Consider the following 60,274-nt stretch of genomic DNA (forward strand, 5'->3'; position numbering starts at 1 on the left):
CCATCTAGGTGCTGAAGATCCAACCCAGGTTTTCTTGAAGAGCGATCGATGGTTGAGCCATTTCCCTAGCCCAGTGATTAGATGTCTTGCATCAGAGAACAAACTGATAGGATGGGGCAAAAGTGTGCTAGGAAATGGGGCTGTCTAGCTTTTCCTTTGAACAGCAGTTCTCAACCTGTGGTCAAGACCCCTTTGGTTGGTTAAATGACCCTTTCACAGGGGTCACCTAAGACCATTGGAGAACACATATTTACAATTCATAATGGCAGAATTCCAGTTATGAAGTAGCAATGGAAATAATTTATGGTGGGGGGGGGTCACCACAACATGAGAATTTATATATAAGGGTTGCAGTGTTTGGAAGGTTGAGAAACACCCACTTTAGAACAATCTAGGGCCAGTCGTAGTGTCTCGTGCCTTTAACCCCAGGTTTGGGAGGTAAGCAGATTTTTTAGTTTGAGGGCAGCCTGATTTACATAGAGGGTCCATCTTAGAGAGAGAGAGAGACAGAGAGAGAGAGAGAGAGAGAGAGAGAGAGAGAGAGAGAGAGAGAGAGAGAGAGAGAGACTTCCACTCGTGTACACAGAGGGATGATCTGGGGCAGAAAGCTTTTATGCCCTTGGTCAGCATCAGCTGCCATGTGTCGTGTTTAATGCTAGAGCGCAGTCATTTCCCAAAGCTTTTAAAAATCACTTATGCATCCTTAATTCTGCAGCCTCATTGAATGCCAGGCCTACCCACGCACAGTGCTCAGAACAAAATAGCGGGCGTGCTTTGGTGATGTTTCAGCTGATCGGAGGTTTACTGAAATTCCATCTCCTGAGTCTTCGAGGTCTTAAATACTGAACTCCAAAGCTCTGTCTTAGCGTCTGGAAAGGACAGGAGGCCCTGGGCGGCGAAGGTACAGAGGCTGCCTCCCAGAGGAAGATCGGGAAGAAAGCGGTGGAAACCTCTCATTGGACAGAGCTCCCTGTGCAATTACCTCTTCCCTTTGTCCCTTTCAAGCCGTGAGACCTTGGACTACGGCCCTCCTTCCTGTCAGAAGGGGGTGGTGGTGGTGGAATACATATTTCTTGTTCCTCCAATCTCTTAACATTGGTGTAATGATCAAATGAGGTAAGGGCTAAGAAAGTGCTTTGGGAAGACTATGAAAGTGAGGTGTTTTATTAAGTGCCTGGGGAAACAGGGAGATAAATGTGACCTAATTCCTACCCTGAGGAAATTCACAGTCTATTGAGAAGACACACATGAAAAGAAAAGAACCCCAGGCAGTAAATAGGTGTCGAAAGGGCAGTTTAGATTATAAATATCAGAGAAACTTAAAGAAGGGACAGACGTGACATTTCTCTGCAGAAATAAATAGGAAAGACTCAAATTAATCTTATTTTCACTATGCCTGAAAAGAGAGGAAAAGTTAAGACACTCTGTATGAGAGAGTCCAGCAAATTGAAGCAGAGACAGGTCTGGCTGCACTGGAGGTGTCAGGATACTGACCCCAAAAGTGGAGGGGAAGGGGAGAATTCATACCTGAGCTCTTTGAGACTAGAGGGTTAACAGTTTCTAGTACAGAGTACAGAGCATCCTAGCAACCAGAAATGCAGCAGAGATGCACGGCTTTAATCCCAGCACTCCTCAGGCAGAGGCAAGCCAACCTCTGTGAGTTTAAGACCAGAGTAGTGTACATAGTGAGTTCCAGGACAGCCAAGGCTATGTAGAGAGACTCTGTTTTAACAAAAACAAGAAAACCCAACAAAGGGTTTCAAAAAGAGCACTCAAATCAGACCACACAATGTTCTGAGCCAGAGCTCCACCACCAACCTCCTTTCTCCCAGATTATTTTTTTAAAGAAAACAGTCCTATTGAGGTATTTTAGTATAAACTAAAGAGTTTTGCTGTAGCTGTTCATTACCGCAAATCAGCTAGTGAGCACCCTTCGAAATTACTCATTGTCCAACGTTGCAGCCCACATCACCACTCCCAGCATTCAGAAGTGGGAAGGATTCCAATCTTGAGGACAGCCTGGGCAACTCAGAATGATCATGTCTCAAAATTAAACAAAAAAGAGATTGGGGTACTGCCAAGTGATAGAGTGCTTACTATGAAAGTATAGCATCCTGAGCTCAGTCTCAAGTATACACACATACACACACACACACACACACACACACACACACACACACACACACACACACACAGATACACACACAGACACATACATACATACACACATACACATACAGACACACACATACATATACACACATATACACACAGAGACACACATACATACACACATGCACACACATGTACACAGGCACACGAACACACATTTGTGGTTGTTTTTAATTTTTTGAGACAGGCCTCAAGTATTTTAGGCCTCAAACTTAAGCTACCTTTGAACTCCTGATTCTCCTGCATTCACCTTCCAAGTAAGTAATCAAATTTAAAAATAAAAATATAATAAAAATAGTGAACATAGAGGAACATACCTTTATTCCTAGCCCTGGAGACTTTCCATGAGTTCAAGCTTACGTAATGAGTTCCAGGACAGCCAGGGATGCATAGAGAGACCCTGCTGATAAACAGTGCCAGGGAGATGGCTCAGCGGTTAACAACACTTGTTGCTCTTTCAGAGAACCTAAGTTTGGTTATTTATTTATTTATTTAATGTACATTGGTGATTTGACTGCATGCATGTCTGTGTGAGGATGTCAGATTCCCTGAAACAAGAGCTACAGACAGCTGTGAGCTGCTATATCACATGGGTGCTGGGAATTGAACTCAGGTCCTCTGGAAGAGCAACCAGGGCTCAACTGCTGAGCCATTTCTCCAGTCCCCTAAGCTCGATTCTTTTTTTTTTTTTTAATTTTTTTTTTAAAGATTTATTTATTTGTAAGTACATTGTAGCTGTCTTCAGACCAGAAGAGGGCATCAGATCTCACTACAGATGGTTGTGAGCCACCATGTGGTTGCTGGGATTTGAACTCAGGACCTCTGGAAGAGCAGTCAGTGCTCTTAACCACTGACCTAAGCTCGATTCTTAGCATCCATTTCGGCATATTTGAAACTCCAGTTCCAGGAGATCCAACCCCTTCTTCTGTCCTCTGTAAGCATCCACATGAGTGTATACACACACACACACACACACACACACACACACACACACACACACATGGATCCACATAATTTATGTGTCTATGCACGTAAATTGAAAATCTTATCTGCTGGATCTGGTGGTGCACACTTTTAACCCCAACCCTTGGGAGGCAGAGGCAGGCAGATCTCTGTGAGCTGAGGCTACAGAACTCTACAAAGTAAAATTTTCTAGAATCATACGTTAAGTGTAATAAAATTAAGATGTGCTCTTCTTGGGGATCTGATCTTTTACTCACCATAGCTGTCTTGGGACTCATACAGATCATTACTAGTTTCAGTAATGTAACTTACTTGAGTTCACATCTCCCTCTCTACTCCAATCCCCACCCTCAGCCCCCTACTCCTATTCCCTTTTTCTTTCTTTCTTCTTTTCGGAGCTGGGGACCGAACCCAGGGCCTTGCGCTTGCTAGGCAAGCGCGCTACCACTGAGCTATATCCCCAACCCCACCTACTCCTATTCCCAATCCCCCATCCACCCCCACTCCCCTCAACCCCCACCCCCACCCTCACCCCCACCCCCACCCCTGTCTAGCTGTATAGCCCAGGTTACTGAGATCAAGGGTATATGCACCAACAGAGCCAGCCTGCTCACAACTTTTTTGTCCCTCAAAGGGTAACAGGAAATCTCTGAAAGCCTTAGTTTGTTTGGGTTTATATTCAAGGAAGTGCTTCCTCCTCTCTCCCAGGTTCCCCACCTCCATAGGCTGGATGTGGTGGCCGATTCCTGGTTGACTGAATGAAAAGATTGTGAACACTGCCTCAGCAGTGATCCACTACCTGTGTTAGTGGTCCATGCAGTGTTGGGCCTTTATAGGCCGGTCTTCTCTTTGCTAGGCAGTGGGGGAGTGCGGGACAGAGAAGGCAGAGCACCTCTTCTCAGTTCATCTTTTCAAGACATTGCTCTAAAAAGCTCCGTGCACCATGTTAACTGCATGATGCGTGTAAATGGGAACCTGAGAAAGGACTCCTTAACCTCTCAGACTTCGATACTCCTTGGCTGCATTGTTTAACATTGAGGAGAAGAGTGGAAATTTACAGGATTCCTGCAGCCACTCTGCCTCCCACACTCTAGTCAGGAAAAAGAGAGGCCCAGCCAGTGTTTAGTTTGTTTGGGTGATTGGTTTATTTTTATTTTGTTCTTTTTTTCAAGAGCATTTCTCTGTGTAGCCACGGCTCTTCTGGGACTCACAGTGTAAACCAGGCTGGCCTGGAACACAGAGATGCCTTTGCTGAGATTAAAGGCCTATGCCACCACTGCCCAGCCAGTACTCAGTATCTCCCCGCCCCCCAACCGCAAGAGTGTAGAACCTCCTTACTCTAGAGGGCACTGCGCACCCCCCCAAAGGCAACAAAGCCCTTTTCTGTGTGCACCACTGGTTTTCAGTGTTTTATTAATTTATTAATGATACTCAAGGGTGCCTGTGCTCTGACACTGAAGGTATAGCTTTAAATGACTGGCTGCAAAGCTGGGACAGCATGGCGGTTCTCACCTGCCGTCCCGGAACTCAGGAGGATGAAGCCCAAGATTGCTGAGAATTCCAGGCCAAGGTGGACTGGTGAAACTCTGTCTCAAGAAGACAAAAACAAAAAACAAAGGACAAACAAACAAACAAACAAAAACCCCAGATTCTCTACAGCAGCTGAGAAGACCGGCCAGACTTAGTGGCTCCCAGTGAACCAAATCACTGACCAAACGGATTACAACAATTAATGATAAGAACAAGTATCCTTCAGGATGTGACGGCTTATTAAATCAATTGTTCAGAAACAGTTCAAAGCACGGGCCGTACCACTCTGAGAGTATCTGAATTCGGGACGGATGGAGGAACAAGTTTCCGAGATGAAAACACCCTTGCGGTCCACTTTGGGATTGGTTTCAAGGCATTCACTGGAAATGAGGGTATTCAGAGGGACAAAGATTCATGATTAAGCTGGAAAATGTCACGGCCGTTTGTAAGTACATGATTTGAGAAGAAAACAAGAAGATAAAAGAAAATATGTAATCAACCTATGACACCGAATGGAAATTTCAAGACAAATGTTTATAATGTACCATTTTTGTAAGAACTTAGCACTTCTGAGGGGATTGTCAGCCATGGTCCTTAGAGCCTCTCAGGCCGGCTGAGCATTCACGGAAACTGGTTACACAGATTGCAGCACACCAGGGCTTTACGGAGACACTACCGAAAGAACTGGAGTATAAACGGACTCTGATAGAAATTTCAGAGCTCAAAGAAAAGTAAAGAAATTTGGCTCCAAAATAGGACAGATTGGAACAATTTCTGCCAAAGTACTATGAGGCCAGGAAGGGAAATTATTCGGGAGAGGAGAGCTAGGAGCCTTTTGAAAAGCCGGGCATGGAGCTGAAAGTACCCAGTTCCTGCTGTAACTGTGTGTACTCCTGTGGCTGGGTTGAAAACGTTGTGCCGCGCTGATGAAAAGTTATTTCCCTGGGGCCTAGAGAGATGTCGAGAAGCTGGTAAGAGCACTGACTGCTCTTCCAGAGGACTCCAGATCCTTCCCAACACCCACATGGTGACATCTGTCACTCAAGGGCGAGCCAGGAGATCCAACACCCTCTTCTGGCTTCCATTGCAGTTACTGCATACATTAAGTGTACAGAATCACCTGCAGATAAAACACCCATATACATTAGATAGATAGATTATGGAGAGATAGACGACAGACAGGCAGGCAGGCAGTTAGACGGCATCTATTTAGATAGAAAACAAGCCAAGTTGCTGATGAAAGAGGTTTAAAAATTCATACACTAATACTGGGAAAAGTGGGTCACCCCAAGGGCATTGGGAGTTTCATGCCTGAGAAGAATTTACATGGTGATCTGGAAACACCTCCTGACACTAAAGCCTATGGCAGGAAAAGTAAAAGCAAGGGAAAGCCAGCAATTGTAGGGTACTTTCCATATTCTATTTACCAGTGAGAAATTTGGATCAGCTGATTTACAGTACATGCCCACGGTAGCTAAGGAGGCTACCACATTTAAGCCCCCCCCTCCCCGTGACTGACTCCCCCCTATTAAAAAGACTCAAGCACAGATGATTCTGGAGTAAATTTTTGGGGTGTGATCAGCATTGCAAAACGAACTTATCGGTTCCTTCGAGTGATTAGTAACAAGCTGAGCACTCGTGCTTTTAATCCCAGTACTCGGGGCAGAGGCAAGCAGGTCTCTGAGGTTTGAGCCCAGCCTGGTTTACACAGCTAGTTCCAGGCCAGCCAGATCTGTCTCAGTGAGATCCTGTCTCAGAAAAAAACACACAAAACAATTAAAGCAGTTAATAATGGAAGGTTTTATCCCTAGGAAGCTCATTAAGATCATCCAAATCAGGAGCTACTGACCTAAAGTCTACAGGGACCAGACAGGTCTGTACTATGTGAAAGGCAGACTTTAATCTATGGGAACTATGTATGACAAATGACAAACTAAAAAGAGGGCACATGAAGCAGCAAAAACTCAGGTTATAAGCCGACTGGACTTGGCAGTCAGGGCACATAAATAGAATATAGAAAGTAAAGCTAAGCAGGGGTGGCACATGTCTAATCCCCTGCACTCGGGAGGTAGAGGCAGGCACATCTCTGTGAGTTCAAAGCCAGCCTGGTCTAAAGGGCTACCCTGTCTCAAACAACAACAAAAAAAGTGAAGAAAAGCTGTCGTCTCTACCTGCTGCTGACAGCAGCTGTGGACCCCTTGGGATTCCTCAGAATCTCACTATGTAACTCACACTGCTCTCAGTTTACAAGACACAGACTCTCAAGTGCTGGGGATGCAGTACGGGCCAGCACGTCCCCTAGTGCCTATTTTTTCTGTTTTGTTTTTTATTTGTTTGTTTATTTTTTGAGACAGGGTTTCTCCGTGTAGCCTTGGCTGCTCTGAAACTGGATATGTAGACCAGGCTGGCCTCGAACTCACAGAGATCCAGTTGCCTCTGCCTCCCCGAGTGATGGGATTAAAAGTGTGTGCCAACCTGACCCTTCCCGGTATTTTTATTTCATAAATATACAGATGTTTTTTTTTGTTGTTGTTGTTGTTGTTGTTGTTGTTGTTTGTTGTTTTTCGAGATTTGGGCTTCTCTGTGTAATGTTGCCTGGAACTCACTCTGTAGACCAGGCTGGCTTCAAACTCAGAGATCCCCCTGCCTCTGTCTCCTGAGGACTGGGTTTAAAAGCTTGCACCACGAACCCCTGAATAATATGCAGACTTTAAGAAAGCAAATATTATATTCTGTATTTACAACTTTGGTATATGTTTATTATTAATGATTTTTGCTTTTTTGTTTGCTTTGGGGGAACTTTTTAGAGCCGTGGGTCTTAGGTAGCTCAGTCTGGCTTTGAACTCACTGTGTAGCCAAAAACAACCTTAAATTCCTGATCCTGCTGCCTTGACTCCTCTAGTGTCCCAAAGGGGTGCACACCGCCACACCCAGTCACCTCTGAAACTTGCCCATTGCCTTCCTCAAGAGCATTGTTTAGAATATCATGTCACCTGGATTAATCCTCTTAGTTCTTCCAGAGTCACTGTGACCTGATCCAGAGAAGCAGATGCATCCACACAACACACACACACACACACACAGGGAGAGGAGAGAGAGAGAGAGAGAGAGAGAGAGAGAGAGAGAGAGAGAGAGAGAGAGAGAGAGAGGGAGGGAGGGAGGGAGGGAGAGAGAGAGAGAGAGAGAGAGAGAGAGAGAGAGAGAGAGAGAGAGAGAGAGAGAGAGGATGCATTGGCATTTGGGTTTTCCTGAATCACTGTGCCCCAGGCACAGATAGTCTGGCTGTGTAACCCAGCAGTAGAGTTTGGACTATCGTGTGCAAGGCCTTGGGTTCAATTCCCAGCATGAGTGATAACGATAAGACTCCCTCCGTGCAAACTGCACACTTGGCCACAGAGTTTATGCTGTGGGCTGCACGTATCGGCAGTCAAGCGGCGTAGCCTCCCTCATCAGCACTCTGTACCCCGCGATATTAGGTCTTTTATTCATAACAGTCAATTACTTCACACTCTCCTTGATGAACGCTTCTACTCTCAAGTCATTCCCTGTGCATCTGCCCCGTAGGCCGTGCCTCCTCAAGGGCAGGAGCCTTCGCAATGCCCTTCCTCTCTTCTGTTCCAAGGTGCTTTCCAGGGTGCTAACAGCACAGCAAACACAGGCCAAAGCAGAGTTTTAATTTGTTGTCCATGTCCCTAACAAAGTGCTTTTCTCACAATGACAAGTAAACCTGTGTTGTTTACCTATGACGTCACTGCAGGAAGGGCGATGGGAAGAGGTGAAAGACACTGCATTCACCTCCAGGACCGTGCAGCCTTGTGACCCTGCAGGGGCTGCCTCACCAAAAGATGTTCTTTTGTTTCTGGTGTATATGATATGTGTGTATGTGGTGTATATTATGTGTGTGATATGTGTACATACATATGTACCTGATATGTGTATATACATGCATGTATGTATGGTGTCTGTATGTGATGCGTGCATATGTGGTGTGTGTGCCTATGTGTGTTGGATATTGTTTGTGTGATATGTATATATATGTGTGGTGTTTATATGTGATGTGTATATATGTATGTATGGTGTTTGTATGTGATGTGTGTATGTATGTGGTGTATGTATGTATATATATGTATGTATGGTGTTTATGTGTGATGTGTGTATGTATGTGGTGTGTGTGTATGATGTTTGTATGTGATGTGTGTATGTATGTGGTATGTGTGTATGTGTGTGTGTATGGTGTTTGTATGTGATGTGTGTATGTATGTGGTGTGTGTGTATGTATGTATGTATGTATGGTGTTTGTATGTGATGTGTGTATATATATGTATGTATGGTGTTTATGTGTGATGTGTGTATGTATGTGGTGTGTGTGTATGGTGTTTGTATGTGATGTGTGTATGTATGTGGTATGTGTGTATGTGTGTGTATGGTGTTTGTATGTGATGTGTGTATGTATGTGGTGTGTGTATGTATGTATGTATGGTGTTTGGGTTTTTTTTTTTTTTCAGAGCTGGGGACCGAACCCAGGGCCTTGCGCTTCCTAGGTAAGCGCTCTACCACTGAGCTAAATCCCCAGCCCCGTATGTATGGTGTTTGTATGTGATGTGTGTTTGTATGTGTTGTGTGTATGTATGTGGTGTGTGTATGTATGGTGTTTGTATGTGACATGTGTATGTATGTGCTTTGTGTGTGTATGTGTGTGTGTTTGTATGTGATGTGTGTATGTATGTGGTGTGTGTGTGTGTTTGTATGTGATGTGTGTATGTATGTGGTGTGTGTGTTTGTATGTGATGTGTGTATGTATGTGCTTTGTGTGTGTATGTGTGTGTATGTGTGTGTGTATGTGTGTGTGTGTGTGTGTGTGTGGTATGTATGCATGAGTGTGTTTCACGTGCAACAGGACACAGGGTGTCTTCTTCTATTACTCTCTGTCTTACTGCCTGCAGGCAGGATCTCTCACTGAAGCAGAAACTTGCTGTTTGGCATAGGTTTACCGGCCAGCTATCTTCAAGGATGCAACATTCTGTCTCCACCATGCTCGGGTTATAGTGCACACAGCCATGCCTGGCATTTACCTGGAGGCTGGGATTGGAGCTCAGATGCCCACTGGTAGAGCAGGTGCCCCCACCCACTGCACTATGTCCCCAGGTCACTTGTGTCTTCATTCAAGAAGGAAGGAGATGGGACTGTCTAAAATCATGCTTTCCCCCGCTAAAGCTAACCACTGCTCTTCCTCCTGACACAGCCAACCCCATCCTTTCCAAGTCAAACTGGAAGCAAAATAGTATTTAATACACAGTAAAAAGAATTTGCTGGACCAGCAAAATGGCTCAGTAGGTAAAGGCATTTGACCTGATGACCTGAATTCAAGAGGATGGACCTCTGACCTCTACATGTGGGTGGTGGTGGATACATGCCCCTCTCCCATAAAGAAATAATTGTAAAAAAAAAAATTAAAATAGAACCAGGTAATGAGTGGTGGTGTACCCATTTAATGCCAGCACTCAGGAGGCAGAGGCAGGTGGATCTCTGTGAGTTTGGGGCCAGCCTGGTCTACAGAGCAAATTCTAGGACAGCCAGGCTACACAGAGAAAACATCTTGTAAAAACAAAAATGAAAATGAAAAAATAAGGGGCTGGAGAGATGGTTCAGTGGTTAAGAGCACTGACTGCTCTTCCAGAGGTCCTGAGTTCAATTCCCAGCAACCACATGGTGGCTCACAACCATCTGTAATGGGATCCGATGCCCTCTTCTGGTCGTGTGCATGGAGACAGAGTACGCATATAAAATAAATAATTAATACATTTAAATGTTTTAAATGTATTAATGTATTAAATGTACTGGAGAGATGGCTCGGTAGGTGAGAATGCTTATTGCTCCTGCAGAGGGCACGAGTTCAGTCCCTAGCAGTCGCATCAGGTTACTCACCACTGCCTGTAACTCCAGCTCCTGGAGGGAGGGCCTGACACCCTCTTTTAGTCTTTTTGGGCAATCATGCACACACATGACACTGACACACACACACACACACACACACACACAGAGAGAGAGAGAGAGAGAGAGAGAGAGAGAGAGAGAGAGAGAGAGAGAGAGAGAGATTGAGATTGAGATTTAAAACAAGGACTAGAAAGGTGGCTCAGCAGTGAAAACACTGGGTGCCTTTTCAGGGGATCCAGATCGGATTCTCAGCTTCAACATGGCTGCTCACAGCAGTCTGTAACTCCAGTGCCAAACGATCTGATAACCACTTCCTGTTTGGAGTCACCAGGAACACAAGATGCACTTAAAGGCAAAAACATTCATTAAATTAAAAAAATTCTTTTTGGGGCTGGAGAGACGGCTCAGTGGTTAGGAGCACTGACTGCTCTTCCAGAGGTCCTGAGTTCAATTCCCAGCAACCACATGGTGGCTCACAACCATCTGCAATGGGATGTTCTCTTCTGGTGTGTCTGAAGACGGCTACAGTGTACTCACATATAAATAAAATAATCTTGAAAAAAAAAAACTTTAGGGAGCAGAAGTCAAGCGTGTTGCATGCCATTTTACAATGACACGCAACACAAGAGTTTATAAAAGAAATAGGAAGCAGCCCTGTCTCAGAAAAACAACAGAAAGAAAACAAAACAGCAAAACAAAAAGAAGAAAAAGGAAGAACCATTCGAACTTGCCCCACCTCCATCTATAGTGACAGAGTACACGCAAATGTTCCATTGAGCTACATTTTAGCCTTTAACCCAGGTTAGCCCCAAATTTTTGAATCCTCCTGCCTCAGTCCCCTTCATATCCCCCTCCCCCAGTGCTGGAAGTACAGGCACATACCATTGTGCTAGAGACCAGAAAGATTTTAAGTATTTATTCGTATGTATATGGATGTTTTTGCTATGTGTTTGTGTGTCTGTGTACCATATTCATGCCCAGTGCCTGCGGAGGTCAGAAGTGGGTGCTAGGAACAGATCCTGGGTCCTCTGTAAGAGCCACGAGTACTCTTAACCTCTGAGCCATCTCTCCCGGGCCTCAGTCTCAAACTTTTGTTCTCCTGATTCCCATCCTTGAATGCTGGACCCACAGGTATGAGCCTACGTGCCCAGGTCTCCTGATTCCCCTCCAGGAATGCTGGACACACAGGTATGAACAAGCCTATGTGCCCAGGTCTCCCTCACACCCTTTGGTAATGTTTCTACCCTCTGTACTTCAGCCACCACAACTCCGGTGGAGATCAGAAGTCATCTTGTGGGATCCGGTTCTCTTGTTCCATCATGTGAGTTTTGGGGACTTAGGTCATCAGGCTTGGTGGCAAAGTGCCTCGACCTGTTGAATAATCTTGCTCCCCATCCCCCATCCTCCTTAACCTATATTTGAGTTCTTGGTGACCTGAATTTGTCCGGAGCCAAGAACATGAGACAGCTGTCAAAGCCTGACCCTTCCTAATCTTGGAGCTTTCAGCGGACAGAGAGGTCCTTACTTGCCACCCTCCCTTCTCCATCTGACTAGTACTGGTTAGTAAAGCGGTGTCCAAGGGTGCTGCATGCATGAGGACTACCTGCTGCCATACCCTTGAAACCAGCCCAGCAATTACCCGAGACTGCAAACAGTAAACATAAACATCAAGGGTAATCTAGCAAGTGGAATATGGGAACCTGTGCTGATACAGGGGGCTACTGGGGTTACTTCTCTGCTACAGCCTGCCCCTCTAAGGTATTAAAACTCATTTCCTCACAGGGAGAAGAGAACCACTGGTTAACAACTCTTGGGGAGCCCCAGGCAGTACTAGACAGGAATGAGCCAGCTGGGTGCTAGAGAAGGAAGCCACAAGCACAGTGACTGATTCCTACACTAAACTCAGAAGCTAGAGGCTGGGCATACAGCTACACAAGTTTGCCTTTCCCCCAGCCTAGTGGGAAAAAATGTCAGTCTCGGGACTCTTGTGACTTATTCCATAATAGCTCAGAAGATTCAGCTGCAGAACAAGCAATCCAAATTTCAGGAAGTTCCTCTGAAAATACATTTCTCTGAGTTCTTATCCGACTGTGTGGGTCTGTTCTCATCTCCACTGAGACCCTGTTCGTGTGACTCCCAGAATGGCTGGCACGGTGGTCTTAGAATAACCCTCAAGGCTGGATCTTCTCTCCTCAGGAGGTCAGACTCACTTGTTTATGGCCCAATTCTATTTTAACAATATGAATGGAGGACCCAGACAAAGGCAAATCTGTATGGAGTTCCTTTACATCCTCAAGGCATGCTTATGAACACATAATGAATACCAAAGAAACACAATACACTCACATCTGTATTATCAATTGTATTTATTGCTAGAATTTAAACTTTTTTTTTTAAGTGTCAAGAGAAGTGATAGCATAGGAAGACACCCAGGACGTGACGGCAGGGTGCAAGTGTACCACAAAGTGCCACAAAGTTGATAAATGTAGGTTGCTAATAGCTCTGAAGGACTCTTGATGAACAGGCAGAAACCACTGAACGCTCAGTGTAACGAGAAGAGCAGAACGTTTAGGCAGCTATAAAAACACTCCATAGTGGGTGGAACTCTTGGCAACCTGGTCATCCAAGGAACCTAACTTTCAGCCAGCAAGGGTCCTGGCTTTAAGTCCTCCGGCTTAAGGTGAATTCAAGTTTCAGCCAAGTGGCTAGAACCAAGTCAACCTATTTTCTTCTCTCCAGCTTCCCCAAAGCCTTGAGTTGTGGGGTGGTAAGCAGATCAGATCCAGTGCAGGATCCCTTTAAGAAATGGGTCTCAAAAGATAGGCTACTGCTAGGGAACTAAGTGTAAGTCACCTGAGAAAAAGAGTACAGGAGGGAGATGCACAGGCTCACACGGATACAATGTATCCACATATGCTCGGCTAGAGGGCTCAGTGCACTTAAACCCCGGGAGTGGGGGAAGCTTCTGGGACAGCCTATTCATGGGGCAAGTTTCACATCCAGAAACCTGCTCATTACCAGCGGAACAAAACAGCAACCAAGGACAGGCCCCAGTTAGCCTCCCCAGGTCCCTGAGAAACAGGCAACACAGGCAGCAAGGCACACCCCATCCTGCCCCCAGAGCTGGTCTCAGTCCCAGCAGACAGATGGGGGAGCTCTCTAGTCCTTAGGGAGATAGCCAAGAAATGACTCATCATGAAGTCCAAGGCTTCCAGCCCTTCATGCAGACAAAGATAGGATACTGTGGGAAAGGCCAAGCTAACCCTATGTGAAGGGTACAACAGACTGGGGTGGTTTCTGTGATGCCCTCTCATGTGATCCAGCACCGGAACATTGTTTTGATTGGTACAGAAACATACACTGAAAAGATACATTATAATCTGATGTTCAGGAAGTACTGAAACCCACCGTGCCTGCCACATCACATCTGCTGTAGCACAGGCTGCCCGCGAAGAAGGTTCCTCCTCCACAGGTCATTTGGAATGTTAGGATCTTTGGGTGTCTGGCCTTCGGGGCCTCCCCAGAGACCTCTTCACAAGGATTGTAGAGCATGCTCCTTGCCTCAGCTGGCCAGAGAATTTCTCAACAGTGGTGATGGCAGCAGTAACTACAGCTCAGATATAGTTGGTAGGGGGCTGTCGGGCACTGAGGCGCTGCATGTGACAGCCGTGGCAGAGCAAATGTCCGTCAAGGGGGAAACAGCAGCAACCTTCCTCGTCACTCAGCTGCATGCGGCAGTCCTAGGGAGGAAGGCAACTAGTTCACGTCAACCCAGGCTCCTGACACCGGGGCCATCCCTGGAGTCTGCTCTGGTCCATACCAGACTCCCAGTTACCAGAAGAGAGAGAGAGAGAGAGAGAGAGAGAGAGAGAGAGAGAGAGAGAGAGAGAGAGAGAGTGTGTGTGTGTGTGTGTGTGTGTGTGTGTGTGTGTGTGTAAGGGGTGTATGGGTGGACCTGAACTGAAAACCCGAGAAATACTTCTTCTGGCCACCAGGTGTCACTGCAGCAGCAGAAATAATGAGACAAGACCCATCCCAGCAGTTCAGATGCTGGGGAAACCAGATTCCAGATTTAAAAACAACTAGGATCAGAAAGAGAAGCTAGAGGACAAGCGAGACTGGACATAGGTCACAGCAGTGTCCTGGTTCCCTGTAGATGGTCCCTTCCATAGATGCCCAGCCATCCCAAGACAGATTCCCCCCCAGTTCCAAATTCTGATTTTCTTACCCCAATACATACCTCACAGTGGTAGCACTCAAAGTGATAATCACGGTCCATGGATATCACCCTCACAATGTCCTCACAGCCCTGAAACACGGAGAGTCTCGTGAGGATAAGCACAGCATGGTATCCCCAAATCCCCATCTGATACCACAGAAACCCTGGTTCCACGGAGCAGATCCCACAGAAGCCTCTCTGCACTTAGATACTATGTGGCTAACATGTATGTAGCAACTCCTACCAGAAGGCTACCTGCTACCCTGGCATTGTCCCAGTACACTATGCCTCCATTGGTGCAGCTCTCCTCCACAGAGGCTCAGCCTTACCTGCTAGCTCCCGTGTACACAGAAGCAAGGGAGGGGGGGAGGGGCAGGGAAAGGAAAAGGCTGAGCACAAGCCAGTCTAAGAGGCCAGTAGCTTTTCCTCTAGGCACGCCCAATCCACACACAGTTTAAATAATCCCTATCCCTGTTTTCGCCAGTTTAAGGATAGTTTTACCCTTTTTCAGTCCCTGTATCTGGTGACCTTCACTTCCAAGAAAGCCTTGTTCTCTGTACAGGGACAGAAGATATGGAGCCCAGGCCCAGCATGTCTGGGTCCGGATGTTTAGGTCAGGGTACTGACCCCAAGAGCAGAGTCACACGGGAATCTCTCACGGAATGTACATTCCTCCGGAGTGCCACTTCCCAAGGGAGGCCAGGCTGCCTGTCCCCATCTCCTCCCAAGAGGCCACCCCGAGGAACTCTGATACACTGACCTCTGAGGGGAGGATGGGCTGTCCACAGGCTGCACATTTCGGGGCGTAATTTCTAAAAAGGAAGGTAGTGATGAGTTGAGGACTCACTCCCTGGGCCCAGGCCCACATTCCACCCCCCGGGGGTCGGACTCACTTGTGGTAGTCAGTCACACAGTACACCTGGTTGGAGAAGTCCACAGTGAAGGGGACGCCGTCCAGGCACTTGTTACAAACGATGCACCGGAAGCAGCCTGGATGATAGGACTTCCCCATGGCCTGGAGGATCTGGCTCGCAGGGTGGGAGGAGGATCAGTCTCCGCTCCGCCTCCGCTCTCCAGCTACCTATTACGCTCCTTTCCAACCCCCTCCTGTCCTCCTAGAAGAATGCTACACAATTTGAGGGGACCAAGGAGTCTTAAAATGAAGGCATAAAACCCCGGGAAAGGTCAAAGAAACTTCCAGGTCTATGAATTTTGGTGTTTTTTTATCTCTTGGAGACAGGGTCCAAAGTATTTAGACTGGCCTTAAGAGCTCTATGGAACCTGGCAGCAGCCGGGCAGAGCTTTAGTGCCAGCACTCGGGAGGCAGAGGCAGGCCGATCTCTAAGAGTTCCAGGACAGCCAGGACTTTTTTTTTTTTTTTTTTAAGATTTATTTATTTATTTAAGTACACTGTAGCTGTCCTCAGACACACCAGAAAAGAGCATCAGCTCTCATTACAGATGGTTGTGAGCCACCATGTGTTGCTGGGATTTGAACTCAGGACCTCTGGAAGAGCATTCAGTACTCTTAACCACTGAGCCATCTCTCCAGCCCCAGCCAGGACTTTTTTTTTAAAAAGCCCCAAACCACACCACTATGTAGCTGAGGATGACCTTGAACCCCAGATCCTCTTGCCACACTATGACTGGTTTGTGCAGGGCCGTCCCATGGCATTCGATCGACTAACAGAACTACAGCCCCAGGCCACACCTTTTTTATTACAACTGGAGGTGGGTGCCGAAATTTCTTTTTTCAGTTCTTCCCAGGTTATCTACTAGAAAGCCACAGTCAAGAATCATGGTTCCTGTAAACCATAATCCCATTCCATTTTCTTTTTTTTTCTTTTATTTATTCATTTATTATATATAAGTACACTGTTGCTGTCTTCAGACACACCAGAATAGGGCATCGGATCTCCTTACAGATGGTTGTGAGCCACCATGTGGTTGCTGGGAATTGAACTCAGGACCTCTGGAAGAGCAGTCGGTGCTCTTAACCGCTGAGCCATCTCTCCAGCCCCCATTTTCTTTTTCATACAGAAAAGAAAACTGTGTTCCAGTTGTTTCCAACCAGTAGCAGAAGAGGGAGCCTAATCACATAGCTCAGGCTAGAAGGTGGCTGTGTCCATAATCGGGGAGGGGACAGATCACAGAAGCCCAGGAGGCTCAGACTATGGCCTTGCTCTCACAGGGGTAGCACTGTGAGGCAGCTCTGGGGAGGAATGGCATGAACGTGATCATTAGCAACAGGCTCCCTATTTTCAAAGTCACCAGCTCTTGCCCTTCAGGCCGGTGGCTTCCAGGACTCGGCTGAAGCTGCATTTCTTACCTTCTCTAGAATCAAGTGGCCACAGACACAGCACTTCTCAGCTGCCTCCTGAAACCCTGAAAACTGGAGCGGAGACAGGACAGTTACCACACTGGAAACGATGATGGAACCTGACGGCCACCAGTGTCCCAGCACAAAAGCCAAGTCTAGGCCCTTCGCTCACCAGATAATCTTCCTCACAGTAGACAGAGCCGTTGACGCTGTAGAAAGCCTTGCATCGCAAAGTTCGTCCTAGAAGCAGCATAGAAGGCGCTGGAGGTTAACTCTGGAGCCCACACACAGGGCTGTCCTCCTCTGGTCCCTGTCCCCCAACATTGACAGGACATCTGGACTTCAAAGCTTCTCTTCCTAACTGTTGTCTATTCTATTCTCCCTTCTCAAACTAAAACCCCATATCCATGTGGACAGAGACAGAAGGACCAAGAGTTTAAGGTCAGCTTGGCCTACATAGTTAAGCCCGCTTCAAAGAGGAAAATGTCCTGTACGATACAATTCCAACTGGCTTTGGCCTCATTCCAGCCAAACGACATTTCTGCTCGATCCTCCTCTAGCTCCTGTGTCTTCAATAGCTGTCTGCCACCCAAACCCTCAGGACCCAGTGCCTGGGGAGCCACCTAAGAGAAGGCCACGGTCAGCCAGGCTGGGGCACCTGGTAAGAAGCTCTGACTAGAAATCACTCAGATTTGCATGGAGTACTGGCCCCAGGCCTTGGCCTCTAGGGTCTTTTAGCCTGGGTTTCCTTGCTTCCATGGAAGGTACCCGATTCTCACGTATCTGCCCAGCTCCTTCCTGGCACAGCCTCTGTGGTGGTCAGGGTATCTTTGGAACAACTGCTTCATTGGGGAGCTTAGAGGAACGCAGGAGTCTTTGGGGTCAGAGGCTGCCTGGGATTTTCCCCCAGCTCTCCATGGCAGACTTTAGCTCTGAGTGGTCAAAGATAAGCAAGAAGAAACAGAGTGCAGAAGGGGCAAGTTTCCCATTCAATCTAGTTCCGGTTCTGCCGGGGGAGGGAGAGGGTCCGGGGAGGGAGAGGGTCCTCAAGAAAGGCTCACTTACTGACATGGGAAAGGAAGAGGGGGTAGGGGGAGGAGGAGGGGGTGGGGGACGTGGGACACCAGGAAGAGGCAATGAAAAGGACAGCCAAATCAGCCCAGAGAGACGCAGGCAGAAGCTGGGGGAGGAAGAGAGCTGAGTGGTAGAGTCAGACAGGCAGAGATAGGAGATTAGAGGGTTAGCGAGGAATCAGAATGGGTAAGCAGTGTGGAGCGGATAATGAGAGGTGAGGGAGGGTGTGGTGGGGGGAGCACCCCCACAGAGGGCCTCCTGAGCTAACAGCAGCGGCAGACATTCCTCCGGTGTGATGTCATCAGCTTGGCATGGCCTGATGGCCTCCACTCCAGCGAGGTGGCTGAACTCTGACCAGCCAAGAGAAAACCTCCCCCCCCCAGAACCCCCCACACCTCCCCATTCCCCCAGCCCACACCCGCCCTTCCCACATTCCAGTCTTTCACCGTCGCCCCAGGCAACTCTGCTGCCCAAGACCAAACCTCACCAAAGAAGAGGTGGGGCTGGAGCCCAAAGCTGGGCCAGCAGGGAGGCACAAGAGAAAGGGAGGTTCAGAGGAAGAGCCGCCACAGGAGACTAGAAAGCTGACCCAGCCCGGGGAGGCAAAGGCAGGTAGCGCTCAGACTAGGGAGTGAGTGGGACAGCTATGGGCTGGGACAGGTGCTCCTCTGCATAGGGGTTTGGCTGAGTGGGGGCTGGGGGGTTTGAGTAGCAGGTACACTCACCACAGGAGCAGCAGACAAAGCACTGGGTGTGGTAGAGGCTGTCCAGGGCCTGGCAGGCATTGCTCTGCCCATAGATACCTTTGTTGCACTTGATACAGGTGCCTGAGACAAGAAGAGTTGGGGACAGTCACACTCCATTTCCCCTGCCCAAACCCAGGGATGCCCACGCTTTCTTGACTGCGAGTGCCCGATGTGCCAAGGGACACAGTGTCCTTTGGGGAAGATAGGGCAACTAGAAACGGGATGCAGGGGGTTGGAGCTGTAAGCTCAACCTGTAGAATGCTGGCCTACCATGTACAAAGCCCTGGGTTCCATCCCTGGCACCAGATAAATAGGTGTGAGGGTATGAGCTGTAACCCAGCACCCAGGAGACAGAGGCAGAGGCTCCCGGTTTCCTTGGCTACACAGCAGGTGAAACCTGAGATCGAGCTACGACCCTGTCTCAAAAACATAAAAAAAACCCCAAAAGTAGGATGCTGTAAGCCCTTGACCAGGCAGAGCCATTCTTACTAATTTCCGGATAGTCTCCGAATGCATCTTTTGTGCTTAGCATACAACCTAATTTTTTAAAAAAATGGCTACGTTCCGAAAAAAAGAATAGAAAAAAAATGGCTACGTTAAAGACCCTTTGTTTCTTGGGAGGTGGGAGATGCCAGTACAGGGGGTCGGCCGCACCTGGGAAAACTTCCTAAAGGAAGCAATCCAGGCCCCGGAAGTCTTCCTGGGACTTCAGTTTTATCATCCATAAAACTTGGCCTGGCCTAGCAGAAGGTCTTTTATGCAGATGGGCCATGCGAACACTCCTGTGTTTACTGCTAAGAACATAGTTGGGTTTTCTGGGACCAGGACTGTACAGGATTTTGGAGGTTGGGGGCAGCCAGTAGCAGACCCTACCTCCTCCCTGCCCTGTGGAACAGGGCTCAGCTGCTCTTCCCCGACACTCTCCACTAAAGTACTTGCACACACCTGGTTCTGGAACCAGCCTTTCCTGGGTGTGTTCTTCCTTCCCTCCACTCCCCAATTCCAGGCCCATGACTGAGGGCTAAGACCTGTCTTTGGGGAGCAGATCCCAACGGGCCTGCCCCACCTCTCCCCCTCGGCACCCTGCCACACTCCCTGCCTGTTGGGGCCCATCCCAGTCTTTGCCCAGGGGCTCTGGGAGCTGGTGCAGCAGCTGCAGCAACTGATGGGCCCAGGCCTGTTCTGCTCCCACCCTCTGGCAGCTGGGCAGAGCTGAAGCCAAGGAAGAGGGCCCCTTACCAGAGGCAGCAGGAAAAGGGGAGCATCAGGCTAGCACTAGAACACAAAGAGTCTGCTTGTAGGGGCTCCGTCAGAGGAGGCAACCTGGCCTCATTTCTGAGTTCAAAAGAACCAGGACCAGGGAAATGTGCCTCAGGTTGACATACCAGGGGGTCCTGGCAGAGCCTTTCTGCGGGAAGCCATGGGCATTGTGTTAAGAGGAAGCTGCTCAGGTATCTTTGCCTCGCCTCGCCTCACAGAACATCCACCTAGCTTCTTCCTGCTATTGTACAGCACTGAGTCTTTCTCTCTTTGGGCTCTGATGGTTTAGCCAGTGAGACTTCTGTTTTCCCAGCTCTCTCTTGGGTCTCAAAAGGAAATTCCTAAATAGGCCCTGCTACTGTTTCCCTCGATCGGAGTGATTTTCATCTCTGCTCTGCATCCCCTCTTTCCCAGAAGGCAGAAAAAAAAAAAAAATGTGTGTGTGTGTGTTGAACTCAGTCTCTTCTAACCCACTAAGGTTCTGCCGCCACCTTTGAATTTCCAATTGTCCTCTGAGTTCTTATTTCTAGACATGGGGGTCGGGGACAGGGGAGGAACATGAATGCTGGGAAAACCGAGGGTACTTGAAAAACTGAAGACCTTCCTCCCCATAGTCCAGGGGTGTGTGGGAGTCCTCCACATTCAAATCCTAACTGCTTTTTATAATTAATGACTATGGGTTTTGATAAATCTAGCTCTAACCACCGATCAGTGCTTCTTTAAAATTTCGAGTACTGGAGAGAGTCTACGGCCAGGTTTCCTCAACAGGCATGGGGAGGTAGGGCTACTTCCTTCTGGATGCTGGTCAAGTTATGGAGGTAATCAGTCAGGTAAGACATGGTACTCAGGAGGGTCCCTGGTTTTGCCTCCACTTCCGGAAGCTGGTGCAAATAGGCGGATAGGTACTGGCCTATTTTTAAAGGCCACCAGCACACACCTCACCATCAGGACTGGGGCGGGGCAGGACTTGAGTCTTGCTTTCCATTCTAGGTTGTCCAGGCTTCCCTACCAGGTTCCATTTCCCCGACAGCAGCCAGGAGCGCGCGGGAGAGCTAGCAAACATCCCCCAACGCAAGCACACGCTCCCCACCCCTCCGCCTGGCGGGCGTCGCCCACGGCACCTGGAGCGCCAGGGCAGGAGTCGGCACGCACGCGGCCGCCCGCCCCGCCCCCCGCGCATTCCCCGAATTCCTACGGGTGGAGCAAGGAGCGGGTGGGGGCGCGGCACGCCGGAGCTTGCAGGAGCCCAGCCGCGAGGGGGGCGCGGGAGGATGCTCTCCAGGCCCCGCAGCGCCTCCTCCTTACGAGGCCTCCTACTGCGACAGGCCGGTGTGCCACGCTGCTTGAGAAAAACGGGACTTCTGAGAAAAATCAAGAGTTGGGTTTGTCAGGGATCATGAGCCTGGTCCCATAAGAAACCTGGCTGGACCGAGCAAGTGCTCTAGGGTTCGCCCTTTTCCATCCCTCTGGCCCCCTTTCTAATCCGGGGTCTCCACCTGCAACTCCCGGCCCCCAGCAGTTTGTGCCGTCGGGGCGATGGGTAACCGCACGCGTTGACGGGTCTGGTCTGTCGGTCCCCTAGCCTCTTCTCTCCTACTTACCAAAGTAATCTTCTCTGGCCTCTGGCTCCCGTATCCGGGATCGGGAGGCCTCTGGAACGAAGGAACCAGGAGACTCCTCCAGACCCGACGGCTCAATCCCCAAGGGTTCCCCGCGGGCACCGGCTTCTCGCCCACCGGTAGCCACCGTCAAACGCAGCAGTGCTGTTAGCTCGTCCTGGTAACGGGCTCCCGCGGCGCAGTCCCCGTAGCCCGTAACCGAGTGACGTCCGGGTTGCGTCCCACGTCTCTCCAAAGGACCCGCTGTTCCCACCACGGCTCCGGTTAGAGCTCCGGGGCTGCCCAGGGCCGGGGGGTAAGAGTGACGGCTCTCCTGGCAGCCGAAACCCACCGGCCGATGAGCGCATAGTCGGTCGAGGGCAGCGTGGAGTTCCGGATAGGCGGATGGAACCCCTCCGGAGGAGTAGCCCGAAGGAGCAGTGGTCAGGGGGAGGCCAAATAGGCACGGCCCCGCAGGCAGCGGGCTCCCGTGGCGCTGGTCGTAGCCCATGCTGATGCCGCTGGTCCGATTGCTGCACGGGCGGCTACCACCGGCTCCGCTGGCCCCCGCTCCGTCCAGCAGCAGGCTGCCCCGGGGGCTGGATGGCTTGCTCGCATCGCTGGCCGAGCTACTGGCGAAGCTGGAGCGAGGGCTAAGGGCTGGAGCCGTGGTCTCCAACCGAAAATCAGGAGGCGACGACAGGGGCAGAGGCAAGGCTCGAGTGGGCGGCGGCCCCCCGGGAAAGGACCCTTCGAAGCGCTGCGCTTCAAAGGAGCCGCGTGCGTTCCGCTCGGCGTCCAGGGGCCCTTGCTCCCTGGCCGGTTCCAAAGCTTCATCCCCAGGCCCCCCATTCGCTCCTCGGTGTCCTGATTTCCTAGGTCCCCCTAGCCCACTCAGGCGTCCCTTGCCTGCTCCGGGGGTCCCATCAGACCCAGACCGGCTCGCTTCGCCCTTTCTGCGGCCGAACTTGGCGCTGCCGGAGTCCGAAAGTCTCAACTTTTCTAGCAGACGACTGGCTTTCTCCCCTAACCGCTCCATGCCCACGGATCTGGGGCCTGCAGCCCCCTCCTCGCCGGGCACGCTGCACTCTTTCGGCCAGAGGCCGGTCTCGGGTTCCCCGGGGCTCGGATTCCTGGGATGCAAGCCACGCACCGGGGCTCAGCGAACGGCCCAGGTGCCGGGCGCCCGCGATCCCGAAGCATGCCCCAGCGAGAGGGTCCGCGCGTGGCTGGCAGGGCCCACGGTAGCCGCTGTCTTCGCAGGTCTGTCCACGCGTCGGCTCGCGCCACCGCCCGGCTGCCCGGCCCGCCCCCCTGGCTCTCACTTGCACCGACCCAACTTCTCCAAACTTTTGTCTGCCTGGCCGGATCTACTTTCCGGGAAGGCGGAGCGCGGTGTGCACCCGGGATTGAGGTGTCCGCGTAAGGATTTCCTGCGCATCGCAGGAAGGGCACCGTAGTACTGCCTCCGAAGTGGAGGGCTGAAGACAGGACGTGAAGGGTCAAGGGGCAGACTGGGCAACTGCGTTCACAAAACTCAAGAGTTTAGACTGGGGGAGGGCGAGTGAAAGGGAACTCTTTGTTTACAGTTGGAATGTGCGGAGGGGCACTGTGGAATGTATCCATCAACGTTGGGAAGAAAAGAGCATGTTCTACACAAACGTCGTGATACTGTTCCTAGGGTGAGGACTGAGGGGGTAGATGGGGAGAGGTGTCACAGAAATGATAGGACAGAAGGCCAACCGTAAGAGGAAGATGAAAGGTGGATACGTAGGAGGTCCAGAGACCGGTGTGTTAAGATAGCTCTGAGAGGAGGCACAGGCTAAGAAGTGTGGGAGCTGCAGGGACCGACGAATGCATAAAAGAGGAAAAGGACAAGTTGGTCCTGAGACTTCAGAGACAAACAGATAAGCTTCAATAAAAAGCACTTTCTAGACCCATGGTTCTCTGATGGTGGAGTGGGAGGATACAAGATTTATGTGCTTATATGAAAAAGAGCGAGGAAAATAAGGCTGATCCCTGCCTCTGGAGGGACAGAGAAAGATTTAGAGTGTACATAAAAACACGGAGAAAGGTTTGGGACTAATGCAACCTTAAGGACAAGACACACACACACACACACACACACACACACACACACACACACACACACACACACACACACACACACAAACGAAGAGACACCCCCTGGTGTTGGGAAGTGAAACTTAGCAAACATTTTAGGTGGCTAGAGATCAAAAAGTGTGATTTTCTTTTTTCAGGCAAGCTTACACCCTCCTCAACTCCGACCCTTCCATGACTTCCAGAGTGGACTGCCATCCTTAGAGGGACTGTATAAATGATGAGGTGGAAAGGGGGGAAGCCTTAATAATGACCAATGATCAAGAATAGGGAAAGAAGACAGGCCTGACTAAAACCAAACATCAGGCAGTTGATTTTTTTTTTTTTTATCCAAAATAACATCTCAGATGGTGAGAGACAGGAGACAGGAAATGGTGGGAAATTAATTTTTTTCTTCCAAAACGGGTTTCTCTTGGTAGTCCTGGCTGTCCTAGAACTGTCCGATAACTCAGATATCTGCCTGCCTCTGCCTCCCAAGTACTGGAATTAAAGGTATGGACCACCACACCTGGCTTCCTTTTGTATCTAGGTTCCAGGAAAATTACATGCACACAAATCGTGCATATTATTTTCATCTCAATATTTTGAGAATTTTTTCAAAATTTTATATCCATAGGGAGTGAGGAAGAGAAGACAGATATAGTATTGCATACCTACATTCACAGCACTTAGAAGCCTGAAGCAGGGCTGGAGAGACGGCTCAGTGCTTAGAGCACTGACTGTTCCTCTAGAGGTCCTGAGTTCAATTCCCAGCAACCACATGGTGGCTTACAACCATGTGTAATGGGATCCGGATGCCCTCTTCTGGCGTGTCTGAAGACAGCGACACTGTACTCACATAAAATAAATAAATCTTTAAAAAAAAAAAAGAAGAAGAAGAAGAAGTCTGAAAAAGGAGAACAGATGGCTTGAGGTCAGTCTGGTCTGGGTTATGTAGTGAGTTGCAGGACAGTCTGTGTTACAAAAGCCTAAGGCCAGGTGTTCTAATACTGTGATTAGGGAGGCAGAGGCACGAGGATCTGTGAGTTCAAGGCCAGTCAGGGGTATGTGGAGTCTCAAAACCACCTCAACCAAAAAGATTAAAAAACCAAAACAAAAACAACTGCCTCTTTTGCCTAAGTTTTATTTTCACTCAGGATTGATTTCTCTAGATAGTCAGCCTGTACCTGCTCAAGACTACAGTTTTCCTCTGATCTTGAAATTTTCCTCTGAGGCGACCTATTAGGTTGTAACCTGTTGTGGGCAACCTCTTCATAACTATCATGGGGGTCCTGCCCCAGCCCCAGATGGAAGGATGACTGAGGGTCTTCCAGGGATGTCTGAGGTCTCTGCACACCTCTCATATTTAGAAGTTTTGACTTTGGGGGATGAAGATAAAAGAGACATTGTCTCTCTGTGTTATCCTAAAATGATATGTAGACCAGGCTAGTCCCAAATTCAGAGATTCTCCTGTCTCCGTCTCCCAAGTGCTGATTAAAGTCATGTAGCACCACCCCAGATCAAAGAGGAAATCGTAAGAAAAGCCCTGAAGCTCCTAAAAAGGCTCACCCAAAGCCTGGCCTGCCCACAGTGGGCACAGCTGAGACGAACAGCTGTTTACAAGGGACAACAGGAAGCAGAAACTAGTCAAGGGACAGTGAAGTGCCCTGATGGAGCATGCCCAGTAGGCTCAGGACCTCAGAAGTCTAGTCTGGTTCTGGAGCTCCATAAGCCCTCTCTTATTTACTTTATCATTTTATATTTGTTTGTTTGGTGTGTGTGTGTGTGTGTATGTAGAGTGTGTGTATGTGTGTGTGTAGTATGTGTGTATATGTGTGTTTGTATATGTGTATGTGTGTGTAGTATGTGTGTATATGTGTGTTTGTATATGTGTATGCATGTGTGTAGTGTGTGTGTATATGTGTGTTTGTATATGTGTATGCATGTGTGTAGTGTGTGTGTACAGTGTATGTGTAGAGTGTGTCTGTGTGTATGTGTGTGTATGTAGAGTATGTGTGTAGTATGTGTGTATATGTGTGTTTGTATATGTGTGTGCATGTGTGTAGTGTGTGTGTATAGTGTGTGTCTGTGTGTAAGTGTGTATGTAGAGTGTGTGTGTAGTGTGTATATGTGTGTTTGTATGTGTGTATGCATTTGTGTAGTGTGTGTAGAGTGTGTGTGCACTTATGTGTGTATAGAGTGTGTGTCTGTATGTGTGTATGTATGTAGTGTGTGTGTATAGAGTGTGTGTATGTGTATGTGTGTAGAGTGTGTGTGTGTAGAGTGTGTGTGTATGTGTGTAGTGTGTGTGTATAGAGTGTGTGTATGTGTATGTGTGTAGGGTGTGTATATGTGTATGTGTGTAGAGTGTGTGTGTATGTGTGTAGTGTGTATGTGTGTAGAGTGTGTGTGTGTATATGTGTAGAATGTGTGTATGTGTGTAGAGTGTGTGTGTGTAGTGTGTGTGTATGTGTGTGTATGTGTGTAGAGTGTGTGTGTATGTGTGTAGAGTGTGTGTGTATGTGTGTAGAATGTGTGTATGTGTGTAGAGTGTATGTGTGTAGTGTATGTGTGTAGAGTGTGTGTGTATGTGTGTAAAGTGTGTGTGTGTAGTGTGTGTATGTGTGTAGAGTGTGTGTAGAATGTGTGTATGTGTAGTGTGTGTGTGTGTAGAGTGTGTGTGTGTGTAGAATGTGTGTATGTGTGTAGAGTGTGTGTATGTGTGTAGTGTATGTGTGTAGAGTGTGTGTGTATGTGTGTAAAGTGTGTGTGTGTAGTGTGTGTATGTGTGTAGAGTGTGTGTAGAATGTGTGTATGTGTAGTGTGTGTGTGTGTAGAGTGTGTGTGTGTGTGTAGAATGTGTGTATGTGTGTAGAGTGTGTGTAGAGTGTGTGTGTGTGTAGAATGTGTGTAGAGTGTGTGTGTATGTGTGTAGTGTGTATGTATGTGTGTAGTATGTGTATAGTGTGTGTACTGTGTATATGTGTATGTGTGTAGAGTGTGTGTGTGTATGTGCGTAGTGTGTGTGTGTGTGTGTGTGTGTGTGTGTGTGTGTGTGTGTTTGAGCCCCTTCATGCTCATCTGGAGGCCAGAGGACAACTTGCATTTCTCTTGCTACCATGAAGATCTTTGGGTTGTCATGCTTGCTAGCAGAGCCATTAAGCCACCAGGTGCCCCCCCCCTTTTTATGACTCAGGATTTAACTGTTAGGGGAGCCGTCCTCAAACTCAAAATCCTCCTGCCTCTGCCTCCTGAGTGCTAGAGTTACAGGCCTACTACCAGGCCTGACATTTGCAAGCCGCCTTCATCTCCAAAACTGTAATAATAATTACTCTTCATACACAGCTGACTTTTTTTTAAAAGATTACTGCCCAGGGGAGGAAGTAGTTAACTATCAGCTGGAGAACTTAGTGTGGCTCTTAGCATAGCATCCTTTTTCTTTTAATATATTTATTTATTTTATGTATATGAGTACACTGTAAATTCAGACACACCAGAAGAGGGCATCAGATCCCATTACAGATGGTTGTGAGCCACCATGTGGTTGCTGGGAATTGAACTCAGGACCTCTGGAAGAGCAGTCAGTGCTCCTAACCGCTGAGCCATCTCTCCAGCCCCCACAGCTGACTTCTTAACCCAGACCTTTTTCTTTTCTTCTTCTTTTTTTTTTTTTTTTTGGGGTTCTTTTTTTTCGGAGCTGGGGACCGAACCCAGGGCCTTGCGCTTCCTAGGTAAGCACTCTACCACTGAGCTAAATCCCCAGCCCCCTTTTCTTCTTTTTTTAAAAAAAGATTTATTTACTTTATCTATGTGAGTACACTGCTGCTGTCTTCAGACACACCAGATCATGGAATGTCTGAGGGCATCAGATCCCATTACAGATGGTTGTGAGCCACCATGTGGTTGCTGGGATTTGAACTTAGGACCTCTGGAAGAGCAGTCAGTGCCCTTAACCACTGAACCACCTCTCCAGCCCCCAACCCAGACCTTTTTCAAAGGACAGGGGCTGGAGAGCTATCTCGTCGGTTAAGAGCACTGATTATCTCTCTTCCAGAGTAATTCCCAGCAATCACATGGTTGCTCACAACCGTCTGTGATGGGATCCGATGCCCTCTTCTGGTGTGTGTGAAGACAGCTACCATGTACCCTTATACATAAATAATTCTTTTTGGTTCTTTTTTTTCGGAGCTGGGGACCGAACCCAGGGCCTTGCGCTTCCTAGGTAAGCGCTCTACCACTGAGCTAAATCCCCAGCCCCAATAATTCTTAAAAAAATAAAAAATAAAAACAACAAACAAACTCAACTGACAACCTGGTGGTGGTGCCTTTAATCTCAGCACTCAGGAAACAGTGGCCAGTGGATCTGAGGTCAAGTCTAGCCTTGTCTACAGAGCAAGCTACAGGACATCCAGGGCTACACAGAGAAATCCTGTCTTGAAACACCAGAAAAGCAAAACAAAACAAAAACATATCAAATGACTGGCCATGTATGACCATGGACACTTGTAGTCCTACTATGAGAGAACTGGTCATAAATTCAAGACTTGCTCATAAGTTCAAGCCCTTGCCTTGTATCGAAATAAAAAGAGAGGGCTGAGGATGGTGGTGGTTGTTGCTCTCTGTATTTGGTCCAAAGGTCAATCTCTAGTGCCACAAGAAACAAACCAATGATAACCACCCCATGTTAATGCTAACATCTCTACTTGACACCCTCAGAAGCACCCAATATTTTTGTTAACTTGAGCCTCTCTCCCCATCCCCACAACCACTCTTTGCCGAGCAAGATCCATACAGTTCTCTCCCCTCCCCTCTCTCTCTTCCTGTTACTATGATTTTACTTACTGTGGTGTGTGGGTGTTTTGCCTGCGTCTATGTCTGTACACCATAAGCCCACGGAGGCCAGAAGAGGGCCTTTGGAACTGGAGTAACAGGTGGTTGTGAGCAGCCAGGTGGGTGCTGGGAAATGAACCTGGGTTGTCTGGAAGAACAGCCAGAGCTAACTATTGAGCCATATCTCCAGACCCTTTTCCTTCTCGGTTTCAAACCTAACCGATTCTGCTTCCTAAGTACCTCAGTGGCTTGCCTGCCCACCCCCACCCTCCATTACCACAACATCAGTACAGTCAAGGCTTCCTGCCAGCCATCTTCTACCCTGAGGTCAAGAGATTCCTATGATACACAAAAATGACCATCTCGTCATTTAAAACTTTGCAATGAGGGCTGTGATTCAGTTGGTAAAATGTTTGCACAGTATGCTGGAGGCTCTGGGATAAACTCCCAGTGCCACGTAAAATCAGCATAGTAACATGAGAGGAAGAAGTGGAAGGACTGGGAACTGGAGGTTATTTTGGTTATGTGATTTCAAGGGCAAGCCTGGGGCTGGAGAGATGGCTCAGGGGTTAAGAGCTCTGGCTATTCTTCCAGAGGTTCTGAGTTCAAATCCCAACAACTACATGGTGGCTCACAATTATCTGTAATGAGATCTGAGGCCCTCTTCTGGTGTGTGAAGGATAGCTACAGTGTATTCATATAAATAAAATAAGATTTAAGAAATGGGCAAGCCTGGGCTACGTGAGAGCCCATTTCTAAACCAAATTAATTCCTGTGATTTCTTTTTTTTCTCTCTCTCTCTTTTTTTTTTTCTTTCTATTTTTTGGAGCTGGGGACTGAACCCAGAGCCTTGCACTTGCTAGGCAAGTGCTCTACCACTGAGCTAAATCCCCAACCCCATCTCTGTGATTTCTCGCTGCCCTTGAGCCAACACCTGAATGACTCTATGGCTTACAGTCATCTCCAGGCTCTTTCCTCAACGTTGTGTCTGCCTCTAACTGTCTACAGCAGAAGCGACCCTTGTGGCGCGCAGTCTCTTGCCTCTGGACTTTTGTGCCTGTTCTGTTTGGCTTGTCCTCCTGGCCTTTGCCCCTCTCCTGGTTAATGCCTCTCCCTCTTCCAGGTATTACTTGTAGACCTGTCTCTGATAGGCCATGCCGAGCTACAGGGCATGTTAGCTACCCCAGCTGTAAGCTGTTGTCCTCCCCACTTGCTCAGGGTCACCCTTGCCACAGGTCATTTGCTGTGCTTCCTGACTGTACAATGAAACCTAACGGTCTGAAATCAGCAACTCCATAGCCCCTAACATAGTGCATAACAGTTGACTGCTGCTTGCAGACAGGGTCTCATGTAGCCCACGCTGGCCTCAGCTTTGCTGAGCGACTGAGGAAGACGTTGATCTCCTGATACTACTGCCTCTACCCGCAGAGTCCCAGGGCTCATTCCTGTTTGGGTTTGTTTAAATTTGTTTTGTGTCCCTGAGATGGTGTCCTCACACTTGTAATCCTCCTGCCTCAGCCTCCCTATTGCCAGAATTACAAGCAAAGACCACTGTACTCAGTCTTAATGTTTGTTGCATGGTAAAATGAGTTTAAAGCCATTTTACTTCTTAATTCATCTGGAATGTTTGTGTGCACATAGACCCACATCTTCCTCAAATGCGGCTTGGCTGACAGGACTAAGAGATGCCTACAAAGCTGTGTGTTCTTGGTCATAAGAATGGAAGAGGGGTTGGGGATTTAGCTCAGTGGTAGAGCGCTTGCCTAGGAAGCGCAAGGCCCTGGGTTCGGTCCCCAGCTCCGGAAAAAAAAAAAACACTAATACCCAAATGCGGCTGGCAGTCCTTTTGGGGCTGGGGATTTAGCTCAGTGGTAGAGCGCTTACCTAGGAAGCGCAAGGCCCTGGGTTCGGTCCCCAGCTCCGAAAAAAAAAAGAACCAAAAAAAAAAAAAAAAAAAAGAGTGGTTTTGTTCATTTGTGATGTTTGTTTCCACTGTTGTTTTTATTAAGACAGTGTCTCACTTTGTAGACCGGGTTGGCCTAGAACTCATAGAAATCCACCTTCCTCTGCCCCCTGAGTGCTGGGATTAAAGGCATGCTTGACTAGTTTTATTTTTCGTTTTGAAGACAGGATTTCACTATATAACCCAGGCTACCCAGAAACTCACTATGTAGCTCAGGTTGGCCTGGAAGCCACAGCAGCAGTCCTCCTCCAACTCAGCTTCGAAATGCTGGAATTCTAAGCATGAGTCACTATGCCCCACAGCATGAGAAATGTTTAAACTTTAATTTCCTCACATGTAATATGGAAATAATAAAATTTTCTCATATAATGCAACAAACAATAACTATCATTTTAAAAATCCAAACAATAACTATCATATCTACACCCTAATTCCAAATAGCGGTAAGCCCATGATCCCCTGCTCAGACTAGAAACTTCCCACCAGGGGGCAGTATCACCCTGGACTGCTCTGTTCGGCCTCCGCGGCAGCACAAGACCAGCAAGTGTTTCTCCTGAGCTATGGGTACAAGTGGGATGTGGGGGACAAACAAAGTCAGAGATGGGACGTGGATCAAGGCCTCTCGTTTCTCTGGCCCATCTTCCTTTGCATCCCAGGCTCCTCTGAGGCACTGTTTATGCTTGGGAATAAGCATTTTCTGGGTTGCCGTTCACCGGGATGGGTAGGTGGGTGGTGGGTCGGGGCGGGCAGGGCTGGCCACCCTCCCTTGCCTTCTATGTAAGTCCTACTACCCCACCAGAGTCTCCAGCTCCGCTTCAAGTGGAAATATTAAGAAAAGCAGAGTTTCTTTTCTAGGCTGCCGGAGGCGCCTCCGGATCTGAGCCGTCCATTTCTGGGACGTAGGAGTGAGTGACAGGAGCCGGTTATCCTTGTTATAGAGTGTACTCGTCCTTTTCCACCTTGATTTCAATGAACGAGTTCAAGTCAGAACAGGATGACTTGTGGGGCTGGTCGTAGGATGGAGAGACAGGCCCTTTCTCATTGCCTCCTCCTTCCTCTTCTTGGAAATTGGGGTTGTAAAGCTCGGGAGGAAGGAGCTGGGCTTCCACAGAAGGCAGTCTGTCTGAGGGCGGCCCGTACACACGGTTGGCTTTGGTGCCGTGCTTAGAGTTAGCATCCAGGTGATAGCAGAGCTCCGTGAGGCGCTGGGCCCTGAATCGGGGAGAGCGGGCCACCCACACCCCTGGCTCATTAAGACTGTCCTCCTCGTCGGACATCAGTTCTTCTGTCACGTCCTTCCACAGGTGCTGGTCCTCGGGTCCAAAGTGCCTCATGATACTGGACCGATTGGCGAAAAGCTATGGTGGGTTGCAGGGCAGAGATTAGGGAACAGACCATTGGTTAGTAGAAAGGGTTTATGTCGGTATGGAGGAATTTAAAAATGTGTGCCTGAAGGAACCCAGTGTTCAAGTCCGATCCTGGTTGGAGTAGGCTCACCCTCCTCCTGCCTGTCTACTCTCCAGTCTGCCAACCCTGTTCCCAGATGCTGTACCCTTCGATCTGTCCCCCACATTACAGCTCATTAGGGTTTCAGATCCTGAAAGGAAGGCCTGCAGACTTACCCGATATCGGCGACTTCGAAGTTTTTTCTCCTCTTTCTCCTTTAGACCTTTGAAAGGGTTGAGAGAGTTTCGGTATTCTCGCCTCTTGGTAAGGAAGTAGGCCACACAGGCTCCTAGGGAAGGGAGACAGCAAGAAACGATCTTCTTGCAAAGGTCCCCGGCCTGTATGCTGCTCGCTGAGTGGAAGGTTCGAATCCACTCCGCAGTCTGGGCTTTCCTGAATAGGCAGATGCACGGTTCCACAGTCCAGTGCTCTTGGCTTAGGGCCCTTTGAGTGTCTTCACCTCTAAAACTAACTCCTCCCAGAAATCGCTCACGACAAACAGGTAACTCCAGCTGCTTCTATGCATTCAACTCTTGCCTCAAACGCACTGTTGCTACTCTATCAATCACTCTCAGGATCTGCAGCTGCACAGCACCTCAGTAATAGCTTTAAATGACCCACGGGTAAGGAGTAGAAAACTTAGGCCACAGTGGGTTTTTTTTTTAATGTATCTGGGTGCCTTGCCTTCCTGCATGTGTGCACCACATCTATACAATGCCCTCAGAATCCAGAAAAGGACATCAGATCCCCTGGAACTGGAGTTACAGACTGTTGTGAGCTGCCATGTAGGTTCTGGGACTTGAACCCAGGTCTCCTGGAAGAACAGTCAGGGCTCTTCAACTCTTAACCACTGAGTCACATCTTTGGCCCCAGGACGTAGTATTCGGGGTCAAAGGGGCTGGCTTCTGGTTTGGCAAGATAGTTTATACGGTAGAGGCTTGAAGTGATCCTCTGAGGTACCATACCATGACCTAGCTACCAGATGTAGCTGTCATGAGCTACTTTTAAAAGGATTTATTTTCTTTTTAAATATGAATGCTCTATCTGCACAAACACCTGAATTACATAAGAGGGCATCAGATCCCATATGGATGGATGTGAGCTACCATGTGGTTACTGGGAATTGAACTCAGGACCTCTAGAAGAGCAGACAGTGCACTTACCCGCTGAGCCATCTCTCCAGCTCACATGGTATGTTATTTGAACACCACCTAAATCATCCCCATGCTTCCTCCCTCCCAACCAAGGCGGAGAGCCAGAGCAGAGGGAAGCCAGTACCCTTCCTTACCTTTCAGCTCCTTGTCAGTGTAATTGTGGGGACTCGCCATCAGCTCCTGCTTGAGCTTTTCCAGAAGGAACTTCACTACTGAAATATTCCAAGACGACTTAATGCTGACAGAGGAGAAAAAAAACGAAGTAAGGCAGACGACATTTGAAGAGCAGGAGGAGACAGATGCACTTCGAATGAGTTAGTTTTGCAGTGAAGACTTTGGCATGATACAAGCATCTCCCCTGTCCCGCTTCCCTCTCAGCAGAGCGTCCTATACGCTTCTTCCCCTCAGGAAACCATACCTTTCAGACCCATTGAATCTCTTGTCATTGGTGATGTGGTTGTGCACATTGTGGACCAGTTTCTAGGGGAGGGGAGAGAGAATCAGGTCAGGAGTAGACAAGAAAACTTTCCTCTGGTCCCCTCAGGGATTGTCCCCATGTGTGTGGGTTCTCTGGCTGAATCATTTCTACATCTTAGGCACCATCTTTTACTACGTCCTTTCTTTTTTTTTTTTTTTGGTTCTTTTTTTCAGAGCTGGGGACCGAACCTAAGCGCTCTACCACTGAGCTAAATCCCCAGCCCCGTCCTTTCTTAACGAAAGAGCTAAGTTAGGATTTACATTTTTGCTTTTCTTTTTTAAGCCAAACTCTCATGTAGTCCAGGATGCCTGCAAACTTCTTACATTGTCAGGCTGGTCTTGAACCTCTGCTCTTTACACCTTAGTACCCAAGGGCTGGGATTATAGGTACATGCCACCATATCCGGCACATGCCACCATACCCGGCTATCTATATTTGAGTACAGGTGTATTCTGAAATTATCTATTAATCGATGACCCACTACTTAGATGTGGTGGCACCAGCCTTTAACCCCAGCACTCAGGAGGCCTCTGAGTGCCACTGAGAGGCAAGTGGCCAGCCTGGTCTACAGAGCAAGTTTTAGGGCAGCTTGGAAAGAAAATGAAAGATTATCCCAAGTCTGAGAAGTACACACAGGAGACTTGAAAACCACAAATCTACAATGGCAGAAACGCAAACTGGGAAGAGCCTCAGGGAGAGCAGTTCTGCCTTTTTTTTTTTTTTCCCCCCGGAGCCGAGGACCAAACCCAGGGCCTTGAACTTGATAGGCAAGTGCTCTACCACTGAGCTAAATCCCCAACCCCCAGTTCTGCCTTTCATGGCACCAAGCAGCTGTCAATTTTGCTCATACGCATCTCTCTTCTTTAAAAGATGTGCATTGGGGTTGGGGATTTGGTTCAGTGGTAGAGCACTTGCCTAGCAAGCGCAAGGCCCTGGGTTCGGTTCCCAGCTCCAAAAAAAAAAAAAAAAAAAAAAGATGTGCATTTACTTGTGTGTGTGTGTGTGTGTGTGTGTGTGTGTGTGTGTGTGTGTGCATGTACACCCCCCACGTGTGTGCGGGAACCCACAGGGGTCAGAAGAGGCAACAGATCAGGAACTGATTGATGTTATAGGTGGCTGTGAGCTATGTGGGCGTTGGGAATCCAGCCCATGTCCTCGGCAAAAGTAAGAAGCATCCTTAATCCTGAGCCACCTCTCCAGCCACCTATCTCCTTTCTAAGTCAGTTTAGTCTACTGGGCATTTCCTTTGGCTTTGTGGTTTTGGGGTTTGTGTAGCCCTGGCTGGCCTGGAACTGTCTACGTAGACCAGGCTGGCCTCAAACTCAAGACTTCTGCTTACCTCTGCCTCCCTAGCACTGCCACATGGGTCCTACCGGACATTTTTGTTTTCTTTTTTTTGTTGTTGTTTTTGAGACAGGATCTCTCTACATAGCCCTGGCTGTCCTGGAACTTACTATGTAGGTTTTGAACTCCTAGAGCTCTGCCTGCCTCTGCCTCCTGGGTGCTGGGATTAAAGGTGTACATCATGGCTGGCCTCCAGATGAACATTTTTAGTTAAAAAGTTCTGTTGGAGACTGGAGAAATGGCTCAGTGGTTAGAACACTTGGCTGCTCTTCCAGACAGCCTGAGTTTGATTCCCACCACCCACATGGCAGCTCACAACCACCAGCAACTCCAATTACAGAAGTTCAGACGCCCTTCTGGTCCTCCGAGGGCACTGTGTATACATGGTGCACAGATGTATGTGGGCAAAATACCCACAGGTATAAAAATACATAAATAGGTTTTTTTTAAAAGTTTTATTGGTCCCAGGGTGGTGGTGCATGCCTGTAACCTCAGCACTTGGAAGATACACGTATACTCATTCACACAATGTATACACAATAATAGTAATAAAATACATTTTAAAAAAAAATCAGGGGCTGGGGATTTAGCTCAGTGGTAGAGCGCTTACCTAGGAAGCGCAAGGCCCTGGGTTCGGTCCCCAGCTCCGAAAAAAAAGAACCAAAAAAAAAAAAAAAAAAAAAAAATCAGTGGATTGGGGAGATGTCTTCATGGGTAAAGAGGTTGAGGGCCTGACTTCAATGCTCCGTAGCCACATGAAAATTCCAAGCCTGGCATGGTGGCCACACCTTTAATGTCAGCACACAGAATTGAGAAGCAGGCAGATCTCTGAGTTTGAGGCCAGCCTGGTCTATATAGAGTTCCAGGATAGCCTGAACTACATAGACCATCTCAGAAAAAAAAGTCTTCAGAACTCTGACCCCAGTTTTGCTAATGCCACATGAGAGTTTGAAGACAGCTTTCAGTGAATTTCCCTTGTCTTCTGTCTGGTCTAAATAGCCTCCGTCCTGGTGATTTTCAGACGTTCTAGACAGAGGTCTCATGAGGTGTAGGCTTTGTGATAGCCTGTGTTTCTTCTATTCTTTTTTTTCGGAGCTGGGGACCAAACCCAGGGCCTTGCGCTTGCTAGGCAAGCGCTCTACCACTGAGCCAAATCCCCAATCCTGTGATAGCCTGTGTTGAAGTGAAAACTTAAGGTTTCTTTGGAAAGTCGGTTGGATGGTGTTTTGCTGGGGCAAACACGTGAGGAACATTTAGCAGAAATGGACACAGGTGGAAGGCTAAGGCAGACTCGTGAAGGAACATTTCGCTGAAGCAGACACGTGAAAGGACACATGATGAAGGATTCTTTGCTAACAACAAGCATGTATTGGTCCGCCTTACACTGCATAGTTGAGCTGCAGTTGATGGGACTCCATAGAAAAAAAGGCACCAAAAACCTTCTGGTGGTGTGCTGCTCCTGGCAGCTTCTGTGGACTCAGGCAGATTGGATGTGTGTGCCAAGAGAAGCTAGCCGTGCAACACTTGTGGGGCTCAAGTTTTTGCTGATCTTCACTTCCCTGAGAGAGAGGCATATCAAGAATTTCTCTTGGTGTTCCTGTTGGTCCCTCTGGCTGACTCGAGCCAAGGCTGAGGCCTGGCTGTCTCTGCTAGGTCGTGTCACTACTGATGCTATCCCGACTCTACCGAACTGGACTGCTGGTGTATCCGTGAGGTGTTTGCAAGTGGATCAAGCTGCCACTGCCTGCTAACCTGTGAATTGAACTGCTGATTTCCAGGGGAGCTGCCCCAAAGAACCTCTCTAAACAGGTCTGCTCCCCCTGACCCCCGTATCCTTTCTTTCCCACTACTTCTGGAAGGTTGTGGGCTGCAACGGAGATAAAGCATTTAAGAACCATCATTAAAAATAGGATTTGAGGGGTTGGGGATTTAGCTCAGTGGTAGAGCACTTGCCTAGCAAGCACAAGGCCCTGGATTTGGTCCCCAGCTCCGAAAAAAAGAAAAAGAAAAAAAAAATAGGATTTGAAAAAATTAAGGGAGAACGGGAACTGAGTCTGTCATCTGGATTGAGTCAGAGAGAGCATCACTTCCTGTGCTTGGGAGTAAATCTGAAGATAGCATTATATTACCTTCCTTAGCCACACCTCACCACTCAAAGTCATAGGCTCATGCTGCAACTGAAACTCTGAGCTTCTGTTGTTGTTGTTTTGGATTTGGTTTTTAAGAGAAGGTTTCTCTGTGTAATAGTTCTGGCTGTCCGAGATCTCACGTTATAGATTGGGCTGACCTTGAGCTCACTGGGATCCGCCTGCTTCTGCCTCCTGAAATTACAGGCGTGTGCCACCGCACCAGGCTGACTTTGAGCTTTAATGCAAGGTATTTTCTTCTGTTACATTTAGCTTTGTCTTTTTTTTTTTTTTTTGTTCTTTTTTTCGGAGCTGGGGACCGATGCTTTGTCTTTTCTAATTATATTTCCATCCCAAGCCCCTGCAGCCAGTGGAAGCTACCCAGTTCCAAATGGGTATCTCTCTATTTGCAAATCCTCAACTTATCCCCCATCTTTACTGAGTGATCATAGAAAACAGGAAAGTACTACCAGCTTTTTGTGGTTCCAGGCTCCCCTCTTTAAAGTGCACTGGTGCTGTATTAGCCCCGAATACCACATAGTTTTACTTTATCACTTTGAAGTCAGGTATGGTGGCTCAAGACTGTAATCTCAGCATTTGGGCGACAGAAGGAGCTCTTGCAGTCTGAGGCTGTCTGAACTACATAGAGCATGGGCTAAAGAGATGGTTCGTCAGTTTAAGAGCACTTGGTGCCTGCCCTCCCAGTGGACTTAAGTTCAGTTCTCAGCATCCATATGGTGGTTCATAACCATCTCTAACTCCAGTGCCGGGGGATCCAATCCCCTCTTCTGACTTCCATGGACACTGTATACATGTGGTGTAGACATACAAGTAGGCAAAACACTCACACATGTCCACACACATAACATCTAAAATAATAAGATAAAATATTAAAAAAAAAAAACACAGAACAAAACCAGAGGCCAGAAAGGTAGCTCTCAGTTGATAAAATCATTTGCCACACAAGCCCAAAAACCTGTTGGATTCCTGGACCCTGTGTAAAAGCAAAAAGAACTGACCTCATAAAGTTGTCCTCTGGCATCCACATATTCACGGTGACATATGTGTCCCTCCATCATATATAAATACTTCTTGTCTCTCTCTCCTCACACCTCCCCACACACACGGCAATGTAAACAGGAATGCAGCTCAGTTTAGGGTGTTTGCCTAGCGTGCTCGAAGTCCTGGGTTCCATCCTAAGCACTCTCTGAAACCAGGCAGGGTGGCCCATACTTGTAAGCCCAACACTTGGGAGGAAGAGGCAGGACTAAAAAGGTCAAAGTCAGCTTCAATCCCATAGGGAGTTTGGAGCCAGCCTGAACTGCATCAAACAGTAATCTTACAAAAGGGGGCTGGAGAGAGCTTAGTAGTTGAAAACACCAGCTGATGCCGCAGAGAACCAGGATTCAGTTCCCGGCATCCACAGGGATTGGCCGATCCCCATGCTCTTTGGCTCCTGTGGGCACCGGGCTCACACACAGTGCATCTGAATATTGATAGAAAAAAAAAAGATCCTGGCCTTTAGTCCTAGCACTCCAGAGGGAGAAGCAGGAGGATCTATTCGAGTTCGAAGCCAGCCTGGTCTATGAAGTGAGTTCTAGGACGGCCAGGGCTACACAGAGACCCTAACCTGAAAAATTAAAATCAAAACCAAAAGGAAGGGCTGGAGAGATGGCTCAGTGGTTAAGAGCACCGACTGCTCTTCCAGAGGTCCTGAGTTCAAATCCCAGCAACCACATGGCGGCTCACAACCATCTGTAATGGAATCAAATGCCCTCTTCTGGTGTGTCTGAAGACAGCTACAGTGTACTCATATACAAAATAAATAAATAAATCTTAAAAAAAAAAACAAAAAGAAACAAAAACCTAGAGACTAAAGTCCAAATGTTCGGGATCACAGCGGAGTAACAAATGGGTTCATAAGGAGTGTGAGTTCTCAGAAAAGGAAAGCAGCTACCCATCTTCTCTACCCATCTTCCAAGGCTTGGAAGAGCTCAGGTGATAAAAATCAAACCCGGCTTGAAGTGCAAAGGGAAGTACTCTAGACAGTAGGTGTTACTGCAGTAAAAGCTGCTGGCTCATCTATCTCCTGAGTGAGCTAAAAATAAATACACTTCCCCAGGGGTGGCCAGCATCTGTACCATTCCAAAGATGTAAACATCCGGACGGGTCCTTTCATCCACAGGGTCCCTAGCAGCGATCCACAGGCATCCCAGCAGATTGAAGAGGAGCTCTTGGGCTCCTTCCAGAGCTAAACATTGGCACACACAAGGTAAGGCCCTGTAGCCATTCTTTCCTTGCAAGTCAACAGTCTTCCTCAATCATTTTTTTTTCCTTTATTTTTTGGAAATAGTCTTGCTATATTGCCAGTGCTGGCCTCAAAACTTACCTTGTAGCCTAGGCTAGCCTCAGACTCAATATTCTCCTACCTTGGCTTTCCACATGTTTTCCGAGAATTCTCAACTCCCCCCCCCCCTCCCAGTACCTTCCTTTCTTTTAATACTAGTACTTGAAATCTAAACTAAAGGGCTTGCTGATCTTCCAGAGGACCCAAGTTCAGTTCCTAGCATCCACATCAGGTGGTTCACAGCTGCCTCAGACTGCAGCTAGAAGGGATCTGAGGGTACATAAACATATGTGGAACACACACACACACACACACACACACACACACACACAAATTTAAAAAAAATTAATTCATTAAGAAGGACTGGAGAGAAGCTGGAGATGGCTCAGCAGTTAAGAGCATTAATTACAGGGCTGGAGAGGATGGAGAGCGGTTAACAGCATTGACTGCTCTTCCAGAGGTCCTGAGTTCAATTCCCAGCAACCACATGGTGGCTCACAACCATCTGTAATGGGATCCAATGCCCTCTTCTGGTGTGTCTGAAGTCAGTGACACTGTACTCATACAAATACAATAAATAAATCTTATTATTATTTTTTTTTAAAAAGTCCTTGTGCGCAAGGCCCTGGGTTCTGTCCCCAGCTCCAAAAAAAAAAAAAAAAAAAAAAAAAGCCCTTGTTACTCTTCCTGAGGACCCAAATTTGAGGGCTATCATTCACACTGAGATGCTCACAACTGCATATAACTCTGGCTCCAGGGAACAGAACACCTTCTGGCCACTAAAGGCTCCTGAACACACCCGGTACACACACACATACATATAAATACAATTTAAAAATATTTAAAATCTACATGAAAGTCCAGTAATGCTGGCACATGCCCTTTACCCCAGAATTTGGAAAGCAAAGTACCTCTGTGAGTCTGAGGCCAGCTTGATCTGCATAACCAGTTACAGCCAACCAGAGCTTCTACAATAAGACCTTATCTCGTGCTAATTAATATCTAATAAACTCCAACTGCATCTAGATACAAAAGTAAACAAAATTCATAGGAAGCTGGGTATGGGATATGCATATGCTTATAATTTTAGCCAGCGCTTATGAGGCAAAAGCAAGAGGATCAGGAGTTCAAGGTCAGGCTCAGCTAGGTAGGGACTGAGGCTACTCTGAGTTTCATGAGACCCCGTTTCAAACAAACAAACAAAAAAACCTCAAATCTTCACAAAGCCCTTGAGCTCAGACTTGATCCAAGAGACTCCATTCAACCAGAAGAAAATCTCTCAAGCTCAGCACTATTGACGTGTTTAGCTGGAATGTGCATCTGGGGTCCCTCAGCAGAGGGCCTGGCTTCTATTCACTGGAAGTAAGCAGTTTCCCCTCTACCCACCCACCAGCCTGTGGCCCTGGAGGGCTGTTACTCCAGGCTGAGAACCACTGCTCTCTAAGTTCTCCAGGTTCCAGTCGGTTCGCTCAGCAGTGTCCCTTAAGGCTCCCATCCTCTCCTCTCCTCTCCTCTCCTCTCCTCTCCTCTCCTCTCCTCTCCTCTCCTCTCCGAGAGAGTGTTAGGCAGTCTTGCTAGCCAGTCCTGCTCCGCCTGCCGGGAGCGAGCTCTGGGGTGACTGGATTCTCCAGGGCTCTGTGACTGGTGGGGCAGCCTGCACTATGCTTGGGGCTCCACATCTCTGTGGGCTTGAGACTACTTAGAGATGATCTAGCTTTCCTGCCCAAGATGCTCCAGTTCCTTAGCCTGAACATTGGCTAAAACATCACCCTTTGGTGATCAGCATGCTTGATTCTCAAAAATCTTCCCATCAGGATGATGGCAACACAAAAAGAAAAAGTTCTCTTCTCTTTAATGGGAAGACACCATTCTGCCTAGACAAGCCTGAAAGACAAGGCACTGGGAAAGGCTTTGCCGGTGCTCCAGGTTATGGAGTAAGGCCTCTTTATCCCTCCCATTCTTATAGGATTTAGGATGCTATTCACTCTATTTAGAGGCTTAAAGTCAACCCACTCTTTATTTCTCTCTTCAAACTGAAGAAGAAAAAAATGACTGAAACTGAGTTCACTTACAGAGAGCACCAGATCTCGCTTACGCCTGGAGTTTTTCTGCCCAGTTCCTCGGATCCTGCACGGGGAGCCAATAAATCCCAGAGAGCGGCTCAATTCCCCAGTGCCTCCGGGGCCTGACTCCTCCAAGGCACTGTCCAGCGCTGCAGATCCAAGCATGTCCTCGGGGCGGGTTGCTGGCAGCTTGGTTCCACCTTCTGGTCCTGGCTCTGAGGATGCCCTCTGGATAGCCAGTTGTGTGGCTGGTGACAGCTGTTTGGCATAAGCAGGGACCAACACTCGTTGTATTGAACCCTCAGAGGCCGCATAGTCGTCCGCCGCCATCTAAGAACATAAGAAGAGCAGGCTATCACTAGGTAGGTGGAGGAGGAACCTGATTAACCACCATTGGCCAAGAATAGTGAAAAGAGGAGGAGTCCAGGCAGCAGTCTTCCGTGCCAGTGGTGCTTCCTGGGCAGTCTATGAGCACACAGGGCACATCGTTCCTTCCCATACGTGTATGAGTGTTTTGTCCACATGTATGTGTGTGGACCACATGCATCCAATGCTTGTAGAGGCCACAAGATGGTGTCAGATCCCCCTGGAAATGGAGTTACAGATGGCTGCATGTCATCCTGTGGATGCTGAGGAATTGAACCTGGGTCCTGTGGAAGAGCAGACGGTGCTCTTGGCCACTGAGCGAGCCAACTGAGGAAACTGTTCTTCTGAGAACATGACCTGGAGTGTTGGGTTCTTATCACAGAACATCTTACATGAACTGGGCAATGTTTTGACTGTCTTCGTGACCGCTTACTTACGGTATGTTCTTGAGTATATGTGTCACCAAACTGGGGTGGTGCTCGGGAGGCCGAGGCAGGGGGACCTCTGTGGAGTTCCAGGCTAGCCTGGTCTACAGAGTGAGTTTCAGGACAGCCATGGCTGTTACACAGAGAAATCCTGTCTCAGAAAACAAAAAAAGTCAAGAGAGAAGAGACGAGAGGAGAGGAGACAGAGAAATGTATCCAGATAAGCCTTTGTCTGGATGGAAGCAGGGGAGGAACTGATGACAAGAAAGGGGAACCATTGGGGCTGGGGATTTAGCTCAGCGGTAGAGCGCTTGCCTAGCAAGCACAAGGCCCTGGGTTCGGTCCCCAGCTCCGGAAAAAAAAAAAGGGGGGGGGGGGAACCAAGCAGTTCAAGAAAGAAGACAAGTGAAAACAAAAAGAAACAAATAACAACAAAGAAAACAAAAAAAAATGAAAAAATAAAAAAAAGAAAAAGAAAAAAGAAAAAAATAAAATAAAGAAGACAAGTGAAGAGAAACAACAATAAAGGGGATGAGAAAAAAGGCAGAATAAAGCAGGGAGAGGCAATGAACCCCTGGAGAGGCTACCACAAACATAACAGACACCTCACCTGCCCTCAGGTGCCCTGGAGGGGCCAGTCTGGGCCGCCCCCCCCCACACACACACATTCACACGATCTCAGACACACACACACACACACACACACACACACACACACACACACACACACACACACACACTCACACGATCTCAGCCCTAACATCCAGCCGACTGACTGTGCAGTCAAGGGCGTGCAGGACAAGGAAAGGAGGGAGCAGGGCTGAGGGGAAAGGAGGGAGTGGAGATTTTTTGCAGCCAAGAAAACAAAACGGTGAAACTGGGGGGAACCACACACATACAGAGAGAAGCGGAGGAGGAGGCTGAGATTTATAGACCTGTGAGCTGCCTGCTTTCTGTGCTGTGAAATCTAAAAGCTAATTCCATCCTGTCAGCCTGGAAGCCTCCCTGGTGGAAAGAACCCCAATGCAGAGAGCAGCTGGCCCGGGCTCGTACCCTCCTGTCTCCTGCCTCTCAGGCGAGCCAGAGCTAGGCAGAGCCCGAGGAACAGTGACCAGGACTACAAATGGAAGCCTTTAGGAGAGCAAGAGCCAATTGTGGTGATAGGCTAGCATCTAGGCGAGAGGTCTAAATGCTCACATTCCTCATACCCAGCAGATGGCCTGGGAGGTCCCACCCTTTCATTGCCCTGTGCATTTTGCTCTTTACTCCTTACTGGGTAAGGTTACCCAGCTGGGTCAGGAGGGAGGAGAGTGGGCAGTTGGAGGGAGGGGGAGAGCTAAGACTCTGCTCAGGCTGTTGAGTGCAGTATATTTGCTATCCGCTGTCTCTATGATCTCTGCCATCCTTCCATCTCCTTCTCTTCCCTGCGTGCCTTTCTGCAGTTCTGATTCTATTTAGCTGGGCTTTTCTTCTTCAAATGACCCTGGAGCAGTGAAAAACTGAAAGCACAATGTATTTCTATGTCTTTTCCTGTCCAGAATATGGTTGCTTCCCCTCCTCCTCTGCTCTATGACACACTCTTATTGTTTTTAATTATATATATGTGTTTCTGTGTGAATATGAACATGTGAGTACAGGTCCTGGCAGGCCAAACACTAGTGTTGGAACTGAACTCAGATCCTTTGGAAGAGCAGTCGGTGCTCTTAACTGCTGAGCCATCTCTCCAGCCTCTCCCCTTCCCCTTTTTAGATAGGATTTCTATATTTAGTTCAGACAGGCCTGGAACTCCCTACGATGAAGCCCAGGCTGGCCTCAAAGTCATGTTGATCCTCCAGTGATGTCCTCTTTGTTCCTGCTCCTCCCTGCTTTTGAGACAGTATCAATACATGGTCCTGGCTGGCCTAGAACTCACCATGTACACTGTGATGACCTTCAGCTCACAGAGATTCACCTGCCTCTGCCTCCTGGGTGCTGGTATTAAAAGCAAGTGGTGGTGACACGCGCCTTTAATTCCAGTGCTCAGGAGCAGAACTCTGAGTTCAAGGCCAGTGTGGTCTACAAAGAGTTCAGGAATAGCCAGCGTTACAGAGAAACCATGGTCAAAAAAAAAAAAAAAAAAAAAAAAAAAAAAGAAGAAGAAGAAGAAGAAGAAGAACAACAACAACAACAACAACAAGAGAGAAAGGGGGGTGGGAGACTGAAGGAGACTGGAGAGATGGCTTAAGAGTATACACTGTTCTTCAGAGGACCTGAGTTTGTATCTCAACCCCCATATTGAGTGGCTGATAACAGCCTATAACTATAGCTCCAGGAGATGGTACTCCCTCTTCTGGCCTCCCTCTGCAATTGCACTCATGTGCGCATGCCTCCTATCCCCCATACACGTAATTAAAAATTAAATATGTCTTCAAAAGCAATTAAAGGTAAGAACCGGGGTTGGGGATTTAGCTCAGCGGTAGAGCGCTTGCCTAGCAAACACAAGGCCCTGGGTTCGGTCCCCAGCTCCGAAAAAAAGAAAAAAAAAAAAAAGTAAGAACCACCATGCTCAGTACACTGCTCACATTTTATTTCCCTTCCTCAACTCCCTGCCCCCCACTTTGTCTTTTTCTAAATAGATTCTCTTGAAACCAAGTATGGTGGTTTACATTTGTACTGCCAGCACTTGGGAGTCTGAGGTGGAAGGATAGCTCCAAGTTTGAGGCCAGCTTGGGCTAGAGAGTGGGGTCCTGTCTATCATCATCACCAAATAAACAGCCTCCCCTTCCTACGTAGATCCACCTTTCTTTTATGTTCCTTCCTCACTTTTCCCTCCTTCCTCAAACCGCTCATTTCCACTTTTCTTCTCTGCACCTGCGGTCTGGCATCCTTCTCTTCTCCCTCTCTCCACCTTTGCCTCTCTTCCCCTCCACACTTTCATCTCTGTACTGAAGCCCTTTTTGGCAAGCGAAGGCCGTGATAAAATATGAATGAGCTGTCTGTGCATGGCAGGCATTCTCGCCAGGAAAGTCGGAGTTGGTGGAATAGGCGAGACAGCTGCGGAAAAGACGCCACGCGGAGCTGTTAAGAAAGCGAGAAGTGGGGCTGGGGATTTAGCTCAGTGGTAGAGCGCTTACCTAGGAAGCGCAAGGTCCTGGGTTCGGTCCCCAGCTCCGAAAAAAAGAACCAAAAAAAAAAAAAAAAAAAAGAAAGCGAGAAGCGCCACATCGCCACACGCACCAAAAATGACCTCCTGCTAAAAAGGCTCAGGGTGGAAACAAGAGTGCTGCCTACCCCTGAAAGGGGAGGAACTTTGGTGCTTTCTGTCTTATCACAGATACAAATCAAAGGATGGTTTAAAGAGGGAAAGAAAAAGAGGCAGCAGATCAATCCCACTGGGAGTCACTCACTGGGTTTAGCAGCGGGGCTCCCTCTACCGCAGCCAGAGTGCATCCTGGAAGCCGCGCATCTCTCTGGGGGGCTGCAAAGAAGCCCAAGGGTCCTTGTCCCACGGTGGAGGCAGCCCCCAGCTGCCGCAGCTCCTCAATCACCACCTGCACACCACTGCCCACGCTATCACACTCTTCCTCCATGGCAGGCACGGTCTTGGAGGCTTCTCCTGGACTCCCCTTGAGCACTCCAGGCTCTTCGGGTGGTGGGCTGCGGGCCCTGCTCTCACCATCTTCATCAGCGGTGCACATTTTTCCCTGCCGTAGCTCACCCACTTCTTCCTGGAGCTGTTTTAACAACTCATTGTTGGCCCGCGCAAGCCCCAGAGCAGCCTCAGCCAGACCCACTGCCTTGTCCACGCGTTGGTAGATAATGTGCAGGAGCTGTTCGGAGCTTTGGACTGCCAGGCCATGTCCAGTCACTGTGATGGGGGTACCGGCAGGAGGATTCCCGCCCTGAGAACCCGTGCTGCCCTGGCTAGTCTCGCTCTTACAGGCACAGCAGCAGCATCTGGCTTCACTGCCGCTGGGAGGGGAGAAAAGAATGGTGGCACTGAAGGACATAGTTGATGGACCGGGTAACTGTGTGCACACTGCCAGGCCGCTTCACCAGTGCTCCAGATAACTGGCCTTCAGCAGGGAAGTGCTTGGAATTCACAAGGAACGTACTTTCCTTTCTCGTAGAAGGTGGTCAGAAGAGCTGGGGCTCCAGGCTGTGGGTTCTGTGGTGGAGGAGTGGGCTAGCGGGTGAAGACATACACAGTCCATGGCTGCTTCTCCTCAGCTTAGTGGGTCCTGTGCTCCCTAAGCGCACAGCACACTGGTGTCCCACAGCCTTCACTGAAAGAGTGAAAACAAAAACAGAGGTCTTACTGACACAAAGTTTGAGGGAATTCAAGGCATTCTTTTTACGGTTAAGCAAGGACATTCCCAAAGCCCACTGCAGTCCAGGGGACAGAAAGGGGACACCAGGAAAGAAGATTAGGAAAGTGAAGGTCTATTTCCTCTTGTCTCTCTGATACCCATCATTACTCTAATAACACTATCGAGATGCTCAGAACACTTCACACAGGTTGTGTCATCAACACAGATCTAGGGAGTCAATAGCAACCAGGTCCAGAGAAGAGAAGTGCAGGGAAGTTGTGTACCTTTTTTATCAAAGAAGAAAACAGACCCTGACTATTGTAGTTCTCATAGATATTTAAGCGGATATCTGTAAATGTCTCTTTTGTTTCCTCGGATGAAGGGATGAGAACAAAGCCATTCCCAGGCTGTGCAGATACACGACTCAGTCTGAGCCCAGAGGGTTTCACTCTGTTCTAACTATCCCTAGGCCTAGGCCAGAAGCTCCTGGTCTCCATACAATCTGATCTTCCCTGCTGACTGATTATCCAGTTTCTCGAAGCTTCTGGCCTCACTGCTCTGCCTGACCTCATATGGTACACCTTTTCTCTGTTTTCTCTTAAATAGTCTCTCTCCTGTGTTCTTCCTTATTTCTGACTCATTCTGTCAAATCTTTCTCTGATTTGTCACTTTGTCTGCCCCTCAGTTAGACGTCACTTCCTTCTATGAACTAACCTAGCTTTGTTGTTAGGAATTAAGGGTATGTACTAAAGGTGTGTCTAAATTCCAACTGGATCTACAGGAATCCAGGGCTCATCTGCCTTCCAGCCAGATCAGACAGACCTAGGTCTTGGATGTGGCCTCTTGCCAGAACGTTGCTGGATTAACATTCCTCTACAGATATCAAACTTCCGGTTGACGTAATTACTTATTATTATACCCTATAATTTTCATACATGTGCACTCAGAGTAAGTCTCCTAAAGAGACAACTCAGCCATTAAAAGCACTGACTGACTGCTCTTGCAAAGGACCAGGGTTCAGTACTTAGCACCCACATGTGGCTCATAACTGGCTGTAACTCCAGTCCCAAGGGATCTGATGCCCTTTTCTGACCTCTGTGGTCACCAGGTCGATACGTTGGGGACAGACATACAGGCAAAATACCCATACATATTAAAAATAAAGGAAATTAAAAGAAAAAAAGCTGGTGGTGGTGGCATATGCCTCTAATCCCAGCACTTGGGAGGCAGAGGCAGGCAGATTTCTGAGTTCAAGGCCAGACTGGTCTACAGAGTTCCAAGGCAGTCAGGGCTACATGGAGAAAACAAAACAAAACAAAAAAATTCAGTGTAACAGAAGCTGGCTTTAAACACAGGATAACTCCTGCCTCTACCTCCCACACACTAGGATTACAGGCATTTGCCACCATGCCCCTACCTTGTTTATTTATTAGTAGTTTGACATAAAAGTCTCACTACAATAGACCAGGCTGGCCTCAGTCTTATAGAGATCTACCTACTCTGCCTTCCGAGCTGGGATTAAAGGCATGGCCACAAAGCTGGTCTGTTTCTGTCTTGCTATGTGGTTAGCCTGGTATTCATCAGGAAGTCAATCCTCCTGCCTCAGTCTCCTGGGTGTGTTGGGATCATAGGAACATGGTGCCACCTCCAGTCGACCTCCCAGTATTGCATCTTCAGTGCTGAGGGGCGGGATAGGGAATGAACTTCAGTCTAGGTCTAGGGGCTGAGCTGTCCAGGAGCAGTCTCAGAACTACATCCTGGGCCTCAAGACCCCTTAAAGGAAGCCAGATATCTTGAGTTCACCATTCAGCAACCACCTAGGGGTTATCTCCATTTCTTGGGCTCCTTAAAGGAGGGTCTAGCTAGCCAAGGACTTACCCTACAGAAAGAGACAGGGATGGCAGCAGAGAACCACATTGTCTCTCTCTGGAACCACTCTATCTAAGTAACTGAACTACTACAGGAGTGGAGGGCTGGGGGCTAGGAGGTACAGAGTCACTGAGAACACGTGAAGGAACCCAAACATTGTTATTTTCTTTTTTTTTTCTTTTCTTTTTTTCAGAAAAAAAAAAAAAAAGAATCTCACTACCAAAATTTTAATAAATAAATCTTAAAAAAAAAAAAAAAACTTCTGCTCTTTGGGGCTGGAGAGATGGCTAAGTGGTTAAGAACTCTCACTGCTCTTTCAGAGGTCCTGAGTTCAATTCCCAGTACCCACATGGTGGCTCACAACCAACTGTAATGGGATCCGATGCCCTCTTCTGGTGTGTCTGAAGACAGCTACAGTGTACTTATATACATAAAATAAATAAATCTTTAAAAAAAAAAAAAAAACTTCTTTTTTTCGGAGCTGGGGACTGAACCCAGGGCCTTGAGCTTGCTAGGCAAGCGCTCTACCACTGAGCTAAATCCCCAACCCCACATTGTTATTTTCTAAATGATGTTTGATTACAGAAAAAGAATCTTTCAGCCTGAAGCTCTGTAAATGACAAAATCTTAAGTGTGTTTATAATTCCCTGACAAATACATTTCCATTCTGCACTGTAATTTATCATTACATCATAATTAAAATGAATCTTCTATATATTGAATTTTCGGTTTTTGTTTTGAAATCAGCTCGCTCCCTTTAGTTTCTTAGTTCTAGTTTATTATTTTCTTCTCTGAGTATGGGTGTCGTGCCTGCACGTAGGTCTCTATCTTGAGAGGACACTGGAGCATCTGGACTTGGGAGTTGCAGAAAGTTGTAAGCCTCCGTGTAGGTGCTAGGAATCAAGCCTGGGTCGTCTGCAAGAACAGCAAGTGTTCGTAAGCAGTGAGCCGCCACTATGGCATGTCACTGTTTGTAAGACTGGGTCTTGCTATGTAGCCACAGATGTCCGGAATTCACTTGCGCAGTCCAGCAGTCTGCTCATCCTAGCCTGTGAGTGGGATCACAGGCCATGCAGCAAGTGCACTCTTAAGAAACAAGAACAAGGGCTGGAGAGATGGCTCAGTGGTTAAGAGCACTGACTGCTCTTCCAGAGGTACTGAGTTCAAATCCCAGCAACCACATGGTGGCTCACAACCATCTGTAATAAGATCTGATGCCCTCTTCTGGTGTATCTGAAAACAGCTACAGTGTACTCATATGCATAAAATAAATAAATAAATCTAAAAAAAAAAAAAAAAAAAAAAAAACAAGAACAATGGGGTTGGGGATTTAGCTCAGTGGTAGAGCACTTACCTAGGAAGCGCAAGGCCCTGGGTTCGGTCCCCAGCTCCGGAAAAAAAAAAAAAAAGAACCAAAAAAAAACTCAGTGGTAGAGCGCTTTCCTAGCAAGCGCAAGGCAAGGCCCTGGGTTCGGTCCCCAGCTCCGAAAAATAGAAAAGAAAAGAAAGAAAGAAAAAAAAAAAGGGTTGGGGATTTAGCTCAGTGGTAGAGCGCTTGCCTAGGAAGCGCAAGGCCCTGGGTTCGGTCCCCAGCTCCGAAAAAAAGAACCAAAAAAAAAAGAAAGAAAAAAAAAAAAAAGAAACAAGAACAATGCTGACAGTGCCTCTGAGATACTGAACAGAAACTGGCGATGCATTTTCATTATATTTAGTTACTAAAAATAGCCTTTAGTCTATAGTGAAACTAGATCTCTGAGTTCTAGGCCAGCCTGGCCTATTCGGTGAGTTCCAGGACAGCCAGGACTAGATAGTGCGACCCTGTCTCAGACAAACATACAAACAAACAAAAATAATAATTAAAAAGTTTTAAGTTTGCTCTTTCGCCCTTTATATTGAAAAGGTAGCTTTCTTTAGCTACGTATTCACTATAAAAACTTCATTGGCTGGAGAGATTGGGCATTGATTAAGCAAATGGGCTGCTCCTCCAAAGGTCGTGAGTTCGATTCCCAGCACCCACATGGTACTCACAACTGTCTGTGACTGTACTCCCATGGAATGCAGTGGTCTCTCCTGGTGTGCAGAGGTACATGCAGACAAAACATCCATACACATAAATACTAAGTCTAAAGGAAAAGAAGACCTTACATCCATTACAGCTTTCCCGCCATTAGCCACGAAAAGCATAGCTAAAGTTGAAACTAAAAGTTAAGCCAAATCAAAGCTAAAGGATAAAGGAAACCAGGAGGCAAATCGACAGCAACTTGTGGATAGACCATTTACACAATGTATTCTTTTTCTTCCTAAATAAGGATCTATCCTGGGTGTGCATTCATGGGTATGGTTTATGTGTGGGTGTTCGGGGACTGTCTGCCTCCTCCATCACTTTCCACCTTTTTTTTTTTTTTTTGAGGCAGAGTCTCTCCCTGAAACTAGCACCTTGTTTTTTTGTTTTTGGGTTTTGTTTTGTTTTGTCTGTTTTTCCAGCTAAGGTGTCAGATAGCAATCTTCCTGTCTGCTCTCCACAATACTGGGATTACAGGTGCACCAAACCAGCCTGCTTGTTAGAAGGGTGCTCTGGTCTGAAATCAGGTCCCTCATGGTTGTACAGCGAGTGCTTTCCTTTACTAAGCTGTTTCTCCACTCCTGAGGGTTTGGGGTTTCTGTTTTGTTTTGTTTGTTTTTCTGTGTAACAGTACTGGCTGTTCTGGAACTTGAAACTCCCTTTGTAAACCAGGCTGGCCTTGAACTCATAGAAATCTGCCTGCTTCTGCCTCCAGAGTGCTGGGATCAAAGGCATGTGCCACCAGGCCCTGTGAGGTTTTTTTAAGCCAATGTGGTACAAAGATGTTAAACATGGATCTTGTGAGAAAAAGAAAGTTACAGGGTTTCTGTTTGACTTGAGACAGGTTCTTGGTCTCACTGTGAAGCCCTGGCTGGCCAGCTGTACTTACCATGTAACCCTTTACTTACAGCGGTTGCCCTGCCTCAGCCTCCTCAGGGCTAGGGCTATAGGCAAACAGAGGCATGTCTGAACTTATGAGGGCTGTTTTGAAGTCAGAATCTCACTATTCAGTCCCAGGCTAACGTCAGACTCCCTCTGCTGTCTAGGGTGCCTGGACCAAGCTTTCCCTGTCTTAGCCTCCCCAGGGGTCAGACTGCATGTGCGTACCACCAAGCTAATTTAAATGTTCCAAATATGGTTTTCTCATCTCTGCCTGCTTTGTTTGTATAAAGATTATCTGTAACAGGGGCTAAAGAAGTGGCTTGGAGGTGAAGACCACTTGATGCTTTTCCAGAAGGCCTAAGTTCACATCCCAGCACCCACATCAGGCAGTTCACAACTAACTTCTGCTCCAAGGCTTCCAGTGCTCTCTTCTGGCTTCCAAGGGCACCACCCCCAGCACACACATGGGCACATAAAAATGAAAAGTTTTAAAAAGGTTGTCCATCTATAGAGACCTATAAAATACTGACTCTGGGTCAGTGCTGCACACACAGCAGCTGGATTATTAGTAATTATTAACTAAGCTTTGTATGCCTATCATGGCCACCAACCCTGACTCTCTCTAATTTGTTTTCTTAAGTCAGTTTCTCTCTCTCTCTTTCTCTCTCTCTCTCTCTGTCTCTGTCTCTGTCTCCCCTCCCCCCCCCCTTATATATAGAGATATACAGACCAGGCTGGCCTTGAACTCATGGAGATCAGCTGCCTCTGCCTCTTGAATACTGGGATCAAAGTCATATTGTCATCATGCCCAACATGCATTTCTAACTTAAATCTAACATAACGGTTTGAAACAGTAATGCTGAAGACGTTTGACCCTAGCCTTTCATTTTTCCCCAGACTGGGTTTTTCTGTGTAACCCTGGCTGACCTAGAAGAAAAAGCAAATCAAATCAAACCAAAAATATCTTGGGGCTGGAGAGACAGTTCAGTGATTACGAGTACTTGTTACTCTTGCAAGAAGACCAAGGATCATTTCCAAGCATCTACATGGATGGCTTATGGTAACCTGTGCCTCCAGTGCCAGTGGTCCTAATGTCTTCTTCCCATTTCCCCTGGCTCCTACACACTCACTCTCTCTCTCACTCACTCTCTCTCTCTCTCTCTCACACGTGCGCGCACGCGCGCTCGCGCACACACACACTGCACATAAACTCTTGCAAGCACAACATATAAAAATAACCCCCCCCTTTTTTTGGAGGGGGTGCAGACAGGGTCTCTCTATTGTAGCCCTGGCTATCCTGGAACTCTGGCTACATAGCCCTAGCTATTTAGACCAGGCTGGCTGTCCTTGAACGCACGGAGATCCAACTATGCCTCCGGGAGTGCTGGAATTAAAGTTGTACACCACCAAGTCCAGCCAAAGTTATGAATCTTATGACCCACCAGCCAACCAACAAAAAACCCCAGTCTAACGATGAGTTAACAACATGAATGACAAGTGTTAAAAGGAGGCTTACTAAACACACTCAGGAGTAATTTCACCACTGTCCGATCTTACGTGTTTTTATGAGACAAGATGTCACGAAGCCCAGGCTGGCTTTGAACTTGCTATGTAACTGACTTGAATGCCTGATCTTGCTTCCTCCATTTCTCCAACACTGAGATCACAGGCATTCTGCCACCACACCTGAGAGTCTAATTTTAATACATGTGAAATGAATTTGGAAACTGTACTTTTCGGCTTAGGCGCAGGGACTCACACCTAAGAGCAACCGCTATTGGTTAGTGAGCAGCTTTAGCTGCTGAGTGAGTTTGAGGCTGGACTGAAGTTAACAGCAAAAAAATAAATGAATAAAAACCAAACCAAAATAGAATACAGCGGATGGAGCTGGTCATGTGACTCAGTGGGTAGAGTAGTGTCTAACATCCCTGGGCCCCATTCCCAGCACTACGTAAGACACCACTCAGGGTACTAGCCCCCAGTTATCCCAGAACGGAGGGGTGGAGGCAAAAGGGTCAGAAGTTCAAAGTTATCCTCCACTACACAGTAAGGTGACGTCCAGACAGAATAAAAAACCACACACACACACACAGAAACATGCCACCACCAACAATAACCACCAAGACCAATGCCGAAAACCCACAAAAAAAAAAAAAAGAAAGAAAACTTCATCTTTAAACATAACAGTTCAGGACATCCACAATCTGTCCTCCCAAGTCATACACTTTTTTTTTAAAGACTAAATACATCATATTCTTGGCAGTTTCTTTGCTTGCTCTCAAGCATTCTGAGTGAATTTTCTGCATGACTGAGTTTCCCTCCAAAGTATGAAAAATAGTTTTTTCTTATTGTTTATTGGATGGGTGTGATATGGTATTCTTCAGGTAAATGTTCTCACAATGGGCCTTGAACTCTTTAGGGTCAGGATAGAAATGGCCTTTCTTTACTGTGATAGGCAATTCCTATCTTCTTTGGAAATAAAAAGGAAAGAGTCCCTTAAAACTCCTCCTTGTCAGCCCTGTTTCCTCCATTTCAAGGTACAAAATGGCTCACCTGTTAGAAAGTCTTCTTAAAAACCTATTTCTATCAGAAATGAGTTATCACAGCAGCAAGTAAGCAGTTACCGTCAAATATGCTTTCCCTATATTGTAAGAGTGACCAGTCTAGGCTGGGCAGGGATGGTGAACGCCTTTAATCCCAGCACTCTGAAGGCAGAGGCCCCCAGGATCTCTGCCAGTTCAAGACCGGCTTGGTCTACAGGGCTAATTCCAGGACAGCCAGGGCGACACAAAGAGAGCCTATCTCAAAAATCAAAAACAGTGATCTAATGATCTGCAGAACATCTAAGACCTCATTATCAGGTACAAAACAGAACTGCCCAAACACTGGGCAGAATGGGCTCGTAAACAAATGCCTTCCTTGTGATCAGAAAATTATTTCTTCCCTCCTGGGAATGGGGATGCGTGCCTTTCCCCCTGCTCCCTTTGTTTAGCATGTAATTTCTTTTTAACTTAATTTTTTTTTGAAGATTTCTTTTTTACGTATATGGGTATTTGCTAGAATGCATGTTAGTGCATTGCAGGCCAGTGAGAAGTTGCTACGCCTGGTGCCCACGGAGGTCAGAAATGGTTCCCGTGGGAGATGAGTTACAGAAGGCTATGAACCACCATGTGAATGCTGGGTACTGAACCAGGGTCCTTTACTACTGATCGAACTCTCCAGCCCTCCCAGACCTGGAATTACGTAGACCTAGAAATTGTGGCAATATGACAGTATTTTTTAAAAGCTAACTTGCTAAAGTGCAGCTTGGTAAGATTAAACTTCCCGTTTTCCTAGACTATACCTGATACAGAGGATTTTACTGCATCTGTGAAGACACAGGAACTTGGAAAACTAAATCCCAGGGCGTTTATCACATGTGCACAGCGCCTCCAGTTAATGTTGATTATTACTCTAAGGTGACTCAGATGGGCGCCAGGGATTGCATCGCATTCCCAGTGAGATGCGTCCTCCGTCTACAGGCAGCGTGTCCCATCCAGCAGGAAGGGCCCCGGGTCCTCACTAGTGGAACTGAAGGGCAGCCGCTCCAGCCCACGCGGGGCCCAACTCCTGGCTTCCGAGACCGCCGAACCCGTGTGCCGCAGCCGCGCGAGAACGCGGAGCCCGTGTACCCGGCGGCGCGCGCAAGGGTGCCGCCCCGCCCCGCTTGCCCTCTGGCTCGTGCTGATAGGCGGTTGAACCAAAAGCAAGCAGGGCCAGGGACGCTATTGGCGTCCGCTACCAGTCACTCAACGAAGCGGGAAGGGAGGGGCCTCCTCAGGGAGGGACACGACCAAGAGAGGCTTTTTCAAGGACGCCAGGCGCCATTTTGGTTCTCTGTTTACTCGCCTTTGTGACCTGGTGCTCTACAGTTGTGTGTACACGACTGTAAGCACAGAGGCCGCAAGGCGCTTGCATACATTTGGTTGTGCTGATTTTTGGGCCCCTGCCTGCCTCTGTTACAGAGCTTTCCGGTACTAGTTGCAAAATAGCAATTCCTCCTTAATTCAGTTTGCATCAACTCAGTATTAATAGATTTGCTCTTCTTTGGTAAAACTAAACCAACCACGCCAACCCATGGGATGGATTCCTCTCTCACAAAGAAACTCAAGGCGACGACCTTGGCGATGAGCCTAGATTATGAGCCGTAAAGTAGTCTTAAGCTGGCAACTAACTACTTTTGAGGGTGCTTTCACTGTCTTAGGACTTTTGAGTCTTGTTAGTTAACAGCCTACAGTGGTGCCTGAAACTTCAAAAGGGTAACAAAAATCACCATCTCTTCTGTGATCATTAAGGTCGCTAGAATATAAACTTGCGGAAGGACCACCCTGGAGCCAGTATTCCTTGTGCACCAATCTGGCTGTATTGTTGGGAGATAATTCACTTACTATAAATAAGTCTAGCGAAACTGAGCCAGGGCATTCTCCTTATGAGTCTAAGACCCGGTACAAAGTATACGCAGGTGTTGTTTAGGTGCCTTTAAATGCTGTCTCTACAGGACGCTGAACTAAGGAGCGCAGAGGTTTGGTTGTAGTGAAAACTTGCACTTCAATCTCCCGGTAACAACATTGTGATGACCCTGGTCGCCATCCACATACACTAATGTTTTCACTCAGCCTTCAAACACAGACTGGATATGGGTAAATCTTGTATAACTCCTAATGAGGCTGTCTCAGCACACAGCTCTTATGGGAAGGGAGCCTCTGCCCCAGGCAAGTCCTTCAGTGCACACACTCTTTTCCAAAAATTGAACGATATGGGGAAAGCTTTGCATTCGTAGAATGCAATAATAACCACATTGTATTTCTTATCCCTCCTGTGTTTTGCGTTTGCCGCCTCTTGCCCCTACCCCCAAATTCAATAACCCAATACCCCAGTTCAATTACTAGACTAGAATATTTTCACATATACTTTCCCGGATGTGGAGTTTTCCAAACAAATTCCAACCAAAAAAACCATTTTGTCAAAACGCTAGAAAATTACCTTCTGATACCTCCCCCAAAACCACTCATAGAGGCTAAAATATACACAGCTGCACATTTAAGAAGGGAAAACAATAAAAAACAAAAGCACTCAAAAGTCACTAATGAGGCTTTGGACTACACATTCAGTAACCCCCTACCTTCACTTGCCAACCCCCTACCTTCACTTGCCAAACACACTGACTGCATGCTTTGGGGCAACTATTTAATTATTCGTTAATCTGATACAAAAAGAAGCAGAAAATAAGGTAAATTCTAATAGAATGAAAATTCTTAAGTATGCTAAATGCAGGATTTCCTCTAAGCTTTACTTTGCATTTGAAACCCTGTTTTGATCACGTTTGGGAACACAGAGGGGAAAAACGACATCCTAAGGTCTACTTTACACACATAAAATCAAAGAAAACACTTTTAAAATAAAATCCGATACAGCACATATACACATACTTTACATATACACAAAGAATAAACCCGAAGATGAAGCCATACGAAATGGTATGCTTTTAAGCGCACATACACACAAATGTCCTCATGAAATTGTGTGTGCAAGACACTGAGAGGACTTTCCCTTCTCTCCAGAGAAATGAGTATTCCAATTAAAATAACCCCGTATATTTAATCTATTGGCCTTGCACACTTGCCACATTCACAGCACTTGGTTTTTGGTTCTGAGGGAGTGTGTCTAAAAACGCATGCCAAAGGCTTTGTCAGGGTGCCTCAAATCTCTCGGTTGCCTGTGGTAGAAATTTACATTATCGCTTTAACCCGATTAAAAACAAATCTATACTTCCCCAAGCGACTAAAATTTAAATCCTTCAACCACAAAATTTACCAATTCTTAAAGTGTGATCCAAAAAGAAAAAAAATAACTCTGTAAATTTGTCTGGGCACAGTTGCACACGGCTTCTCAACTTGGTATATTTTTAAACCTCGACCAGGAAAAAGAAAGAGAAAGAGAGACAGGAAAAGAAATGGGGAAAAGAGCAAATTCCCCTTAGCAACAGTTTCCTCACCCCAGCACTGCCACAGATCTCTATTTTTAAAAAATTGGAAAACACATACAAGATGAAGGAGAAAAAAAAAAAATGGAAAAAGGATACCCGAAGGTCGTGTGGCTCTTTGTATTCGTGTGTGTGCAAAAAAGGAGGACTCGCGGAGCCGGAGCTCGCAAGCCCCGCCCCTTCCCGGACGCCCGCCCGGATTGGCCGCTGGCCGCCCCGCCCGCCAGCACACGCGCCGCGCCCGAGGCGTCCGTCCGGGGGGCCCCCGAGGGCCGCGGGCTCCCGGACCTGGCCGCTGTGCCCACTGCCCTTCCCTTTCTCGCTGTCCGCTCACCTTTCCTGTCTCGTTTTTTTTCCCCTAAAGCCAGGCTCTCAGAACAACAACCCTGTGAGTGAGCGCCCTCTGACTTTGCCAAACTGGGCTAACTAGCTTGTTACTTGGGACCTCTTAGACTGGGATTGAGCGCCAGAATTGGGGGGGCGTGGGCCTCAACCCTTGGTTTCCCAAGCCAGTGTCTCTGGGTCACACATGTTGCCTAGCAGCCCACCTTCACATGAACACTTATGAGTGTAACATTGTCCAAGTGAAAGGCCAAGTAACCTTACAGTTGGGGCTTGTTTTTGTACAGCCTGGGCCAGGTTTCCCTACTAGGCTAAAACCACATTCTGAAGAAACCAGAATGTCTGGCACCCCCTGCATCTAGACTGATGCTTAAACCTGGATTTTAAGCAGCCTATAAACTGGTCTCACCGCACCTACTTATTATAAAACGTGCACGCGGGATACACATAAACACACACACACACACACACACACACACACACACACACACACACACACACACCCCATATGGTGGAGGCTCTTGCAAGCTGCAACGTGAATGTGGCAGTTAGGGGTCAACTTGCAGGAATTCTCTCCACCTGGAGGGTCTGGAGGATCAAACTCAAGTCCACAGGTTTGGTGGCCTTCAGTTGAGCTATCAACCCTGCTGTCCAAAACAGGGTTTCTCTATAACTCTGGCCGTCCTGGAATTCTCTCTAGACCAGGCTGGTCTGAGAACTCAGAGATCCACTTGGCTCTGCCTCCTGAGTGTTGATTGGGATTAAAGTTGTGTGCACCACACCCGGCAGCCCCTTGATCTTGATCTCCAAGGAGAACAAAAAAAAACAAAAAAAAAAAAAACAAAAAAACCTACTTGGGGTTGGGGATTTAGCTCAGTGGTAGAGCGCTTGCCTAGCAAGCACAAGGCCCTGGGTTCGGTCCCCAGCTCCGGAAAAAAAAAGACAAAAACCTGCTTATACCTGAAACCCATGACTCTTCTTCTCAAGTCTTCCTGGGACTTCCTGGCTTTTCTTCCTCACTTGAACCCCTGACCTATGAGTTTATAAAAGAAATGAGAAGCGCTCTGACTGTGGTGATATATATATATATATATATATATATATATATATATATTTTAAAGGATACGTTTCCGTCTTTTTCCCTTTTTTACCTGCTTCTGTCTGTGGCCTGGCTGGGTGGAAGAGAGACTACAACCTTTCCAGCTATGCACAAGCAATGTTGACATAGCTTCTTGCAGATGGTAAGCGACTATGACAGTACAGGAGCACGACACAGAGACATGTGTCACTATGTGTGGCTGGAGGATGGATCTGTCTCCAGGGGAACACGCTTCACTGTGCATTAGCTTCCACTGTCACCGTCCTCGGTCTCCTTACTGCCGCCCCAAAGCCTCCTGGTCCAGCTCTGTCTGTCAGCATCCTCATCCGTCTTTCCCTGCTGCATCCTGCTCTCCCTCCATTACTCTCCTGTTCCTCTCTCTGGTCTCAGTCTTTGTAGTTTCCTTTCTCACACTTATTATCTTTAGGATACCAGCTTTCTAGGTACCTCACGGGGAGCGATAACTTCTCCTGGTTACATGAAAATCCATAAGCAGTGTATGGTTTTATTGATTGTTTTATTATCATGATTATTTAACGTTTGTGAAGTGGGGCTGGGGAAGTAGCTCACTCGGTAAAGAGCTTGCCGCTTAGACAAGACCTGAGCTCCATTCTCAGCACCCACACACACAAAGCTGGACATGGCTCTCTATGTACAACCACAGCTTTGTGGACGTGGAGGCAGGCAGATCCCAAGGTTGCTCTGGGATACTAGTGAGGGAGGGCCAGTCGCAAACAAACAAACAACAAAATACCAAAGTGGCCAGCTCCTGAGGGATGGCAGCTGATGTTGACCAAACTTTCTGTAAACTAAAGAAAACTTTTCTTTCTCACAGCCTTGCTCATGCTAAGCAAGCACACATTCTCTGACTGAGTTTCACCCTCCCAAGGCACAAAGTGGGTTTTTTTTTTTTCAATTGGGGGAAGGGGTAGTGTGGAGAGATGGCTCAGCAGGTAAAGGAACCCTGCCCAGAAGCCTGATGACCCAAGTTCTATCCTTAGGACCCAGATGCTGAAGGACTGAACCAGCTCTCTCAGCTGTCCTCTGACCAAGTTGTTCTCTTACATCTACATGTGCACTCTGGTTCTGGAACCCACACCACACACACAGAGGCCTGCAAGGTGCCGTCTGACCTGAACACACACCACACACACACATACACACACACACACACACACACACACACACACACACACACACACACACACACACACCACACACCGTCCCTAAACCCATGGTATCTTATTTCTTT

General features: G+C 47.6%; 2 protein-coding genes across 5 annotated transcripts; both read right to left on the reverse strand.

Annotated features, from left to right (window-relative positions):
* Positions 1–12,948: 12,948 nt before the first annotated feature.
* On the reverse strand, positions 12,949–23,176 carry Ajuba (ajuba LIM protein). Its single transcript, NM_053503.1, is given in 8 exon segments — positions 12,949–14,339; positions 14,840–14,908; positions 15,579–15,630; positions 15,712–15,842; positions 17,147–17,209; positions 17,310–17,377; positions 18,937–19,038; positions 21,819–23,176. Coding segments are annotated over 8 exon segments (1,647 nt in total). The 5' UTR covers positions 22,855–23,176; the 3' UTR covers positions 12,949–14,213.
* A 7,836-nt stretch (positions 23,177–31,012) lies between these two features.
* Positions 31,013–57,724, reverse strand: C15h14orf93 (similar to human chromosome 14 open reading frame 93). 4 transcript variants are annotated; one of them, XM_087586405.1, is made up of 7 exons: positions 57,681–57,724; positions 45,844–46,722; positions 41,676–41,996; positions 33,727–33,788; positions 33,443–33,546; positions 32,331–32,443; positions 31,013–32,066 (listed from the first exon to the last, which is right to left on the reverse strand). In XM_087586405.1, exons 2-7 carry the CDS (start codon positions 46,444–46,446, stop codon positions 31,641–31,643), a joined length of 1,629 nt encoding a protein of 542 aa, XP_087442531.1. In that variant the 5' UTR covers positions 46,447–46,722; positions 57,681–57,724; the 3' UTR covers positions 31,013–31,640.
* Between the last annotated feature and the right edge of the window lie 2,550 nt (positions 57,725–60,274).

Source organism: Rattus norvegicus, chromosome 15, assembly GCF_021556685.1.
Source record: "Rattus norvegicus strain SHRSP/BbbUtx chromosome 15, alternate assembly SHRSP_T2T, whole genome shotgun sequence".
Classification (NCBI taxonomy): domain Eukaryota; kingdom Metazoa; phylum Chordata; class Mammalia; order Rodentia; family Muridae; genus Rattus; species Rattus norvegicus.

Coding starts and splice junctions, on each gene's coding strand:
- C15h14orf93 (XM_087586405.1), bottom strand. CDS start 46,446: ATGTCCTTCAGTGCCACCATTCTTTTCTCCCCTCCCAGCGGCAGTGAA. Junction 33,547..33,726: donor AGATTCAATGGGTCTGAAAG/GTATGGTTTCCT, acceptor CTCCTCTGTCAG/CATTAAGTCGTCTTGGAATA. Junction 32,067..32,330: donor TTCGAAGTCGCCGATATCGG/GTAAGTCTGCAG, acceptor AACCCACCATAG/CTTTTCGCCAATCGGTCCAG.